We start from the raw sequence: 72,089 nt of genomic DNA, 5'->3' as shown, positions 1-72,089 counted from the left end.
GGTTTAGTTCCACTAGTGTCTGATTTTCAAGTTTTTGAGATCTATAAAAACTAGATGGATCTAAAAGTGGCTACTATGAAGAAAGGGATAGAGTTTTTTCTTAGCACAGGCCTAGGAGAAAGTATAAATGGTCTGGTGACTTTTCTTGAGATGATGGGATAGATCACGAGTTATGGTTTGGGCTATGAGCCAACAGAAGAGGAAGAAGAGCCAAAGCCTCCTAAGTTCTTGAAAGAGGGGGCAATTACCTTGACATATGATTAGGGGTTATCACATGTGAAAGAATTAGAGCAGAAAATCAGCACCATTGATCTAAAGACTGCATGGAAGCCAGGAACCTAAAGTTACACTCCTAAGTTTGAGTTTGTCTTTTGTAATGCTCACGATGGTAATCTTGATGTTTCCAATTCGATGTACTTGATAAAGATTCGAGGCAAAGATCAATAACATAACGTGATTTTACTTACTTGTTTGATGTTTATTCTAATAGGCGTATGCATGACATTCTTAATCATTTAGAATTTATTTCTATTAATGCATCAAAATCAATCTCTATTAATTTGGGTACACCAAATAATCCTAAAGACATTAAGTTAGCTGAAGATTTAACCCAAGAAGAAAGAGATAAATTTATAGCCTTGTTAACAAAGTACCAAGAAGCACATGCCTCGAGCTTAAAATCAGATGGTCGATTCCCAAGCCACGCTGGTGTCCCCATAGGAAAAGAGTGATCAAAAGTTGACTTAGCTAGTTATCCTAATGAGGAGTAAAATTTCATGCTATGAAGGATTAATAGTAGCACATGTGGACCTAGAGGGAGAAGAAAAATGATATGAAGACATAAGGAGGTTTCTGGAAGTGAGAGAATACTCGCAATAAGTCTACAAAAGAGATAGAGCAACAATTCATAGATTAGCCACTCAATTTACTTTAGCTGGGGGGCAATTCTACAAACTCTTACGTGTGATAAAAAAAATAGGCTGAGCAAATAATGAAAGAAGTACATGCAGGAATGTGTAGTCCCCATATAAATGGAAAGGTTCTAGTTGGAAAGAAAAAAAATGTTTGAAACATATAAGGATTGGCCTGAAAAACTCCTTTATGTTCTTTAAGGTTATCGTAGTACTACAAGGACATCCACGAGGGCAACCCCATTCTCTTTAGTGTATTGGACTAAAGTAGTACTATCCATTAAGCGAGAGGTCCAATCCTTAAGAGTGATGCTAGAAGCTAAGATCCTAGAAAATGAGTGGGCCTAGAAGAGATATGAGAAACTAGCTTTGATTGATGAAAAGAGGATGTGAGCCTTGTATCGTATGCAGGCTTATCAGAGGAAGATAACTAGAGCCTTTAATGAAAAGGTGAAGCCAAGAAAGATCAAAGAGGGATACATGGTTTTGAAACAAGCTCGGCCCATCCCTTTTGATTTATGAGGAAAGTTTACCCAAGCTAGAATGGTCCATACATAGTCAACAAGATCTTACCACAGTAAGAATATTAGACCTTGATGGGAATGAATTTCAAGAACCAGTCAATTTAGACAGGTTCAAATGGTACTTTGTGTGAGATAGGCCCGCTAGGCTGAAAACCTGCACAAGGTGGTCTAGGCAAAAATAAGGGTCAAAGAAAAAAAGAACGAAAGAAAAAAAAAAGAAAAAGAAAAAAAAGAAAAGAAAAGAAAAAATGCTAGATTGAAAACCTGCAAAAGGCAGTCTAGGTAAAAGGAGAGATGAGAGAAGATCTGGATGGAAAACCTAAAAAGGCCATTCGGCAGGTTATAAAGCTTATTTCTAACTTTGGAAGGTTAAAAATTTGGCAAAACTAAATGTAAGAGGGACTAGTGGTGTACCTGAATAAATAAAGAAGTTTTTATTGCATTAACCAGGAATAGGTTTTATTTAATTATGATTGTGAATGTTTGTGTCTTGAGGGATACATCAAAAGATTAAGTAATTGAACAGCATTGTTTTGATTTAACCTATTGTCTTGTGAGCATGATAGAATAGGTGCTTGATATGAATATCCTGGTGATTGTCTAAATTCAAAGAAAAAAAAAAGAGAAAAAGAACAAGAAAAAGAAAAGAAAAAAGAGAGCTCGTTAAGTGGAAAACCCGAAAGGGCCGCTTAGGCAAAAGTTAGAGCAAGCTCACGAGATGAAAACCCATAAATGCATTTAAGTCAAAAGTTAGTGCACATAGAATGGAGTTCATGGAAGAGAAATGATTCAAGGCAGAAACCATGGGGGGAGAGAAGAAAAAGGAAAATCAGAGAGAAATTGTATTGTGACATTAAAGAAGTCTTTTTTGGTGAACAATTCTTCTAAAAAACTTGGAGGCCAAAAGAAAGTTTTTGTAAAAAGAGGTCCCTCGGAGGACTAAGTTTTTTAGAATCTCTAGCAAAATCAGCATGCTCATGATAGGAAGTAGCATACAAGAAGCACAAAAATCACAAAAAGAGTTATGAGACTTAGTCATCCTAATTTTTCAAATCATGAATTAGATATTTTTTGGTAAGTCCTTAGACGTTGTTTAGGGCGCATGACATAGTTGTGTAAGGCATAGAAGAACATGCATCAACATGTCACCTGTGGGTGTGTAAGGCGTAGAATAACATGCATCACCACAGTTTCAATTGTCGAACTACGAGGGGGTCTGATTCTTCCTTAGGATAGCGAGGGGGATACGTAGGTAGTTTAGGACCGCTGTCCTAAATACGAACCCACAACATTTCATGACAGATGTTTTTTTGTAAGTCCTTAGACGTTGTTTAGGGCACATGGCATAGTTGTGTAAGGCGTAGAAGAACACGCATCAACATGTCACCTGTTGGTGTGTAAGGCGTAGAAGAACATGCATCACCACAGTTTCAAGTGTCGAACTACGAGTGGGTCTGATTCTTCCTCAGGATAGCGAGGGGGATACGTAGGTAGTTTAGGACTGCGGTCCTAAATACGAATCCACAACATTTCAAATCACACAGTTGCCATTGTCATGAGACCGTAGCTAGTCTCATGACACAGAGTGTATCGACAGAGCAAGATGCACTCAATTTTCAAATGACACAATTATCACTGTTATGAGACCGTAGCTAGTCTCATGACATAGAGTGTATTGACAGAGCAAGATACACTCATTTTTCACATGACACGATTATTTGTTATGAGACCGTAGCTAGTCTCATAACATAGAGAATGTCGGCGAGCAAGATATACTTGATCCTCATAGCTAATGTTTCATAGTTATTAGAAATTTGAGTTTCACTTTGATGAAACTTGAGCAATGCTTTCGCATTGATTTCAACTTTCGCCAAAGTGGGGGGCAAACTGTAGACCCTTATTTTGTGATGAGTATGTGCATTGAGGCCGTGGGAAACCCGATGATGAAAAATTATATGACTGTAAGATGTAATTGGAGGCATGGAGCTGAATTATTAATTCCGTGGCATGATCTTGAAAAAATAAAAAATAATAATAAAGTTTTGGGAAATTAATTTAATTAAATTTAAAAAAAAATTTATTTTGTTTAAATTTAATATGGGTAGTTCTTAAATGGATCTAATTAAGTTTAACTAGGCTCTATGGACCTAAGAAAGCCTATTTAGGAATTTTAAATGGGACCCATTTAATTATTTTCTGAAAATTAAAATAACAAAATATCTCTCTCCCCATTGGCCCCACTCTCTTCCTCACTCCCTATTGGTGCCACCCCCTTTCCCTCTCTTCCTATTGGTTGGAACACCTCACCCATATCCTAATCTCACCCAAATTCCTCAATCTCAGTTGTTTAAGTTATCTGAACCTTATCACCCTAGGACTCCAAACCCTACCATACCTCTTCCTCACTTCCTATTGGTGCCTTCCCCTTCCCCTCTCTTCCTATTGGTTGAAACACCTCATCCATATCTCAATCTCACCCAAATTCTGCAATCCTAGTTGTTTAAGTTATCTGAACTTTATCACCCTAGGACTCCAAATCCTATCGCACCTCTCTCCCAAAATCCTATAAATACCCCACTGATAAAAAATAAACAAAAAGGGAGGATGGGAGGAAAGAGAAAGAGAAAATTCAGAACTATAAGAAATTTAGAGATATTCAAGACTTTTTGAGTTCTTCCTTATTTTTTTTCTTTTCTTCAAGAAGATTTGCATACAAGATTTCTAGAAGGTTAGTTTTTATTGTTTTCTTTTCAAGATCTATGCCACACAATATTTTAATTCTATGCACTTTGTCTTCAATTTATTTTATATGTTCATATGGATCATGTAATCATGTTTAATCTGAGGGGATACACAACTCTGCACATGTTTAGTTTCTGTCTCTCGTATTTTTATTATTTGTCTTTATTTTCTGAATCTGTAAAAAATTTGTAAAAATTATATTCATATTCTACACGAAATTCCATTAATTTTAGGCTCAAGAATCACTAAAAAAGCTTTAATATTTTGTAAGTTATGGCTATTTGAAGTTAGGGTTCCTGTAAAATCTTATTTGCAGGATATCCGATTTGTGGAGCCCATATCTCCCTTGTTCCTTAATATTTTTGTGCAAATCTAGTATCTAAAATTAACTTTAGAATCTTATGAATCTTTTCCAATTGGTTTTGCATTCATATCTTTTGTGGTTAATGAGTTATGAATTTTACAAAAAAGTAGTATGATTCTGTCACTTAGAAGAGTTACGATTTATGTAGATCATTCGGCTAGGGTTTTGTTTGATTTATAAATTTTATGTTATTGTATGATATGTAGGCTGTCTTCTGTAATTTTTTTATGATTTTTAGGCATGTTTAACTATTTTTAAAAAATCAAATTTCTTGCTACTGTTAATCTGCCAGAATTTGAAAATTGTATATTTATGCATGTTCTTGTATTTTCTTAGGTTTTAATTGATATTTGATCTATTTTCTGTATTATTTTAATTCAAGAAGTGTTATAAAGTGTTTGGATCATGTTAGAAGACTTAGACCATTAGGTAGTTGTAACTAATTAGGAGACTAGAGTTAGAATCCAATGTAAATTGTTATTAATATTTTCTTTATTTCTTTTATTTTCTTTAGTTTCTTTATTTTTTTTTATTACAAACAAAATTGGTAAGTAGCCCTAAGGTAAGTACCAAAGAGGGCATTTGCGTGGAGCTTATATGGAGCTAAACGGGAGTAAGCCAGGGATATCATTGCCATACTAGAAGAGAAGACCCTTTTTTAAGGGTAGCTTGCCCCAATGGCAACTGCATTTACCAACAGGTAAGTAACTCTAGACTTATCGAATAACCATTGGCATGAAATTATAGTAATAATAGAACTTTTATTTGGTAAATTAAAATTAACAATGTTTTTAATTTAACTGACTTTTGCATGTAATTAATTTAAATAAATACTTTGTAAATTAAAATTAATCTTGTTTGTAAATTAAACTAACATTGGCATGTAAATAAATTTAATTTAATACTTGGTAATTGTAAAATAAATTTGCATGTTAGAAATCTTTATTAGGTTGTGATTGTTTGGGCCTTATGTGATATTAGAATAAATTACACATGTACATAATTAACTTAGTTCAATTATCCTTAGGGTAACTTGGTGAAAATTAATTAATTAGGTTAGATAGAAACGTAGGGTTATTTGAAATTGAATTTGTTTGTAAATTAAATTCTCAATAATAAATTAATTTTAGTCATCTGGTAAATATCATTTAAATAATTAGCAACCCCATAGATAGGAATTACTTGTGCATGAAAATTGTGTGTAAACAACAACCCTTTTGTGAATTACTTGCGTGTGTAGGATTAGAATTGCATTTTTTAGGATAAAAGTTTAATAAAGGAATAATAAACAAGACTTCTAGAAACATTAGTAGAGGACTGGCACTCGAATTAACGAGGTTAGACCAGGCGTAAGGGGTGCCTAACACCTTCCCCTTACGTACCCACTATCCCGAACCTAGACATTGGGCTATGGTAATGACGGTTGTGGAAACTCTGCAAGGAGTAAGTTGCCATCCATGACCCTCGGAAGAAACACTGAATATGTCCCGGTTATTACTCGGGTGGTGACTCCTGTCTATCTATGCCTTCGTGGCATAAATCCTTAGTACCGTGGTAGTGTTATGGGAAGACGGTACTTACCAGTGGTTTGATTCTATTAGGATTGTATGAAGTGCATGTCTAGGAAATGCTGTCTAAGGAGGTGGTATTTAAGTGAGACCATTGTGACTCCACCATCTTTCCTGGGCATTACCTGGTGCATTTTATATAATTCTAATGGATGATATTTCGCCTCACGCCCCACCTCCCACAGTTTGGCGACTCCACTGGGGATTAAATGGATAGTTACTCCAACATGTTTCTATTAGTCTAATATTATTCCTCTGCTAAACTTTTTGCATTGCACTACACTATCACACAGATCACCCTTACCCTTTCAGCCTCGTTAGTACTAGCCAAGGAGACCATGGTTCTACTCGAGCCATGACGAATTGGTGAATGCTAGCACCTCATGCCTGTACCTTCGAGTATATAAAAGAGCAACAGCTCCGGCCGTTGTGCTTAATGGACAAGCTCTCGCATGGGTGACCCTTTTCCTACCCGATGAAGCCCATGAGCCATAGATTTTAACCTTAGGTACCCCATAGATTTTTGTTGTGCTAGATTTATAACCTTACTATTCAAACCATAAGTTCTAGTGGTAGTTGAGATGAACCTAGGCCTATGCATAGGCCCAATGTGTGTATAGGCCTAAGTCCATTTCAAAACCCATGTTAAGCAAGAGGATGCTTACTTATGGTTAAACTTTAAGGATATAAATCCTTTATTTGTGAGGGAAGGATCGTCCTGGACCATCCCCTGTTGGTGTGTCCAGTGTACCATAGCCTAGGATAGAATTTTTTCCCTGCACGTGAGAGTTGAAGGTATAAGGGGGCGAAGATTCAGTTCTGGAGATTTTTTTTTTTCGGTTTTGAGTCAGTCTTTGGTCCGATTTTAGTTCAGTTTATATGGTCTAATTTTGGTTCAGTTTTCATTCTATTGGTATGGTTCAGTTTTCATTTTGTAAAAGTAAAGGCAAAAAAAAAAAAAAAAAAGAAGAAGAAAATGGTCTATTCATGCATTGCATTCATGTACATAGCATACTTAGGTTAACCCTTAAATCCTATTTTGTTGAGCAAACATAGCCTCAAAACACACTAAAGAGACTTTCAATCAGGTCACTTGGGTTAGGGAAAGGGATGAGACTAGTAAGGATTTCATCTACACTATTTAAGATGGAAGAAACTATGGCTGTGCTTAATGAAATATTGAACGCCATGATGTTTGAGCTAGAAGAGAAAATTGTGATCAACTTTAGAAAGAGGCCCCGACGTAGGCCAATTAAGTGGCATTAAAGTTATTGAGGTTCAAATTGTGTCTCACACCTCAAGGAGATTTTTTTCAATTCAGCCAACCCTTATCCAAAGTTTTGGAGCGTCTCAAAGTTCAAGACCTCCTATAGCTCTTAGCACCCAGACCACTACCAAATCCACTCCCACCTAGCTATGATATCAACCAATGTTGTCGGTTCTACCAAGCCCACAGTTATGACAGTAGCTGATGCTTTCAACTTAAGCATGATATCTAAGACCTAATTGATGCCAAAAGGATAATTGACCCAAAAAATCAACCCAAAAGCCCCATGCCTAGCCAAAATTTCCACCTACACCAGGTCTCTATATGATCTCCATCACCCCAAATAACCCTAACAGAATTATTGACTTTATCCAACCCATCCAAAAGCCCAGTGAACCTATCCAACCCATCCAAAAGCCCAGTGGACCTATCCAACCCATCCAAAAGCCCAATGAACCTCAATCTATAATGGTTGTTGACATTTGTGATAATTCTAGCTATGATGAGGGTCCTTTTAGATGTTTGGACCAATTTTGATGAGGAGGTAGTTGCATGACAACTAGATGGTTTAGTTCCACTAGTGTCTGATTTTCAAGTTTTTGAGATCTATAAAAACTAGATGGATCTAAAAGTGGCTACTATGAAGAAAGGGATAGAGTTTTTTCTTAGCACAGGCCTAGGAGAAAGTATAAATGGTCTGGTGACTTTTCTTGAGATGATGGGACAGATCACGAGTTATGGTTTGGGCTATGAGCCAACAGAAGAGGAAGAAGAGCCAAAGCCTCCTAAGTTCTTGAAAGAGGGGGCAATTACCTTGACATATGATTAGGGGTTATCACATGTGAAAGAATTAGAGCAGAAAATCAGCACCATTGATCTAAAGACTGCATGGAAGCCAGGAACCTAAAGTTACACTCCTAAGTTTGAGTTTGTCTTTTGTAATGCTCACAGTAGTGATACTGATGTTTCCAATTCTGATGTACTTGATAAAGATTCTGAGGCAAAGATCAATAACATAACCAGTGATTTTACTTACTTGTTTGATGTTTATTCTAATAGGCGTATGCATGACATTCTTAATCATTTAGAATTTATTTCTATTAATGCATCAAAATCAATCTCTATTAATTTGGGTACACCAAATAATCCTAAAGACATTAAGTTAGCTGAAGATTTAACCCAAGAAGAAAGAGATAAATTTATAGCCTTGTTAACAAAGTACCAAGAAGCACATGCCTCGAGCTTAAAATCAGATGGTCGATTCCCAAGCCACGCTGGTGTCCCCATAGGAAAAGAGTGATCAAAAGTTGACTTAGCTAGTTATCCTAATGAGGAGTAAAATTTCATGCTATGAAGGATTAATAGTAGCACATGTGGACCTAGAGGGAGAAGAAAAATGATATGAAGACATAAGGAGGTTTCTGGAAGTGAGAGAATACTCGCAATAAGTCTACAAAAGAGATAGAGCAACAATTCATAGATTAGCCACTCAATTTACTTTAGCTGGGGGGCAATTCTACAAACTCTTACGTGTGATAAAAAAAATAGGCTGAGCAAATAATGAAAGAAGTACATGCAGGAATGTGTAGTCCCCATATAAATGGAAAGGTTCTAGTTGGAAAGAAAAAAAATGTTTGAAACATATAAGGATTGGCCTGAAAAACTCCTTTATGTTCTTTAAGGTTATCGTAGTACTACAAGGACATCCACGAGGGCAACCCCATTCTCTTTAGTGTATTGGACTAAAGTAGTACTATCCATTAAGCGAGAGGTCCAATCCTTAAGAGTGATGCTAGAAGCTAAGATCCTAGAAAATGAGTGGGCCTAGAAGAGATATGAGAAACTAGCTTTGATTGATGAAAAGAGGATGTGAGCCTTGTATCGTATGCAGGCTTATCAGAGGAAGATAACTAGAGCCTTTAATGAAAAGGTGAAGCCAAGAAAGATCAAAGAGGGATACATGGTTTTGAAACAAGCTCGGCCCATCCCTTTTGATTTATGAGGAAAGTTTACCCAAGCTAGAATGGTCCATACATAGTCAACAAGATCTTACCACAGTAAGAATATTAGACCTTGATGGGAATGAATTTCAAGAACCAGTCAATTTAGACAGGTTCAAATGGTACTTTGTGTGAGATAGGCCCGCTAGGCTGAAAACCTGCACAAGGTGGTCTAGGCAAAAATAAGGGTCAAAGAAAAAAAGAACGAAAGAAAAAAAAAAAGAAAAAGAAAAAAAAGAAAAGAAAAGAAAAAATGCTAGATTGAAAACCTGCAAAAGGCAGTCTAGGTAAAAGGAGAGATGAGAGAAGATCTGGATGGAAAACCTAAAAAGGCCATTCGGCAGGTTATAAAGCTTATTTCTAACTTTGGAAGGTTAAAAATTTGGCAAAACTAAATGTAAGAGGGACTAGTGGTGTACCTGAATAAATAAAGAAGTTTTTATTGCATTAACCAGGAATAGGTTTTATTTAATTATGATTGTGAATGTTTGTGTCTTGAGGGATACATCAAAAGATTAAGTAATTGAACAGCATTGTTTTGATTTAACCTATTGTCTTGTGAGCATGATAGAATAGGTGCTTGATATGAATATCCTGGTGATTGTCTAAATTCAAAGAAAAAAAAAAAGAGAAAAAGAACAAGAAAAAGAAAAGAAAAAAGAGAGCTCGTTAAGTGGAAAACCCGAAAGGGCCGCTTAGGCAAAAGTTAGAGCAAGCCTGCTGAGATGAAAACCCAAAAAGGCATTTCAGGCAAAAGTTAGGGCACAGAGAATGGAGTTCATGGAAGAGAAATGATTCAAGGCAGAAACCATGGGGGGAGAGAAGAAAAAGGAAAATCAGAGAGAAATTGTATTGTGACATTAAAGAAGTCTTTTTTGGTGAACAATTCTTCTAAAAAACTTGGAGGCCAAAAGAAAGTTTTTGTAAAAAGAGGTCCCTCGGAGGACTAAGTTTTTTAGAATCTCTAGCAAAATCAGCATGCTCATGATAGGAAGTAGCATACAAGAAGCACAAAAATCACAAAAAGAGTTATGAGACTTAGTCATCCTAATTTTTCAAATCATGAATTAGATATTTTTTGGTAAGTCCTTAGACGTTGTTTAGGGCGCATGACATAGTTGTGTAAGGCATAGAAGAACATGCATCAACATGTCACCTGTGGGTGTGTAAGGCGTAGAATAACATGCATCACCACAGTTTCAATTGTCGAACTACGAGGGGGTCTGATTCTTCCTTAGGATAGCGAGGGGGATACGTAGGTAGTTTAGGACCGCTGTCCTAAATACGAACCCACAACATTTCATGACAGATGTTTTTTTGTAAGTCCTTAGACGTTGTTTAGGGCACATGGCATAGTTGTGTAAGGCGTAGAAGAACACGCATCAACATGTCACCTGTTGGTGTGTAAGGCGTAGAAGAACATGCATCACCACAGTTTCAAGTGTCGAACTACGAGTGGGTCTGATTCTTCCTCAGGATAGCGAGGGGGATACGTAGGTAGTTTAGGACTGCGGTCCTAAATACGAATCCACAACATTTCAAATCACACAGTTGCCATTGTCATGAGACCGTAGCTAGTCTCATGACACAGAGTGTATCGACAGAGCAAGATGCACTCAATTTTCAAATGACACAATTATCACTGTTATGAGACCGTAGCTAGTCTCATGACATAGAGTGTATTGACAGAGCAAGATACACTCATTTTTCACATGACACAGTTATTACTGTTATGAGACCGTAGCTAGTCTCATAACATAGAGAATGTCGACCGAGCAAGATATACTTGATCCTCATAGCCAATGTTTCATAGTTATTAGAAATTTGAGTTTCACTTTGACGAAACTTGAGCAATGCTTTCGCATTGATTTCAACTTTCGCCAAAGTGGGGGGCAAACTGTAGACCCTTATTTTGTGATGAGTATGTGCATTGAGGCCGTGGGAAACCCGATGATGAAAAATTATATGACTGTAAGATGTAATTGGAGGCATGGAGCTGAATTATTAATTCCGTGGCATGATCTTGAAAAAATAAAAAATAATAATAAAGTTTTGGGGAAATTAATTTAATTAAATTTAAAAAAAAATTTATTTTGTTTAAATTTAATATGGGTAGTTCTTAAATGGATCTAATTAAGTTTAACTAGGCTCTATGGACCTAAGAAAGCCTATTTAGGAATTTTAAATGGGACCCATTTAATTATTTTCTGAAAATTAAAATAACAAAATATCTCTCTCCCCATTGGCCCCACTCTCTTCCTCACTCCCTATTGGTGCCACCCCCTTTCCCTCTCTTCCTATTGGTTGGAACACCTCACCCATATCCTAATCTCACCCAAATTCCTCAATCTCAGTTGTTTAAGTTATCTGAACCTTATCACCCTAGGACTCCAAACCCTACCATACCTCTTCCTCACTTCCTATTGGTGCCTTCCCCTTCCCCTCTCTTCCTATTGGTTGAAACACCTCATCCATATCTCAATCTCACCCAAATTCTGCAATCCTAGTTGTTTAAGTTATCTGAACTTTATCACCCTAGGACTCCAAATCCTATCGCACCTCTCTCCCAAAATCCTATAAATACCCCACTGATAAAAAATAAACAAAAAGGGAGGATGGGAGGAAAGAGAAAGAGAAAATTCAGAACTATAAGAAATTTAGAGATATTCAAGACTTTTTGAGTTCTTCCTTATTTTTTTTCTTTTCTTCAAGAAGATTTGCATACAAGATTTCTAGAAGGTTAGTTTTTATTGTTTTCTTTTCAAGATCTATGCCACACAATATTTTAATTCTATGCACTTTGTCTTCAATTTATTTTATATGTTCATATGGATCATGTAATCATGTTTAATTTGAGGGGATACACAACTCTGCACATGTTTAGTTTCTGTCTCTCGTATTTTTATTATTTGTCTTTATTTTATGAATCTGTAAAAAATTTGTAAAAATTATATTCATATTCTACACCAAATTCCATTAATTTTAGGCTCAAGAATCACTAAAAAAGCTTTAATATTTTATAAGTTATGGCTGTTTGAAGTTAGGGTTCCTGTAAAATCTGATTTGCAGGATATCCGATTTGTGGAGCCCATATCTCCCTTGTTCCTTAATATTTTTGTGCAAATCTAGTATCTAAAATTAACTTTAGAATCTTATGAATCTTTTCCAATTGGTTTTGCATTCATATCTTTTGTGGTTAATGAGTTATGAATTTTACAAAAAAGTAGTATGATTCTGTCACTTAGAAGAGTTACGATTTATGTAGATCATTCGGCTAGGGTTTTGTTTGATTTATAAATTTTATGTTATTGTATGATATGTAGGCTGTCTTCTGTAATTTTTTTATGATTTTTAGGCATGTTTAACTATTTTTAAAAAATCAAATTTCTTGCTACTGTTAATCTGCCAGAATTTGAAAATTGTATATTTATGCATGTTCTTGTATTTTCTTAGGTTTTAATTGATATTTGATCTATTTTCTGTATTATTTTAATTCAAGAAGTGTTATAAAGTGTTTGGATCATGTTAGAAGACTTAGACCATTAGGTAGTTGTAACTAATTAGGAGACTAGAGTTAGAATCCAATGTAAATTGTTATTAATATTTTCTTTATTTCTTTTATTTTCTTTAGTTTCTTTATTTTTTTATTACAAACAAAATTGGTAAGTAGCCCTAAGGTAAGTACCAAAGAGGGCATTTGCGTGGAGCTTATATGGAGCTAAACGGGAGTAAGCCAGGGATATCATTGCCATACTAGAAGAGAAGACCCTTTTTTAAGGGTAGCTTGCCCCAATGGCAACTGCATTTACCAACAGGTAAGTAACTCTAGACTTATCGAATAACCATTGGCATGAAATTATAGTAATAATAGAACTTTTATTTGGTAAATTAAAATTAACAATGTTTTTAATTTAACTGACTTTTGCATGTAATTAATTTAAATAAATACTTTGTAAATTAAAATTAATCTTGTTTGTAAATTAAACTAACATTGGCATGTAAATAAATTTAATTTAATACTTGGTAATTGTAAAATAAATTTGCATGTTAGAAATCTTTATTAGGTTGTGATTGTTTGGGCCTTATGTGATATTAGAATAAATTACACATGTACATAATTAACTTAGTTCAATTATCCTTAGGGTAACTTGGTGAAAATTAATTAATTAGGTTAGATAGAAACGTAGGGTTATTTGAAATTGAATTTGTTTGTAAATTAAATTCTCAATAATAAATTAATTTTAGTCATCCAGTAAATATCATTTAAATAATTAGCAACCCCATAGATAGGAATTACTTGTGCATGAAAATTGTGTGTAAACAACAACCCTTTTGTGAATTACTTGCGTGTGTAGGATTAGAATTGCATTTTTTAGGATAAAAGTTTAATAAAGGAATAATAAACAAGACTTCTAGAAACATTAGTAGAGGACTGGCACTCGAATTAACGAGGTTAGACCAGGCGTAAGGGGTGCCTAACACCTTCCCCTTACGTACCCACTATCCCGAACCTAGACATTGGGCTATGGTAATGACGGTTGTGGAAACTCTGCAAGGAGTAAGTTGCCATCCATGACCCTCGGAAGAAACACTGAATATGTCCCGGTTATTACCCGGGTGGCGACTCCTGTCTATCTATGCCTTCGTGGCATAAATCCTTAGTACCGTGGTAGTGTTATGGGAAGACGGTACTTACCAGTGGTTTGATTCTATTAGGATTGTATGAAGTGCATGTCTAGGAAATGCTGTCTAAGGAGGTGGTATTTAAGTGAGACCATTGTGACTCCACCATCTTTCCTGGGCATTACCTGGTGCATTTTATATAATTCTAATGGATGATATTTCGCCTCACGCCCCACCTCCCACAGGCATTTGCGCGGAGCTTATATGGAGCTAAACGGGAGTATGCCAGGGATATCATTGCCATACTAGAAGAGAAGACCCTTTTTTAAGGGTAGCTTGCCCCAATGGCAACTGCATTTACCAACAAGTAAGTAGCTCTAAACTTCTCGAATAACCATTGGCATGAAATTGTAGTAATAATAGAACTTTCATTTGGTAAATTAAAATTAACTTTGTTTTTAATTTAACTGACTTTTGCATGTAATTAATTTAAATAAATACTTTGTAAATTAAAATTAATCTTGTTTGTAAATTAAACTAATATTGGCATGTAAAATAAATTTAATTTAATACTTGGTAATTGTAAAATAAATTTGCATGTTAGAAATCTTTATTAGGTTGTGATTGTTTGGGACTTATGTGATATTAGAATAAATTACACATGTACATAATTAACTTAGTTCAATTATCTTTAGGGTAACTTGGTGAAAATTAATTAATTAGGTTAAATAGAAACATAGGGTTATTTGAAATTGAATTTGTTTGTAAATTAAATTCCCAATAATAAATTAATTTTAGTCAGCTGGTAAATATCATTTAAATAATTAGCAACCCAATAGATAGGAATTACTTGTGCATGAAAATTGTGTGTAAACAACAACCCTTTTTGTGAATTACTTGCGTGTGTAGGATTAGAATTGCATTTTTTAGGATAAAGTTTAATAAAAGAATAATAAACAAGACTTCTAGAAACATTAGTAGAGGACTGGCACTCGAATTAACGAGGTTAGACCAGGCGTAAGGGGTGCCTAACACCTTCCCCTTATGTACCCACTATCCCGAACCTAGACATTGGGCTATGGTAATGACGGTTGTGGAAACTCTGCAAGGAGTAAGTTGCCATCCATGACCCTCGGAAGAAACACTGAATATGTCCCGGTTATTACCCGGGTGGCGACTCCTGTCATCTATACCTTCGTGGCATAAATCCTTAGTACCGTGGTAGTGTTATGGGAAGACGGCACTTACCAGTGGTTTGATTCTATTAGGATTGTATGAAGTGCATGTCTAGGAAATGCTGTCTAAGGAGGTGGTACTTAAGTGAGACCATTGTGACTCCACCATCTTTCCTGGGCATTACCTGGTGCATTTTATATAATTTTAATGGATGATATTTCGCCTCACGCCCCCCACCCCTTACATAGTTAGACATTTCTAAAGTTTCTGGAAGCTCTCCTCACAATCATCTGTCCAAATGAATAGAACATTCTACTGAGTTAACTTAGTTAGGGGAGTTGCTATTCTAGAGAAATTTTGCACAAAACGCCTATAGTAGCCAGCTAAGCCCAGAAAACTTCGCATCTCAGTAACTGTTGTAGGCCTAAGCCAATTAGTTATCGCCTCAATTTTCTTGGGATCACTTGAATGCCTTCACTAGAAACCACGTGTCCTAAGAATGAGATGCTTTCTAGCCAAAATTCACATTTTGAAAATTTGACATATAGCTGGTGCTCCCTCAAAGTCTGTAACACTGTAACGATTGGACTCCAACCACTAGAGGAATTATCTGCTTTGAATGGATGACCTCGTGGGGAGTTCTCCATTCCACCTATGGGACAAAACCGTGAGGCTTATAGCCAAAGCGGATAATTCCTCTAGTGGTTAGAGTCCAATCATTACAATTGGTATCAAAGCCGCTCATGTGTCCTCTTGGGCATTAGTGGGGCAAACCTCAGCGAGAACGCTGAGTCCCGAAATGAGGGGGGGAAAGGTCCCTTAGGCAAATCCCACATCGACAAAGCACGGAGATGGTCTTGGATTCAAAAAGTAATGATATATAAAATGGGAGAACTAATCACTAGAGGCACTTTTTGGTGGAATAGCCTAGAGAGTTGGAAGAACTCCAGGGTTAAGCACGCTCACTTGAGAGAAATACTAAGATGGGTGACCTCCTGGGAAGTCCTCCATTCCACCTATGGGACAAAACCGTGAGGCTTATGGCCAAAGCGGACAATTCCTCTAGTGGTTGGAGTCCAATTGTTACAAATACCATCCTCAAATGCCATACATGTTCTTCATCGGTCTGAGAATATACCAAAATGTCATCTATGAATACGATGATAAAACAGTCCAGGAACGGCCTGAACACCTTGTTCATCAAGTCCATGAAGGCCGCTGGTGCATTGGTTAGTCCAAAAGATATCACCAAGAACTCATAATGACTATATTTGGTCCTGAACGCTATCTTGGGCACATCCTCATTCCTGATTCTCAACTGATGGTAGCTTGACCGTAGATCTATTTTAGAAAAGAATCTAGCCCCTTGAAGCTGATCAAACAGATCATTGATTCGAGGAAGTGAGTACTTGTTCTTCATAGTCACTTTGTTCAGCTGTCTATAATCAAGACATAACTTTAAGGACCCATCTTTCTTCCTCACAAATAGAATAGGAGCACCCCAGGGGGAGGTACTTGGATGGATAAAACCCTTGTCCAGAAGCTCTTATAGTTGCTCCTTTAGTTCCTTCAATTCTACTAGGGACATCCTATAAGGCGGCATTGATATGGGGTTTGTACCTGGCACAATGTCAATGCAGAACTCTATTTCCCTTCCTGGTAGTAATCCTGGAAGCTCCTCAGGGAAGACATCCATAAATTCTCTGACAACAGAAACATTCTCAATGTCAACACCTTCTACAAATATATCTCTCACTAATGCCAAATACCCCTGACACCCACGCCTCAACATTTTTCTAGCACTAATAACTGACACCAAGTTATATGGAGCCACACTCCTGTCACCATCAAAGCTAAACTCTTTTACACCAGGTATATGAAACTATACATTTTTGTTCATGTAGTCTAAAGTGGCATAATGAGTTGCTAGCCAATCCATTTCCAAAATTACATCGAAATCCATTACTGGTAGAAGAACCAAGTCTGTTGGGAGGATCCTTCCATCAACTACCACTGGGCTACTCAGAAAAAACATATCCATATCTATGTTGTCACTAAGAGGGGTAGCTACATACAAGGGGCATTCTAAAGTTGTAAGGTTCCTATCCAATCTTATGACAGAAACGGGGGAGACAAATAAGTGCGTAGTAACTGGATCTATCAAAATACAAGCCTCATAGGAACAGACTAGAAAAATACCTGCCACAATTGCATTGAAAGCCTGAGCATCTTGGTAGGTCAAGGTGAAAACCATAGCCTGACCCCTATCTTATATTGCAGAACCCTGAAATTGACTTCTACCTCTTGACTTGCCTCTAAATCCACGTCCTCCTTGTCCTCAGCCCTGTTGGCCACTGAACTGACTGCCCACCATGCTGGAAGCACCAGGATACAATTGACGAGGAACATTTGCAACAAAACCCTGTGACCCCATTTGTGGCTCGCTGAACATGGGACATTCTCTAGCAAAGTGACCCTGCTGGCCACACCGGAAACATAATCCTGAACCCATCATACAAGGTTCTGAATGTCCTCTTCCACACTGCGTGCAAGGTGCAAAGGAGGATCCTGAACCGGACCCAGAACTGTTGTAACCCGAATTGTGACCACTGTTGGATTCGTACCCTGGTCTGAATCCTCGAGATCTGTGTTTAAAACCACCCTTCTTGTTGTTTCTACTTCTTCCTCTGTAATAACTTTGGTCTCCACTATCCGTGTTACCCATGTAGGGAACACCTGAAGAACCATCTGCACTATTCTTCTTTGCCCTTCCACTGTCATCTCCTGTATAATTGATTTCAATTTGTCGAGCTTGATCAACTACCACATTGAAAGACTGATAAGACATCATGGCTAGGTTTGCATACTTCCTATCCAGTCCCTTTAGGAAGCTCTTTATCTTCATACTTTCTGTAGCCACTGCTATGGGGGCATACCTACTTAGTTCCAAAAATTCTGTAGCATATTCATCTACGGATCTGTCATTCTGTCTTAAGGCCTCAAAGGCCCACTGCTTTTAGTCTCTGAAGCTTTCTGGCACAAACCTGTTAACGAAAAGTTCCACAAATTGGGTCTAAGATAATCCCTCAATACGAGGTAGTACGTAGTCTGTCATCCACTGCCTTGGCACTGGCCCCAATACATGCTGCACACACTCTACCAATCTCCTGTCAGTTAACTGCAGTTCCACCCCTGCCTGTTTGCAGGAGTCCAAAAACTGGTAAGCATCATCAGTTACATCATATATACTAGGCAACAACTTCTTAAAATTTATTATTTGTTTATAAGGTTCCCCTCTTGGTGCAGTGGGCTGCTGCTGTTATGGATGGTGGACCATATATTGTACCTTCATATCGATGGTTCTTTGCAATCTGGCTAGGGTAGCTGTCATTGGGTCCATTGGACCCTGGGCCACAAAAGACTGTTCCTGTACTGATGGAGGCTGTTCTTCTACCTGAGCAACTCTAGGTCTATTGCCTCGCCTCCTCTGGGAAGGCGCCTCATCCTGTGCCGATACCTTGTCTGGCACATCCCATTTCGGTGCAATGGTAGCCCTTCTGCTTTTACATATTTTCCTAAAATTCAGCAGTATTAGCCTACAAAAATTCAAAACGGCATGTTACATAGCTCTATAGACTCACATTTATAAACAATTATATAAAGCAGAAACTAGAAGCAAAGATGACAATGCAAGGACGAATGTAAACCCTATTCTCCACATGTGACTCCTATTAGACTTTTCCCAAAACTTTAGACATATATTCCTTATGAATCTAGAGCCTAAGCTCTGATACCACATTTGTCACGACCCAACCTATGGGCCAGACTGGCACTAGGACTTGGGCCAGCCTAAAGCCCCTGAGGCTCGTAGTAAGCCTAACTATTCCTTAACTCAATCCTAAGGCTCATTTTAAACTCAATTTCAAGAATTCAATCGGACAGAATCCGGTCATAATATGGACCATACAACGGGGAGTTTTTGACTCGCCCGACCTGTAAACACAATATATAACAATTTGGGTGTAACACTCTTATATGCATAGCCTGGTGTATTATACTATTTCGGTAACCGGTATCGGTTTGGACAATTAAGGGGATTATAACCACATCTAAGACACCTAGATAAGCCTTGAATGCAAATAATTAGTGATTGCCAGATAGTTAAATATAAATAAGAAAAACAGAACATAAAAGGTTAAATGAGCCGGGAGTCACAGCGATGGTGACCTTCCTGGGAAATGACTGTGAGGTCAGTCCTAACCCTACTTTTGAACCAAAAAATGTAACGCCACGGTCCTAAAGACTATAGAGAAAATCACAAAAAAGAGTTGATAAGTAGGTCAAATAATTAGGTCAGGGATCCGGAAGAAATATTGAATTACTTGCAAATCGGGTCAAACCGGCGAGGGGCAATTTGGTCAATTCACACCTGGAGGTGACTCCTGACCTAACTGTCCAATAAAATTGGAGAAATGAAAATTTCAGAATATAGAATTAAATTAAAAAACTATGAAAAAATAAAAGAAAAAGAAAAAGAAATAAAAATAAATTTATTACATCACTTTGATGACATCATCTATGATGTCAAAATTTAATTTAATTAACCTAATTTTTTACCAAGTCAATTTTAACTTATTTAAACATAAAAATACAAAAAAATTAAAAGAAATTTCACTCATCTCCTCTCCCAACCAGCCGGCCAACTTCCTCACTCTCTCCCTCCATGCATTTCCTCCATTAAAGCTTGATTTTAAGCTTGATTCCTATGCACTTAACCCTAATTTCCCCCAAAATTCTCCATAAAACCTTGTTATCTCAACTTGAGAAGGAATTTGAAGAAGGAAAGAAAGGAGAAAAGTGAAGGAAATTGAGAATTGAATTCCAAAGAAGAGGTTAGTGATTTAAATTGAAATTTTTGGTTTGATTTATGTGTTTATGGTTCCATACACTTAGAATTAAAGTGAAAATGCAAATAAAACTATCATGGGGGACAAATTGAAAATTTCGGCCAGCAATAGAGGGGGGGTAGAATTGCATGACTTTGATGAAATTAAAGAGTTAGAGAAGTTGAATTAAGTGTATAGATGTTGATTATGTATTCTAATTTCATTAATTGAATGAATTGTGTAAATTAGGGTTTTTGAATTCTTGAAATTGGGAGAAAATTTATAAGAAATTGTCAATTGATGCAAATGACATTAATTGAGGTTAGAAATGGTCACTTGGGACCAATTGTGATGTGTTGGAATTGGTAGAATTGAAAAGCAATTCGGATTGATTAGGGGTCCTAATCTGCAGCTTGACCTAGGTCCCTTTGAGGGACCAAAGCTGATATTTTACTAATCCAATTGGTGTGAGGCCAATTGGGAATGAAAAAAGACACATAATAGTACATTTTTCATTTAGAAACCATGCCAAGAAAATGACATTAACATAGTGAACAATTATGTCAAATCCAGATATTGTGCATTGCCACTGTACAAAAATGATCAAATGAATGTTTGTTCATTTGGCCATAACTTGAGCTAGACAGGTCCAAATGACCTAATTTTTATGGCATTAGAAAGGTATGACATAGCACTACAACTTTTGTGAAGAACACCAACCCAAAGTCTGCCCATAACTAAGTCATTTTGCCACCCAAAATTAGTTTTCCAAAACTGTCAGAACCTAAATAAGCCCAGAATTCTGGGTTAAACACCAATCCGGCCAACCTTATTCAAATGACCATATCTTGGGCTACAAAACTTCAAATGGAGTAATTCAAAAAGGGAGTTAAAGATAAGACAATAAAGAACAACTTTGATGAAGGACACTTAGCCAAATTCTCACAGTAAATAGGCCAATGGAACAGTGCAAAACAGGGCACAGAAACTGAAAATTTGAAATTGTCATTAAGAGACCTAAAAATTGAAGAGGCAACCAAAACCAACAAATTAGGCATCCAAAATATGGTATGTAGGTGTAATTGAAATTCACATACCTATTAAGCATGAGAAAGTCAATATTTTGACTTGAATAGTGCCATAAATAATAACCCCGAAATGTAAATTTTTAAGAATATGATTTTAAGCATATTAAGATTAGAATTAACTAGACATGAATTTATTTATTGGATTTATTATAAGTTGTGATACTAAAACACTGCAAATTGTGTGTTTCAATTGAGAAGAATACGGAGAAAGGAAAGGAAATATCGAGTCAAGGCCTAGAGGCGACTTGCACGAGGTTTGTGCACAACATAGAATTTTTCTGTAAATTTTCTTTGGCAAAGTATTTGAATAAATAAATTGTGACTTATTTGTATTGGAAATTGTGATTTAATGGAACAATATGCTTTTAACCTAAATTGTTAGAAAATTTAGTGGTATGTGATGAATTGCAGATAAATGTTTAGAAAATTGTTAAGATAGTTTTAAAACCACATTGTCATGACCATATATCTGAACGTCTCACTAGCATGACTAGTGGGAGGAAATAGTTTTGAATTTCCTTTCTGGCTGAAGTGTTGAGGTGTGTGCCAGTAGAGGAAGAAATTTGAATGGGTACACATAGTTTGAGCTAGCTAGCCTTGGTATGCCTCATAAGCCTCTGGCTATTGAGATGAACATTATATTGATGGCATGATATGACTGTGTATTTTTACAAAGTTTGTTTTGTGACTTCTGAAACGAAAATGCTTTGATTAAAATTTAAAATTGTGTTTTGCATCTATTTATTGACTTCATCATTATAATTGGATATTTGTGATTTAATTATGCATAAAGGAGTATTTTTAGTATGTTGTACACCACTGAGTCATTGTACTCAGCGATGGCTTTTTATTACTGTCACAGGTAGAGAGACTAGTAAAGCAACCGAGTGAGCTGCTGAGGATCATAATACTACATTTGGATCTTTTGTTGGGTATTACATTATACCCTTATTGTATATCCTTATTTTGATGTAAATGACTGTATGTACATTATAAATTGGTCTTGAGCAGTTTGTGCAGAAATTGTAATAATATTTTTTTTGGATTTTCCGCTGTAAATTTATACTGATGAATGTAAATTAATTAATTTTTTTAATGGAATGTGAATGAAATTATTTAGCATTATTTTTGAAGATATTTGAGTTGAAAATTGACTTGAATTATAGAGTTTGGAAAAAATTGTGATGAATTGAGCTATGATGGTGGTTGATTTTAGTGAAGTGCATAAATTGGAAGTGTTTTCTACAGGTGAAAATTTTTTATTTTTCTCAATTACAACTGGCACTCTGCCGAAATTTTTTCAAAATTTGCGGAAAAATAAAAATTGACAAAAATTTTATATAACTTTTAAACTTCAATTAAATGTTTTTAATGCCTGCTAAAAATGCTCATTACTTTTAAAAAGTAAGAAAATTGTTTTAAAATCCCTTGTCGTGTATTTAATGGGTTATCGGTAGATGGAGTCGGTAATTCATTAGGTAAACTACAGGATCATGTAATGCCTTACGGAGGGGTAAGGTGTGACATTAGGGAGCTCAGCTCACCCTCCACATACTCATCATGTCATAAATCAAATGGGAGCTCAGCTCCCTCATCCAATCAAATCACACTCACACATACATGCATTTAATGTTCTTACAAGTTCAACATAATATTATATTACAATCCCAAACTGATTAAAATACTCCTAACACATGCAAAGTCTAAAATTTTGGCTAAATTGTACAAAATACATTAGATATTACTAATTGACCTACGAAGAAGAGGAGCAGGTTAGTCACAACAAGTAATCCTCCTGTAGCTTAGAAAAATAAGGTGAACAAGAGTGAGCATTCGACTTAGAGAGTAAAATACTAATTTTAACTATAATTTCTATAGCTACCTAAAGCTAATGCATCATGAGGAGTGGAATGCAATACCATCGAAATTTTCATACACATCACATCATAATAGCAAAAAGGTAATTTGGAGCACTCACACACCCAATAATGTTCAAACAGTACATATATGGGAGCTGATCCCTTATACAGCTCTCTTAATCCAACCTCTGCTAGTGAGATTCTCTCAAGCCGGACTTTCGCTTGATAAACCAAAATGCGGGGGCTAGCGAGATCATCTCGAGCTGTGCCTACCCCGACTTATCCATAAAGGACCGGATCCCAGCGAATGTCTCTCAAGCTACGTCTACTCGTCCTATCCATATCCAATACCACACACCACACGCACGCCAACGCACGCACACTGCTTCAAATTACCATAAAATAACATCCATAATATATCATCAACTAAGAATGTAATATAAAATGTGCTTAGTGTTTAACTACATAGATATATATTTATAAGTGATGCATGGGCATGCCTGAATATATAATAATATTGAAATTATAATTAAAATCAATATTTTACTCACAGACTTGAACCAAGATCACTGCAGCGGCTGGGCGGAGGAGGAAGGCTATCCAGGCTCACCTGACAATTTCATTGCAATTATTTAATATATTTGGCTCTGATAAGTGCATAATTTATTAATTTTACTCCCATCACATTTAGTGTTTCTAGTGTATTTTTATGCATAATTCAGTTGATTAAAGTATATTTATCATTTAGGCATATTTTTAGATAGTTGTGGAATAATTGTGTTAAATGGAGAAATTTTCAGCATTTGACCTTTGCTGTATTTTTCAGGTGTTTCTAAAGTTGTGGGTCTCCAAATTGATTGCTGTTTAATCCATTGAAAAGCTAAGATAGAGCACTACAAATGAAAAAGAGGGACCAAAGCCCAAATCAATCTCCAAGGTTGACAAAATGAGTTATGGATCTATTGCAAAAGCCTAGACTTGATGTGTCACGACCAGTTTCAGTATTTATTTTGTATCTTGAGTTTCAGACATCTAAATGAAGCAAGCCCAAGCCCAATTGAACCTTAAGAGCCACCTCTACAACTTCTATGAAGGGCTGGACGCGAGATGAGGCCATTTTAATTGTGAAAAATAGCAATGAATCGTCACTATGGGATGGACTGTCTGTCTGAATCAGTCCCAGTTTTTAGGCCATAACTTAGGCAGTAGACCTCGGATTTGGGCAAATGAGTACCCGTTGGAAAGCTAAGAAATAGGGCTACAACTTTCCTGAAGAGGGTAGAGACATATTCGGAAAGAAAGTCACTAAAAATCGGCCTTGATTTTAAAAACATAAATGCAGGCTAAAAAATTATCTTTTGAATTTTAAAATTTTTCCTAGTTTGGTTCCTATCTTTGGGATTAGGTTTTTTATTATAAATGCGTCTTTTGGTAGCAGCTAAAACACATCCAATTCAGACTTTCGTTCTCCATAGAAGACCTTCGTTCTTCATTCTTTTTTTAGACTTCTTCTTTATTTTTCTTTATTTTTCTGTAAGCCATGAACATGAGTGGCTAAGTTTTTAATTCAGTTCAAGGGATTTATGTTCTTATGTGTGATTTTTGAGATCAGGTTATTAATTTAATTTATGTCTTTTTGAATATCTATTGTTTTCTAATTTAATTGTTTTTTATCTATTGAATAATTTGCTAAAAAAGCCTATTAGTTAATTGTTTGATTTGATCAATTGCTAGTTCATCTTCATAATCTATAATTATTGTATAAGATTGAACATGAGTAGCAATTAGGTTTTATTGATTATGATCCCAATTTTCGGTAATAACCTAAGGAAATAATAGGATGAATTAAATTATTTATGCTTTATAAATTGTTGTTTAGCTTAACTACTTCCTATTCTTAAAGCAATTATTAATTTGATGAGGATTGCTTAATACCAATTCAATTAATAATTAGAGCCAATAAGAGTGCTGGGCTCGAATTGATGAGTATAGGGAAGTTAGGGGTTTACCTCGCTGTTTGGTAAATCTACGTTAAGTATTCAATAAGAGATGATTGTATTTCTTTTGTCTATGATCGGATCAATGCATTGGAATGCGAATTAACTTAGACTGAAATTTGATTAATTTGAGAGTTTCTTATTTAATTTTAGATCTTAATTTTTTATTTCTTCTTTGGATTGCGAATTACCCACCCTTCCCAACTTTTGTTTCTTTTTTCATTACACAAGTGTACGAAATTTAATAATTCAGTCTCTAGGGTTCGGCCTGGATTTACCACTTACTGCAGAAAATATTTTATAATTAGTAATTTCAGTTAATTTAATTTCTGGTGGAATCGATAACCATCAGACACCCTAAGTCATACCGAAAATTCGACAGAGTCTCCCTTATACGAAGGACCTACCCAACTTGTAAAAAGAGTTCAAAATACACTTCTATATCCACAAAGTCACACATTCACAACTTAATCACATCACATAGCTCCTCCTGGGCCCATCCAAATAGTCAACAACCACAATTTAAAAAATTATAATTTAGTTCCTACAATTAATCCTTTTGCAAAAACTATCCAATTGAGCTCTAAAAATTCTAAAATTTTGCCCCGTAGTCCTTAGCAATATTATTAAGCTAATGCAAAATGAATTATAATTTTTTAATCTACCACGAATATTTTATAGATTTTTAATCATAATCAAGCACTAGATAATTAAGAAAAATGAGAGTTTGGGTTTACCTATGTCAATTCCAACCCTTGAGACACATCCGAGACGTCTGAAAATGGTGGGGTAGCCTATAATCTTAACCCGATTCTGAAGCTTTTTCGGTAGCCTTCTTGTCCGGCCTGAAATTGCAGACCCGAACAATTATTGAATTTCGGTGAATTGAAAGTACCTACGCGAAGCCCACAATACGGGGGTTAGTGCATAATTTTTACAGAATTTATTAAGCTCATTTAGTGCTCAAAAAAATACTGCAAAGTTTTCGTGAGACCCACCAAAAAATGGTGTCGGAAAAATTAGAAATGGGTATTGCCGCAAAGCTCTCACCGAGGAGAGCACTCCAGTACTCTCAGATTTTTTTTTGATTTCATGGTTTACGAGAAATCTAGCTAAAAAGTCAAAATAGGCTAAAACTTTCTAGATAAAAATTGGACGAACTGCTCGATTAGTGTTCTTGGTGTCTATGGAAAGCTCTCGAGGTGGGACAAGACCCGATTCAATCGGTGGTTGGATCGGTTTGGAATTGGCCTGAGAAGCTGAAGTGGCGTGCGCGTGCAGGGGGCACTTTTGCACGGTTTTTCGGCGGCTTGGAGGCCAGCAGGCAGTAGAGAAAGGGTGGGGAAGGTCAGCGATGACACGGGGAGGGGTGGGGAGGCGGTGGCCAGCGCGAAAGGAGAGGGAGGAGAGAGAAACGAGTGAGGAAAGAGGGAGCGTCGAGGAGAGAGAAGGGAGAAGAAAAAAAGAATGAAGGGACTGGTTCAATTCGATTTGATTCGTCCGATTCGATTCGATTTGATTCGTCCGATTCGATTTGGGATACCAAAAATTAAATTCTTACTCTGTCCTAAGATAAAAAATGAGGCTCAAAAATTTCGAAAAAATTCCAGAAAATTTAAAAAAATTCATAGAGTCTAAATATATTTTTAATTTTACAACGTGGTCTTTAAATTAATTTTTAAAAATCATCTGAATTTCACATTTTCGGAAAATCGAACTCGATTTCTAAAATTCGAAAAATTTCAAATAATTTTTTAAAATTTAAATAAAATAAAATAAAATATTAATATTTACCTATAAAGTAATTAATTTAAAAATTAGAGGTGTTACAACTTCATTTTATTAATTAATTATATAGGTAATAATATACATTAATTTTAAGAATATAAGATTATAAATTAATGATTAATTTTTTTTAAATTAATGGCTGTAGTGAACTTTTATTATTATTATTATTATTATTATTATTATTATTATTATTATTATTATTAGTTTTGTTATTATTATTGTTATTGTTATTGTTATCTTTTAAATTATTTTTAATTTTAAAATATTATTATTATTATTATTGTTGTTGTTGTTGTTGTTTTTGTTATTTTTTTTATTTTTTATTTTAAATTATTATTATTATTATTATTATAGAAGGAGGATGTGACAAATAATATTTTTACATAAAAATTTATAAAAAGTTAATATAAATAATTTTTTAAAAATTAAATTTAAAAAAAATAATAATTTAAATAATAAAATTTAAAGTAGTAATATAAATAATAATAATAATAATTAAGGGGAAATAAAAAAATTAATTAATAATTAATATAAAAAAAGAGTTATTTATAAAATGTGATATGTAATAAATTTTTTAAAAAAAATATCAAATGATAATATTAAAAGAATATATATATATATATATATATACACGCGCGACCAAGAAGAAGAGTGGAAATTAATATCCAATTAAAGGGTAGTAGATGGCAATAAATTTTGGTTTTTATAAGCTCAAAAGCATGTCTTTTTCCAAACCAATAAGAGTGTCTCTGTCGGCTTTGTTTCATCTGTTGAATTTTATATGTATCTTAGTCAAAAATAAGGTTACCCATCATAGTGACAATAATCAAGTGATCTCCATCACCCCACTAGGAACGATACTGAGACGGATTGAGGATAGAGATTGCTATTTCCACTCCCACCATGCAGAAAATCAGAGTCAAGACAGAAACTTTCCCACTAAAAAATTGGTGTGGAACAAGTTTACTCATAGAAATTTAATATAAATTTATTTATTAAAAATATAAGTTAAAAATATAATATCATATTCTATCAGGAGTTGTTCAATCTTATCTGGGTGAGGTGTAAAAACTGGAAAAAATAAATAAATAAATAAATAAAAGAATAAAGATAGTATCCAAATGTCTACTGTGCCTACTTGACCAAGTCATCAATCCATCCCTATTATTTTGGAGCTTTCGTCCACTCGGTTTCTCTAAATTTAGCCGCCTACTGCTACTTGCAACTTTTTTATTTTTTATTTTTTTCCCTCACAAAATATAAAACACCATTGATGAAAATTATGGCTGCTTCATCAACTTTTTTTTATTAAAAATTTATTATTTATAGATTTTACTAAAATTAACTGTCAGACGATCCCTATTTTAGAATTTATAATTTTTAATGTGAATATTTACTGTATATTTTTTATTTAATTGAATCCGAATTAAACCGAGAACTTAAGAAATTTTAGATATATAATAAAATTTATATATTAAATTTATAATGAAATTAAAGGTTTTTCCTCCTCACAAAAAGTATTGCAAAAAAATTCAACGGCTCCAAACAAAGCCAGAGTAGCCGGAGCCGTTGCATCATTATAGCCATTAATATCCACCAACTTTTCCATCATCATCTTCATCTATAAAAAAAACTAATAATTAATACTAAAAATAAATAAACACCTCTTTCAACCTCCCCTCTTATCTCCTCTCTGCGTTTCGCCCATCGTTCTCTCTTAGTAACAGCCGTTTAAGGTCCAAGAAAATAAAGAAAAGCTAAAGAAATATCTTTAAAACAAACAGAGATCGCCCAGAACGAAACCTGTTTCATTTAAGGCTTGTTTTCGGCTGTTACTTTGAGATAAAATCATGGGATTTCTCCATAAGCTCTGGGACGAAACGCTCGCAGGGCCTGCGCCCGATACAGGGCTCGGCAAACTGCGTAAGTATGATTCTTTCTCTGCTTCCACACCAAGATCTGCTCCTGCTGCTATTCCTCATGAGGAAATGGCTATCACTCGAAGCATTACTGTTCTTAAGACTCATTCCAATTTCAAGAACTTGTCTGTGGATCCTGGTTCGGCTCCTGATTCTCCTGCTGCCTGTAGCACTCCTGGGACTCCATTCTCACGTAAGTGTTATATTCTTGTTTTCTTTTCTTGATTTTCCGTTCAAAAAGGCTTGGGTTATTTTCATTTTAATTGATCTTGAAAGATTTCAATGTCTTTTAATCTTTTGATCCGAGAAAATTATGAATAATCATGAATCATGAAGGAAATTATTTTGCTATGCTTTCTTACCAACCAAACAACTTCTCATAATTTAAAATTTTAATTATTACATGCAGCTGGGACACCAAGTGAGGAATTCAAGAGACTGACGAGGAGAAAATCGTCTGCTGATGCACTACTTCGTGCTGAGCCTAGAAGTCCGACCATTCACGATTGGTTCTCTTTTTATCATTTTTCTTTTTATGATAACATTTGTGCCCTGCCATATTAAGCAAAAATAAGGAAAACATGGAATAAAAATAAAGATGAAAATGTTTAATTCTACATATAGCATTGGTTATGGCTTATATATGGGGTTGTGCCTTCATGTTTATTGCAGGATGGTGATGAGTGCTTTGGATCGTTGAGAGAGGAAAGTGACGATTTTGGTTGAAGAATCGGCAACAATATATATATTATTCTACTCTTGTACATATAGATCAACTTTCTGATCATATCTTGGGTGCTTCTTCATATGCATAAAGAGATGTGACGGCCAACTATATAAATATTAATATATAGCTAAAAATAGTAAGAGTGCAAGGTTCGATGGATTGAATAATCGCAAAGAAGGAACCAACCGCTGGTAGCTGCTTGTAAGAGTTTACGAGAGAGGAAATTGAAGTAGGAAAACCGACTTTTCTTTGGATTTGAGAGCTGTTTTCAGCTTATATAAATACGTATATATTGGGGTGTTTGTTTTTCTTTTTCTTCTTGTAAATATGGTATTTTCTTCTCAATTTCTTGGATTTGTAATTTGGTGGTGTTGTGGTCTTGTACATATATATATGGACTACTATGTATAATTATGTATCCTCTTTCTGTGAAACTTATTGGAGCTTGACAAAAAATTTCAATATACTCCCCCCCCCCCCCCCCCAACAATCCCTTTTTTCTTTTTCCTTTTTTGAGAATTTGAATCTTTAATTGGGTGATTTTGCTTTGTTTTTCAATGGAGCTCGAGAAAAACATTATATTAAGTTGAAATTATTAAAAAATTTAAGACCAAAACACTCAGATTAGCAGTTTTAATCTGTTTTTCTTTAATATTTAAAATAGATTTTTTTTTAAAGAAAATAGGTTTGAAACCACCATTCCAAACAGGTTTTTAGCCAGCACCATAAAAAATCCTTAAAGCAATGAACTAGTTGACCGCTACCCAATAGTCGTCTCCTCCACCACATTATTGAGCTACTTTAATAAAGTGGATGGGAGATGTAATGTGGGGCTGCAAATCATGAAGATTTCAAGTATATGTATTAGAACTCCTTTTTCTGGTTTTGGGGGGGATTTAATTTCTTGATTGGACACCACACAAAGCTCGCTACTTTATTTTACTGTTTACATCTATTTTAAGGCGGCGTACGTGGCTGTGTTCAGTCCATAATTCATAGGCAATTAATTAAGCTATTTCTTTCTAGTAATTCTCTATGGCATAATGTCATGGACAAATGTAGACTGATATGAGTAACAAGAAATTAAATTTGTGATTTGTTGGATTACCGATAATAATAATGATAAATCACTTTCTGAAAACTCTATATTTCAGAAAATAAGTTATTTAGCTTTTTTTTTTTTAAAAAAAAAATAGACACTTACTCCCAATCAAATCGATAATTTTTTTTACAATTTTATCATCTCCAAGTTTCTTGACTCATTCACCCCATGCTTTAGAGAGTTGTTTTGATTCTAGGATGCATGCAGCTCAATTTGGGTTCGATGATTTTTGATGCTGCTAAAATTTAGATTGAGATTGTTTAATGATTTCATAATCTCAAATTAATTTAGAATCATTGAGAAATGCGATTAAAGTTTCTTTGTCATTTTAAATATGATGAAAATTGTCACGACCCAACTCATGGGCCGGACCGGCACTAGGACATGGGCCAGCCTAAAGCTCTCGAGGCCTGTAGTAAGCCTAACTATTCACTTAACCCAACTCTAAGGCCCATTTGGGCCCAATTTCAAGAAATCAACCGGACAGAGTCCGGCCATAAAATGGACCTACCAACGGGGAGTTTATGACTCACCCGACCTGTAAACACAGTAAATACTCAATTGGGGAGCTCAGCTCACCCTTCACATACTCATCAGCGTAAAAATAAATGGGAGCTCAGCTCCCTCATCCAATCCATCAAACATGCATAGAATATTAAGTTTACAGGTTCACAATAATAATTTAGTTTACAGACCCAAATCAAATAAACATTTCTAACACATGCGGAAATTCTAAAATTTAACAAGTTTATACAAACATTAATAATCGACCTGCGAGGGAAAAAGCAGGTTAGCCTCAAAAATATCCTCCTGTTGCCTGGAAAAATATTGGACAGGAGTGAGCGTTCGACTCAGAGAGTAAAATATCAATTTTAACCATAATCTCTATAACTATCTAGAACTAGTGCACCCTGTAGAGTGAAATGCAGCATCAGCAATAAATTCACATCATAACATCAAAAAGGTAATTTGGAGCACTCACGCACCCAGCAATATCAATCATATATATATGGGAGCTGATCCACTATCTGACTCTTTTATTCCAACTGTACAATAAGAACTCAGCTCGGACTTCCACTTAATAACCAAATCGGGGTCCCAGCGAAGAACTCAAGCCGTGTCTACCTCGAAGGACCGGGTCCCAGCGAAGATCTCAAGCCGTGTCTACCCGTTCTATCCATAGTCCACACCACATCACACGCACGCCAACGCACGCACACTGCTCCAAATTACCACAACAACATACATGACACTTTCACAGTTATGAATGCAACATAAATCGTGCCTAAAGTTTATCTACATAGATATATGCATATAAGTGATGCATGGGCATGCTTGAACATATAATAATAGTGAAATTACAATTAAAATTAATATTTTACTCACAGACTTGACAACGGTCATTGTGGCGGTAGGCGGAGGAAGAAGGTCATCGGCCACCTGACAATTACATTACAATTATTTAATACAAATGACTTAATACAATCAAGAAAATACCAAATACGTCCTAAGTCGTGCCGAAAATCCGGCAGAGTCTCCCCTATACCTAGGACCTACCCAACCTGCAAAATGGCTCAAAACACACTTCTATATTCACAATCCATATATCCACAACTCAATCACATCACACAGCCCCTAATCAATCATTCATCACAGTATGTAAAATTTCAATTTAGTCCTCATAATTGATTATTTTTGCAAAAACTGCCCAAATAAGCTCTAAAAATTCTAAAACTTTGCCCCGCAGTCCTTAGCAATATTGCTAGGCTATTGCAAAAAGAATCATAATTTTATGAGCTACCACGAATATTTTATGAATTTTTAATCCTATTTAAGCACTAGAAAATTACGAAAAAGCAAGGTTCGGGTTTACCTTTGCCGATTCCGATTTCGGGAACGCGCTCGGGACATCTGACAATGGAGGGGTAGCCAAAACCTCGGTCCAATTCGGAGACTTTTCCGGTAACGGGTCTGTCTGACCCGAAATTTGCAGACCCGGTCAACTGTCGAATTTCATCGAATTGAGGATACCTACACGAAGCCCACAACACGGGGGTTAGTACATAAAATTTTCAGAATTTTCTAAGCTCATTTAATACTCGAAAAGACACTGCGAAGTTCCGTGGGACCCACCGAAAAACGGTATCGAAAAAATTCGACATTTACGTCGCCGCGAAGCTCTAGACGAGTGGAGCGCTCTGGTACTCTCGGTTTTCTCGTGGAATTCACGGTTTGCGAGAAATCTAGCCCGAAAATCAAAATGGGCTAAAACTTCCCGGGCAAAAATTGGACAAACTGCTCGATGGATTTCAGCGTTCTTGGTGTCTATGGAAAGCTCTCGCCGAGTAGATGATTTTAGACACAAGACCCGGTCCAATTGGTGGCCGGATCGACCGAATTTTGGCCGGGAAGTCCACGCGTTGCGCGCGCACTGCGCGTTCTATCTGATGCCGTTTTTCGGCGTTTCAGGCGGCGGCCGGCCGTGGGGGAGGACCGAGGTGGGGCGGCGGCTCGGCAAGGGGAGGAGGGAGGAGAGAGAAAAGAGAGAGAGAAGGGAGAGGGGTCAGACGCGCGCGGGAGGAAGAAAAAGGGAAGGGAGCCGGTCCGATTCGACCGGTCCGATCCGGTTTGGTTCGATTCGACCGGTTCGATTCGAAATACAAAATTTTGAATTTTTACTCTGCCTCGGGACCGAAAACGAGGTCCACAAATTTCGAAAAAATTTCAGAAAACTCAGAAAAATACGTAGATTTTAAATATATTTTTAGTTTTGCCACGTGGTCTTTAAATTAATTTTTAAAAATATCAAAAAAATTCTTAAAATTTAAATAAAATTAAAATACCAAAAATGCTCATAAAATAATAAAATTTAAAATTTTGGGTTGTTACAAAAATTGATGGTTTGATTGAATTATTCAGTTTAAATAGTAAAATTTTAAAATAAAAAATCATTTCAATAATTGAATTATCTCAATCCGAATTAAACTGAAATCAAAATTACTGTTCAAATAGTTCAAAATTATATGAAACTGATATCATAGAAAACTAATCTCTAAATTTAGTTCAGATCCCTTAAACTACAAATCAAAACCAATAATTCCAATTCGAAATAAGCTTGTGATTGAAAACTTCTTGTCTGCATCAGGGTGTATACATCCATCCAATAAATATTTGATGTATTATTAAAATAATAAAAGAGCCTATTACAAAACATGACGAGTCTCACTACAAAAGATGATTAGCATTAGAATTTTCCATGCAATACTAGGCAAAATCAAATTTTAACTCCAATCCATAATAAATACAATTTTAATGCTATTAAACTAAAATTATTGGTTTTGCTAAAAAAAAAAAAACTAAAATCGTAGGTTAGGAAGTAGAGCAATAAACCAAATACAAGACAAGACCAAGGAAGAACCAGAGTCTGAATCCAACATTACCCAAGCCAAAGAAAATTTCTAGGAGGGAAGCAAATGCACCCACCAAGAAAAGGCTAAATTGACGCAATAGGCTAAGAATTGAGTCTTCAACCCAGCTTCCTTCTCTCAATACCCGCTTTCTCTTACGAACCTTTCTTACTTATACACCTACACCTGCCGGTTCCCGTCGGCGTTCTTTCCTTATTCTAACCTGCTAGTCACTTTCGGTTCTCACTGTTCATCCTTTCGGCGGCACATCATCCAACTCTCTTTTTAAGCTCACCGTTTTTTCCTAATCCCCTGCGTAACTCGTACGTCTATGTCCCCTTGTTTTTTCAAGTCATCGGCTGATCCGCGTTTGTTCATAAGTGATTAACCTCGCTCCAAGTTTATCTTTATCTTATGACTAAATTACCCTCACCTACTAAAATCACTTTAACAAGAAATTAAAATTAATTAGATAAAAGTGATTAAAGAGTAATATTAAACTAATTATAATTATATATTAAACTAATTATAATTATAAGTGTTTATATCATAATATAAATGAGATCATGGATTTAAATTTCCCCGCTCTTTCGTTTTATTGAAAAGTCCCCAAAAAATACGACGATATATTACAGCATCACCACATTCTTGTACGGCGAGAGGGCAGTTTAGGCAAATAACCACCACCGGAAACTGGCAGGCAGCTACTGTAGGCATTTCCGTTAATTCCAATCAAAACCATGGTGTTTTCCGTCAATTCTATTCCTCGGATAAAGTTAACACGCTTAAACTACCAAGCCGGCTACTCTCCCCATCACGCCGGTGACGGAATTCACTACGCATTCCCAATCATATTCCTCCACCTCACCCCTTGCCCAACTTCTCTTCTCCACGTGTCCCCCTACGCTCTCTTTTTCATAGCCCACCTTCTCCTTCTCCGTCAGCTCCCAAAATTTTCCCGTCAACGTTTCTAATATATACAGTCGCACGCACCTCCTTTCTCTTTGTTCTATGTTTCTTTATTTGCTCTTTTTAACTTGTAGTCGGAATCATCAGATCTAAGCCGTTGATTTTTGTCGCGATGGACGATGATGAGGAGATACAGTCACACACATCGGCGGCCACCGGATCTCCCTCGCCGTCTCCACCCAACGGGAGAATTACGGTGACGGTGGCTGCTGCGCCTCCGTCTTCTCATCCTCAACAGCAGAACAACAATAGCTTAGCGCTAACTCTACCGATCCAGCAGCCGAAGACCAACGGGGGCGGAAGAGAGGATTGCTGGAGCGAAGGAGCGACGGCGGTGCTAATTGACGCGTGGGGTGAGAGGTATTTGGAGCTGAGCAGAGGGAATTTGAAGCAGAAGCACTGGAAGGAAGTTGCGGATATTGTGAGTAGCAGAGAGGACTATAAGAAGGCTGCGAAGACTGATATTCAATGCAAGAACCGAATTGATACGGTGAAGAAGAAGTATAAATTGGAGAAAGCGAAGATTGCTTCGGGTGGTGGACCCAGCAAGTGGCCGTTTTACGAACGTTTGGATCAGTTAATTGGTCCAACCGCCAAGATCCCTGTTACTGCTGCTGCCGCTGCTGCTTCTTTGTCTAGCAAAGTTCCGGTAGGAATCCCAGTTGGGATACGCAGTGGTGGAGCTAGTGGGTCGAACCAATATCAGTTTCATCAAGGAAAGGCACAAATGAAGAGCAATCAGGTAACGAAGAGTCATAATGTGAAACCGCATCTTCGAAAACGAAATCAGGTGGAAACTGAGTCATCCTCGGAGGAGGAGGAGAATTTTCCAGATTCGGATGATAGTTTGCCACCAGAGAAGAAGTCAAGGGTGGTGGTGCAGAGAGGAGTGAATACAAAGGGAGTGAAGGAAAGAAAAGGGTGGGGGAATTCAATTAGAATGTTGACACAAGCAATACTCAAGTTTGGGGAAGCTTATGAGCAGGCAGAGAGTGTCAAGTTGCAGCAGGTGGTGGAGATGGAGAAGACGAGGATGAAGTTTGCCAAAGAGCTGGAATTGCAGAGGATGCAATTTTTCATGAAGACCCAGATGGAAATCTCGCAATTGAAGCGCGGTAGAAGGGGAGCAAATGGTAGTAATCATCATCATCACATCAGTGGTAACAATATTATTCATAATAATAACAATAGTGATAGTGATAACTAAGAGTTGAACTTAGATTTTTGCAGTAATTTAGAAGTAGATTTGTAGGTTTCTCTGTGTTACCCCATTGATTGTGGAAAACTGGAACTTGAGAATTGAGAATAGGGAATATTTCTAATGTTGGGTGCATCCTCGGTAGTGCTTATGAAGCTTCATTTATAACAGCAATTTGACTGGTTTTTAAAATTGTATCTGTTATAGAACATGTAGCGACTACTCTGGTGAGTGTATTCTTACTTGTAGCATGTATCTACAAGAGAATTGCTTCCTTTCCAAAATATTGCTAGTGATTGTTGGCATTTCTGTGGTCTTGTTGTGGATTATTTTGTACAGTGAATAGCTTTCTTTGTCAATAATTTAGCGGCATATGCAGTTCCTTATAATTAGTTCCAGGAATTGCTTGATATTGCCAGTAGGGAATAGGGGTATTGTCCTTTATGTTCTACTGTTATTGCCAAGTGAATTCTTTGTCCAATCCTTTTGAAACTGAGGATTTGCTTAGTGTTGGTGTACAGCTAAGAGTGTTCATTGGTCATCCAGAATTTGGCAGCAAAAAGTTGCAGCAATCCCGCAGAAATCTCCCTAATTGATGCTAATCGGGGTAGTAGGAAACTTTGGAGATCATACTGGTTACTTCTATTGTATTTTCTGAACGAAATCATTAGTATTGGTTAATGCTTAGTTTTATTGGTTTTTACCAAATCAATTCGCTTGGTTTTCCAGGCTTATTAGGAATGGCATCTAGGAAGATACTATTTAATCTTGTTGGTATTGTGAATTATTTTATGTTCACGTTTTAAGTGCTTGCGCATATTGTATATATAAATTAATCCAATTCATTCAAGTACGCTGTACAAAATTTTTTCTTGCTACCAAAGCATCAAATCATACGAGGTTTTCAACTTAGTAATCCAGGCGTCAGAGAGTGCTAGACATGTGGAATGTCGGCAAGCAACGGAAAATATGAATCTTCCTCTTGGAAAAAAAAAATTAAATGAGTTTTTTAACCTCTCTTAATTTTTATATATTTCATATTACTTTATTTTTTTACTTATTTATTTGATATTATTGTTTAAATTGTTTTTTTTTTAATATTATTTTAAATCATCTATTACGTAAAATTGAGGTCAAGCGGGGCCCATACAACCCACTTTTGCGTAAAATGGAACTGGGGTCCAATAGCCTGCGCTTCACAACCGTACAAATTTAACACGCGTTGGATCAACCTCAAATTTATCTCTAAAAGGTCTTGTTTGTGTAAATTTTTAATTTTCTTCTCGATAATTACTCCCAATCAGATAATAATAATTATATCATAATCATAATTTTGGTGCGGGTGTAAGATGTGAGAGTACTTTTGATGGACAAATCAGAGCTAACTGTTAGTTTAATATCCCACGTGTCCGTCAAACACAATATAAAAGGACTAATAATTTGCAATGATTTTTATTTTTCTTTTTATTTTTTATAAAATAAAAATATGTTTATTTCTATTTCATGTCAAGGTAAATTTAAAAAAAAAACTATACAAGGGTTAATGGATAAGGCTTCAAAATACATGGGAAATTAAGTGGGAGGATATGCACAATTATAAATTTAATCTCCATTTCATTAGATATTTACTGAATTTGTTATTCATTATGTATTTAATTATATCCTTTAAGTGCGTTTTGATATTTCATTACCTTAGTAAAATTACGAAAACTTTCAATAATTTCATTAACCATCGCGATATATTTGCAAATAATATATTGAAATTCAAAAAAAAAAAATTAAATTTAAGGTTTTATAGTTATAAAAATAAAATATAATATTATTGAATCTAATAAGTGATAGCTTAATTGATATTTTTGGAGTGAGAAGTTCTCGAATTTAAATTTTTTTATTTACCTATTATAATATTATTTATTATTTTTATTGAAAGTATAGATGACTATATATGGTTGTGTAACTTATTAATTTTTATTTAGTTCATATTTTTATTAAATTAAAAAAATAAGTATTATTAAATTAAATTTATCATAAATATAAATATAAAGTTAATTGATATCCAAATTCAAGATGTTAAAAAATAAATTCAATATCCTTAAATTAAAAGTCATTAAATGAAAAGCTAATTAAGCCTATAACAAAAGGACAATTTGTTGGTCAACCATGTCACGATTCCAACTATTTCATTGTCATTGACCATAAAATCAACATGAAATGAAAATACACATAAAAAAATGAAAAAATTTTCAAAAAAAAAAAAAATAAAAAAAGAAAAAAGGAAAAATCAAAACACAAACTCTAATGGTCCTACCATGTGAAGTGGGCAACTTTGGTGCGAGTCATTCTCGCGTTTATATAGTTTCTTTTTGTCAATAAAGGGTGGATGGAACAAATATTTTGGTTCATTTTAATTATCAATAAACATCCAAATTTTGGATGAAAATGAATGGTTGAGATTTAATTTGGAAATAAAAAAGCTTTTTTTTTCATTATGAGTTGAGATACTTCAATTTCAATTTTGTCCACCCCAAAAATCCTCAATCTCTTTTATTAAAAGTAAGAAATATTAATTTTGATTACTTTATATTAATCAAGAGTTTCTAATACTAAGCAAAACCATAAAATAACAAAAAAAAAAAAAAAGAAAAATCTAATCCGTGACCTCTTTTCTATTGTTGATTAGACTTTGAATGAAAAATAAATATTAAATAAAAAAAAATTCACAATCCTAACAAGTGATCTTCCTCTTTATTTTAATCTAATATTAAATGAGATGTGATCGCAATTATCAATTTATAATAGTAGCAGTGACTTATTATTTGTATCAAATCTTCCCCTTTTTCCCTATCTTCGAAGACACTGGGTAAGGGAGACTTTGACTTGAGGGTGTTCTTCCTGTGATGGTTGTGTTGTATTCTTCCATGCTCAATGAAGTTGATCTGTAGTCCCCTCTTGGTAGCCACTGACAACTTGCAATTGAAGAAAAGGTGGCCACGAATGTTGATAAACATGGGTTCGGGTTATGCTCCGTTAGTTCGTAGGGTTTCTATCTGTTGGGGTTTGGAATGGATTGAAATTAAAATATTATTTTATTTTTCAAAAAAAAAAATCAGAAAAAAAATAAAAAAATGAAAGTGGGTGCTTGAAATGCACGGTAGCCCAGCTCTCACTCTCACTTTGAAAACTTCATTGTGAAGAACCGTTAAGTTTTAGAATCGATTATTACCAGAGAACGTAGACACCTGACCTCACCCTTATTTTGCATTTAAATTACCTAAATACCCCCTTAATTTCAGTGGCAAATTCCCATAAAAATGATTTGAATGAAAGATAAAAAAAATCTGTAAAAAATCTAAATCAACTTATAGTTCTTGTGACAATAAAAGATAAGAGAATTTTGTAGGATTGTTTAATTAGTGTATTGCTTGTTTACATAAGTATTTGTAATGAATGCTTAAATTTACCCATTTTTAATATTTAATAAATAAAAAGTAAAATTAAAATTTTTTTCTGTTAAGGCTACTTCTAGTCAGTAATTATCTGGATGTAAGTGTTGATACAATAAATCTTGTGTTCTCTTATATGCGTGTGTTCTTAAAAGAAAAAATTTAAAATTTCCTACTAAAAAATTTTTGACAATAGGAATGTACTGATCAAGATGTTCCAAATGGCTTTATTAAACCTCTATTTTTTTTGTTATTTGGAAATCCACCATTTTTAAATATTAAGGAAATGGCAACAAAACTCTTACTGACTATATGCTTACCAATTTTAAGCTACAATCTTGTATATGATATTAATATATCAGAGTAAAACTTAATTCTTATATTAAATCACTAAAATTATTATATTATAATTTTAAACAATACAATAATTATAAATTAAATATATATATATATATAATTTTTTTATTTATTGAAATATTATTCTATGTTCGGTTTATAAAAATTAATATTTTTAGAGTTCATAAATATAATTTTTTATAATATTTTCTCAAAAAATTGAATATATATTTTCTCTTTAAAAATGCTGTGAGTTTTATCAAGCATTAAACACTTATTGTTATCTAATATGATATTATTGTATTTATATATTAGAGTAGGTTAAATTTTTGAATTTATATTTTTTTAATTAAAAATAAAAATAATTCACTTTTCCTCTTATAGGTTAAAATTTTCAAATTCCTTAAAAGAAGTTATATCCTAACTTGAAAATTCCACATAGATTTACATATGTGGAATGACAAATCAGTAATAAAATGCTAAATAAGTGATAATAAATCTTACAAAATATAATTATGTACACATGTTGAAAATAATTTTTTCTTTTAAAAATAATAACTGCCTTTTTAATTTAATTATCATTCTTTTATCAGTTACAACTCCAATATTTTTTTCATTTGAATTATAAATTAAATATAAAAATTTAAACTTAATTAAATTTAAATTAATTTATTTTTTTTTCTCATAAGTAAATTATCATTTCATGAAAAATGCTTACATGGATTAACAAGTTTTCTGTAAATTACGGCGCTAATATCATACAGGCAAACGCCGCCAAGGAGAAGGAATTAAAAAAAAAAAAAAAAAAAAAGCTAAAGAACAGTATGGACAGTATAGTAAATTCGCTTGAAGTCCAGTCAGGAGCCTCTTGGTAATTTTGAACAGTAGAGATCAGTGTCTTTCAGATGCAGTTAAAATCACTCAAATTAATAACAAAAACTTGATTGGTCTGAAAGAGAACAGTCTCCTTTCACTTTCTCTCTCTACTGTATTGCTTAGAGAGGGGAAGCTAGCAAAAGGCTAAAAGCGAAAGATAAGGAAAGAGAAGAAAAGATTGGCATTTGAGAGATGAGTAAAGCAAAAACCATCTTGTCATTTTTCAGGGTTGTTAGAGCCTAAAAAAACCCCAAAATCCCCCAAAAAGAATCTGATAAAGAACACAAATATAGATTATAGAAAGAATAGATAAAACCCAAATGCTGGTACCCATTTGAACTATCCGAAACATAGGTTCTGTTCACCAATCCGAGATCTTACTGATTGGTCTCTCAGGTATGATCTGACCTGCGTTTCTCTCAAGCTTTTGGGTTTAAGTGATTAGTGTTTTTGGATTCTTCACAGCAATTTTTGTACATTCTTCTGTAGGCAAGTACTTCCTGTGTGTCTATGTGAATGGGTTTCGATTGGTTTGGCATTTGAATTTGGTTTTACCAGTGTTTTGTTAGTGAGTTTGGTTTAGTTGGGCTTTTGGGGTTGGAATTTGATGAAATCAGATCTGGGATTCTTTTGGTTACTCCTTATGAAGTACTGTTTTCTGTTTTTGAGTTGCAGTTATTTCAGGTGCATTTTTGTTTTTGAGTTAGGTTTTAGGATTAAAATCCATGGCTATTTTTTGGGGAGGCCTTTGTGTGGAAAAACTAGTATATTTTGATCATTATCTACTTTTTCGCATAATTATTTATTTTCTACTTTCTCACACTTGGATTTGCAATGCGGATTAGCAAAATATTGGTTTCCTTGTGATTTGCATATTTGGAGTTTCTCACATTTTAATAACTTCATTCAATTGCCAGATTGGTAATTCAGTTTTTTTTCCCTCAGAAAATTTGCATTGCAGGATTTTTTATATTAAAGTTCTGCCAGTTCTGGGACTTCATTAATTGAAGAGTAGGAGGATCTTGGTTTCATGCACAGGGGAGAACATCTGGTTCTATGAGGAGGTTAGAGAACAAAGTCATAGCATAAATATTGTAGAGAGAAAATGAAAAATGACATGCCTCTTGACTATGCTGTGTTTCAACTGTCCCCAAAGCATTCACGGTGAGGATGTTTGTCCTTTGATTTTTATATTCTAGTTGTCTTTCTATATGTAGCTTTTGATATTTTTACTTTTTCCTTTTTGGCAGTTGTGAATTGTTTGTGTCAAGTAACGGAAATACAGAGAAGCTTGCTTCAGGATTAGTAAAGCCATTTGTGACTCATTTAAAGGTTGCTGAAGAGCAGGTTGCACGGGCAGTTCATTCAATCAAGCTTGAAGTTCAAAGACATAAAAATGCTGAGACTTGGTTTACAAAAGGAACCCTTGAGAGGTTACTTATAGTGCTTACTGTTACTGAGAAATTACATTGCTATTGTAGAAGGAAATGGTTTAACATCAATTCAGATTTGGATATGATTGGAACTCCATGTTTTCAGATTTGTGCGGTTTGTCAGTACACCTGAGGTATTAGAGATGGTCAATACATTTGATGCAGAGATGTCTCAGTTGGAAGCAGCACAAAGAATCTACTCTCAGGTAATACTTCCATTTTTTCTAGCAGAGGACAGTTGTATGATAATCGTAAGGATCATTGCTAAATCTGGGAAGTCTTTTGTTCAGGGGGGCAGAGATCAGCTTTCTGATGCTTTAGGTTTGGAACTCTTCCTTTTCTTTCTCCTTCTCCAGTGGTTAATTATAATTATAATCTCTTATCTGGATGCAACAATCAACCATTTAATAAACTCAGCCTTTTGACGTTGTTGATTGTGCTGGCTATTATGTTATCGCTTTTGTAACTCCACTTCGTTTCATTCATAGTAAACCAATGCTTGAAGAAAATGTTGTGAAATCACAAGTACCATTGTTCTCAGTAAATTTTGTGAACCTTTTCTGCTTATGCTAAGAAATATCTAAAATTTAATAAAGTTTTCAAAATTGGAATTATCTCTGTGAACCTAATAAAGTACATATTGCGCATATACTGACTCAGGGTTTGGATAACTTCCTCCAGGTGGGGATGCACCAGGAGTGGTGGCAGGAGCTGATGCAACGAAGTAATTTTCCTTTTCTAATTTTTTGGGGAAGGGTGGTATATCCATGCTTGATTATGTTTCTTGAAAGTTTTGACTAGTTTTGAAAGTCTTTATACCTGTTTGAGTTATTGATTTCATCTTCCAAAGGAAATCTGGAATCTTAAGGAATGCTGAATATTTGATGTAATTTCCAGTTATTACTGTCAAATCATGAAACTTCTGAGAAATGGGGAGTTGCAACATACATTTTGTTAATTGAATGAACTATCAAGTTATGAAGCCCCTTTTCCTGCAGTACTTGATCTGAGCTATTTCATAGATGGTGCTTTGTAGAATTTACTAGTTGTGAAGATACTGCCTTAAACTGTGAATTTAAGAGGCTGAGGCATGACCTCCTGAGGATTTGCTAGCGTATTTTTAACTGCTATGAAATAGTAGAAATGCTATGGGCCATGGCTTAGGATGAAGTGGATGGTCAATGATGATGATATGTGTTAAATTGTGCATAATAATGACAAAACTAGCTGTTGGCTCCTTGATACAGCCAATCAACATGCTTGAACAGATTTGTGTTATGCTTCATCTCTGTCAAAGGGGCTTCATGATTCATATCTGTCAAAGGGGCTTTCTGATTTTATTTTTCTTTTGCTATGCAGGAAGGAGCTTCTGCGAGCTATTGATGTACGGCTTACTGCAGTTAAGCAGGATCTAACCACTTCCCTTGCTCATGCATCAGCTGCTGGTTTTAACCCTGACACTGTGTCAGAGCTCCAGCTATTTTCAGATTGTTTTGGTGCCCATCGCTTGAAGTAAGCAGTCTGGAAAATCCTTCAAACCTAATTATTACTTACGCCTGTTGATTGCATGTGCTTGTATGCATATTGTGGATTTGATTTAACTTTACATTTTAATGCCTTTTAAGTAGAGCTGATGGGAAGAATATATTGTTTCTTTGATCTGGTTGAGGCTTGATTTTCTCTCTAAGAATGCAGACAAGCACGGAATTTGATATCAATCTAGGGTTCAGCTGGATTTTATTTTATTTATTTTTATATATGTACCGATGGCTTGTCTGTGTGACCAGTGCAAAGTGTGGAACTGGATAACCAACAAGCCATTGGAGGTCAAAAGAAGGGGAAATATTACATGATAACAAGTAAAAGTGTTAGTTTGCCTTGCACATTTAGTCACTTGACCTTTCTTCTGTAGAGGACTTCTTATTAGTCAGTATTTAAGATTCACAACACTTTGATCTTTTACTATTCCTCTCCCTATCCTGCTCTTTCTACATCATTTCAATTTTCAATTAGCTGTGCTGCTTATTTTGTTGTGACCCGAAGTTTAGGCAAAATTCACTAACTCATAACATCTATTATGTTCTCTCAACATGATCAAAACACATTTCTCATATATCTTTTGTAGTTTTGTTAATAGAGGTAAGCAAGGGCAATATAAAAACAAATATTGCATCTCTTTTTTGCTTCTTAAAAAAAAAAAAAAAAAAAAAAGACCTTGTTTATTTTTCTGGATATAAGAAATCCCCTACTATCTAGAGGCTCCTATGGAAACTATTTTGACTTTTCAAGCCGTAGAAAATGCTGATAAGGTGCAGCTATGGGTCCTAAACTTTCGCTAAGTTATTACAGCACGTTGCTTTGATTGTTTAATTTTCAGAAAATGAAATCTCATGATGTAATTCAAGAATTTGTAACATTTAAATAATTTTTGATGCACTAGCCACACAAAGATGTGGTATCTAGCATTCGTTGTTTAACATTTATGGTGGGGAAATGGGGACACATCATGAAATTCCTTAGTTTTTTGGGATGCTGTCGTGTAATGCTTCATTATAGTTTCTCTTTTGATGTAGCATAAGTGATTGTTTTCGAGCACGTGAAAGGAGACATTGGTGGAGTTTCTAGGTAGCAGTAAATATTATTGTTCCTTGTTATTAGCTTTTTTTTTTTCATTGGTGTAGTAGGTTCATTATCAAGTTTTGATTACACTTGGTTCATGATGTCTTATGTAAGGTAAGAAAGACTTGTTAAGAAATGAATATGCTAGAGAGTCATCTGTATATTATAAGATATCTTTTTAGCTCAATTTTCAGTATTACAATTTACTGAGATTAGAACAACGTTTGGCATTTGTTTATCTCCCTCTGCATTAAAATTTCTTATTATTAATTTCTCATTTCTATTTATGATCTTAAAAGTTTTGGATTGGAGCATTGGGATCCGTCCATGTAGGTCACAAACAGAAAGCATCAAAATTCAAGGAAATTCTTAATGATTGGGTTAAAGCGTCCTCAATGAAACATGGGACCAGTCATTATTATTACTTGCTATTGGATATTATCTAAAATATCTCCACTTCAAATATTCACATGCTGCCGAATTCGGTTTGTAGCCTATAAAAATTGTCCATTTAGGACAAAGCAAGAATCATTTTGGATAAAAATTAGTGAGATTCTAATATCCTCTTATATTTGAAGCTTATGATAAAAACTGAGGAGAAATAGTTGATATCAGATCTCATTAATATTAAAAAAGATAAAATTCTCATCTTCTTAACTTTTCCTATCATAGCATGGTAGGTTTAGTAGTTACAGTGTTTTATTCTGTTTTCTCCTGGCGCCAAATTTCTTTTACTTCTCGCTTTTTTTTTTGTTTTGTTTCATTTTTTTTATGCAGCAGTTCCAAACTAATGGGGGTGTTCCATATTTTTTGCAGTGAAGCTTGTAATAGATTTATCTCACTGTGTGAGAGAAGACCAGACCTGACCAATCCATGGAAGCCAGGTGTCGAGGAGCAAGTGGTTCGGGCTTCATGGGGATCTGACATGTCAATTGATCCCAATTCATCAGTATGTGCTCAACCAACTGTCCAGGGTGAGAACAAGGAAGAAGATAAGAAAGAGGAGCCTACTACTGAGTCATCAACTAGTCAACCAAGCCAACCTGCAAGGCGACTCAGTGTGCAGGACAGGATCAACCTGTTTGAGAATAAGCAGAAGGAGAACTCGGGCGGTAAACCTGTTGCTGTAGGCAAATCTGTAGAACTGAGGAGACTCTCTTCTGATGTATCTTCTGTGCCTGCAGTTGAAAGAGCTGTATTGAGGAGATGGAGTGCTGCAAGTGATATGAGCATTGACCTTGGCAATGACAATAAGGACAATAACTGTATGGATAGCCCTTTGTGTGCATCCTCTTCATCTTCTGTATCCCAAAGCAAAAATAACATGTTTTCTAGCTCATCTGCAGATTCTAAGGATCAGCAGGGGTTGAATGGTAAAGCTAGTTCAGTTAAGGCTGAGGCTATGAGGGTTTCTGGGTTCAAAGATCAGGATGAGTTGCAGACACATGTTGGTGGATTTTTGGGGAAGGACGAGGAGGTGGGGTTGAAGGGGAAGGTGAATTCAAAAGATCAAGTGGGGTCTCAGGCCTCACTGAGGACATTAACAGGTAGAGGTGAGCTGGCCAGTGTTGATCCGGAGGTTAGAGAGGAGAAGTTAGTGGGCATCTTGGGTGGAGATGAGAAGAGTAGCGCAGGAAAAGGTCATGGGGTTTTTGAAGGAAAGTTGAGAGGTTATTCAGATGGAGGGGAGAGTGTTGGAGTCAACAACCAGTCTGGATTGCATATTCAGATCAGAAGTTCTATAGGCAGGGTGGCGGACGTTGATTCTGGGAGTAGAGTTCAGGATGTGAAAACAAGAGATCAGCCACCCAGTCAGTCACGGTTAAGGGGTTCTCAGACTCATATCCGATCTCTTTCTGGGCAGCTTGAAGGTGGTTTTGGTATGAAAGTAAGGGAAGGGTCATATAAAGAGATTGGCGGCGATCAGTCAGCTTCTCAGCCACGGTGGAGATCAGCTACTAGTGAAGTTGAGCAAGTGAGAAAGGACGTCGTGGTGTCTGTGAAGGAACCAACAAAAGTGGAAGATCTTGAAGTTCCAAGAATGAAGGTCCAGAAGCCTTTTTCTGCAGGTCCTGAACATATTGTGAAGCTGCAAGGTAGAAGAGATGAGACTGGCTCTACTTATGGAAGTAACAAGCCAGTTTTTCATGGTAAAAAGGTATCTGAGAGTCGAGAGAGCTTTGGTACTGTATCAGCACCATCAGTAGAGCAAGTTCAGAGAAGGCAATCTAAGGGGAATCAGGAGCTCAATGATGAGCTGAAAATGAAGGCATATGAGCTGGAAAAGCTTTTTGCAGAGCACAAGCTTCGTGTTCCTGGGGATCAATCTGGTTTTTCAAGTAGAAGCAAGCCTGCCGAGTTGCAGGTTGAACAGGCAATAAATTCACAGTACAGAAAACCAACAGCAGTGGAAATATCTCCAGCTCAGGTTCAGGATAAAAAGACAGTGGTTGAACCAATTGTGAATGCTAGTGATAATGTCAAGTTTAGCACTCCTCCACCAATGAAGACAGTAGATCAGAACTATGGCAGTTCTCTGAGACATAATTTCTCGGAGCTGAGTTTTTCAGATGATGCTAGAGGAAAGTTCTATGAGAGGTACATGCAGAAAAGAGATGCAAAGCTAAGGGAAGAGTGGGGTACAAAAAGATCAGAGAAGGAAGCCAAGTTAAAGGCCATGCAAGATAGCCTTGAGCGGAGTAGTGCTGAAATGAAGGCCAAATTTTCTGGGTCCGCAGATAGACTGGATTCAGTGTCTAGTGCTCGTAGACGTGCAGAGAAGCTCAGAACATACTATGCTCGTTCTGGCATCAAGAGGGAGCAGGTATTCAATCTTTCAGTTACATCTTTGAGAATTATGTTCTGAAGCGGATGAATGTTGTATTTTTGTGTATATTTTCATTTTTTGGAATTTCAGAGCTTCCTTATTCGGTAAGATTCACCTTTTTACAGCATCTGGTGGATTCCCTTCAGAGTGAGGAGGATGAAGATCCTTCTGACATTCTGGAAAAGAAATATTATAAACAAGATAGATCATTAGGTGAGGTGGCTTTAGTTGATGGCGCTTCTAGAAGTTCCCTAAACAAGAAGCTGGTGCTAAACAGAAATTTGTCTTCATCCACCCCTCGTACAACAGCAGCACCAGCTCCACGGTCATCAGTCAAAATTTCCAACCAAAGTTCTGGGAGGCGGAGAATTCAATCAGAAAATCCTCTAGCACTATCAGTTCCAAATTTTTCTGATTTTAGAAAAGAGAACACAAAGCCGTCTTCTGGATTCTGCAAAACAGCAAATCGCACACAGGTGAGAAGCTATCCCCACAGCAAGAGTACAACTGAAGAGATACCTCTTGCGAAGGAAGAAAAACCTCGACAGTCTCAGTCCTTGAGGAAAAGCTCTGCTAGTCCTGCCGAAGTCAAGGATTTGCCTACTTTGAACTCTGATGATGTAGTTTTGGCACCATTGAAGTTTGATAAAGAGCAAACTGAGCAGGGACCATATGAAAAATTTTCAAAGAATGTGGAGTCAAAGCCTTTCCTTAGGAAGGGTAATGGCATAGGTCCTGGTGCTGAAACTACTATTGCCAAACTGAAAGGTTCAGTGGCAAATGAGGCTTTGGAAAATGAAGAAGCATTTGAAGAATATCCCTTTGAGGCAGAAGATTCAATCAATGAAGCAAAAAAAGAAGATGAGGAGGAGCTAGAAACAACAGAGATTGAAGATTCTGCAAACACTAAAAACGGAAAACTGGGACTAGGCCTGGAATCTGATAAGATGTCTGATTCTGAGAATAGTGATTCTTTGAGATCTCTTTCTCAAGTTGATCCTTCTTCAGTTGCTGAACTGCCAGCATCTGTTCCTTCTACATTAAACACTGTTGGGTCCTTACAAGACTCACCTGGGGAAAGCCCAGTGTCATGGAACTCCCGCATGCATAATCCATTTTCTTACCCACATGGGATCTCAGACATTGATGCTTCTGTGGACTCTCCAATTGGAAGCCCTGCTTTGTGGAATTCTCACTCTCTTGCGCATGCAGACACTGATACAGCTCGAATGAGGAAGAAGTGGGGAAGTGGTCAGAAGCCTATTATAGTTTCTAATTCATCCCATAATCAGCCACGCAAGGACGTGACAAAAGGGTTTAAACGATTATTGAAGTTTGGAAGGAAAAGTCGTGGAACTGAGAGTTTGGTTGACTGGATTTCTGCAACGACTTCTGAAGGAGATGATGATGCAGAAGATGGACGAGATCTTGCCAATCGGACAGCAGAAGACTTGAGGAAGTCAAGAATGGGATTTTTACTGAGTCATCCTTCTGACTATGGCTTCAATGAAAGCGAGTTGTTCAATGAGCATGGTAACCTATATATTTCTTTCCTGATTTTTAATTGTTTTCTTCTTGTTTGCTGAGAATACTAATCAACTTCTTTTCCTGCTTGGATCAAATTAAATTCTAGCAATTGAACAATTTCACCTGGTAACAGGGTTGTCAACTTTGTCACGAAGTTAGCTTGTGAAAAATGTTTCCATTTCTAGTAGTTTGCCATATAGATTTTAGTGGCAGTCAATTTCATAAATAACTAGAAGCTCTTGTACTTTTTAATTATTTTAACGGCGGGCAATTTTAATTACTTTCCTAATGTCCTTTTCTGGATATCTTTTTTGCATTAATTTTTGTGCTCTGGTTTTTCCAAGAGTTCCAATGACAAAATGTCAATCATTATCCTTGTTTTCATAACAATGGCCGGTCGCCTTTGTAGTTCTGGTGCACTGACCTCCTATTTTGTCTCTTCCTGCTTATGGGAATTTTGAACTCTATTAATATTTTTGAAATTGTTAAGTCAATTGGGTGGAAGAATTTGGCCCACGCAATTGGTTTTTTGATAACTTTTGACCTCATATAGCAAAGTTATTAAAGTGGCAATAAATAGTGCAGTAGTGTTCAACTAAAAAGGAAGCATGATAACTTTTTGAATATCTCTGCTTTAAATCTTGTGTTGAAATGTTTTTGTGTGTGTAAATAGTTCTCTTTTATATAAGCACAGAGCACTTTGGTGGTGGTATATTTGTCCACCAAATGGCATGGCTTTCTCTAAAAGGTTGTATTAACTTTTTGCTGTTTTGCAATTACGCTTTTTCATCTACATATTTTGGTTATACAGCTGAATCTCGCATAGATGATGATATGTATCTTTTATTGCAGATCAAGCTATTCATAGTTCCATACCAGCACCTCCTGCAAATTTCAAACCTAGGGATGATCATATGTCTGGAAGCTCTATTAAAGGTGATTCTTTTTTATATATATAGAGAAAATGTTAATATGGTTATTAATATGGTAGTTTTGTTGGCCGCAAATGTAATGAGTTAATAAATGTTCGCAAGTTTAGCGTCTTTCTGAATGCATGAAGTAATGAAAGGAAGCTTTATGTTTGTTTTGGAATTGTTTGTTTATGATGGTGTATTTAAAATTGCATCCAAATTTTACAGCACCACGATCATTCTTCTCTCTTTCGACGTTCCGAAGCAAGGGAAGTGAGTCAAAGCTGAGATAATTACATCAGAGAAAAGTTTAGAGCTAATGCTTGGAATATCTCAAGTGATAGGGTGTAAAGGATTATATATATATATATATATAGGATACAAATGCTTGTGCTGAAATATGTTGTATATTGTTTTGAACAAATTAAAAATTGCCTATTGGCCTTCTTGTGATTTTGGTAGTGTAGGAGCATTCTTTTCTTCTTTATTTGCTCTAGCCTTGTGTGATGCGTATGAGCATTCAGACTCCTGGCAGAAAATAGAGTTGGAGACAGTTTTACGAATAGTGATGTGATTATGCGGATTAAGCAACAGCATGTACTTCATTTCATCGACTCCACATTACTCTTGCATTCTCTCGCTACTGCTCTTATGCTTTTTCCTATTGCTACTTCTTATATTATTAATCTTGGTCCAATTCTTCTAATAAAAAAAAAATCTTGGTCTATCAGTAGGCAATTAATTCAATATATATATATATATATATATAAGATGTCTAATGCATTTCGCTTAATAAATATGTTAGAAATGAAAGTTTTTTTAAAAAGAAATTGATCCATTTCACCTTGAATTGTATTTTAATTTATTTTAAAAAATTTAAAAATATATAGGTTGTTATTATTTCTCTTCTCAAACGCTTAATTTCGCAAAATAAATGAAAGAATTTTTTTAGAATTTAAAAATATCATTATGAAACTTATATTTGATTATTAAATTATTAATTCTTTTTTTAATGAATATTTTAAAAAAGAGAAAACAAAACTTAAAAAATGAAAAACTTGATGCCTAGGAAAATGGTGTAGACAATGGAAACAATTAAATATTTAGAAAGGTCCAAAGTTGATTTTTGCCAAATAGCTAAATAAATTAATAAGAAATTAATCAACAATATTTTTGTTATAATAAGAAATTAGATTCAATTAATGGCTAAGTTAATGTGGTTAGTGAGAGAATTCCAACTACTTCATTGAAATGAAAATGCTCATAATTTACAAGAAAAAAAAAATAAATAAAAACACAAGCTGTAATGTCCTACAATGTGAAGGAAGTGAGCAATTTTGGTGCAAGTCTTTCTTATGTTTATTTTTATCAATAAAAGGTTTTGGTCATTTAATAAATAAATATCCAAATTTTGCATGGAATTTAATGGCTGATATTTTATTTGGAAAGAAGGGGTTTTTCTTGCTTTTTCATGATGAGTGAAGATGGTGAAGGTTTTTCCATGGCAGGGTTACTCTCTTTCAATTTTGTCAATCCCATAAATGCCTCAATCTCTTTTATTAAAAATATGAAATATTTGATTCATATAGTCTTTTATCATAATGAAAATTAAAATTCCAAATCATACTTGTAAAAAAAAAAAAAAATCCACCATAGTATTCTTCAAATGCTTCATAAAAGAATCATCATTTAGTCTTACTGTCTGTGTGGTATTAAAAATTTAAGGTTAAAATTATTTTACAGAGAAAAGGCAAAATTTAAATACCATTTAAAAAAACTAGTTTAAAAAAATTATTTTATTATTTTAATAATAAAAATTTATTAAATTTAATTTTAAATTATTTTTTAATATTCTCTGATTAATATATTTTAAAAAATATTTTCCTTAATAATTTTAATAACAATGCTAAACAAAACCTTAGTCCAATAAATCAATGATTAAATACTTAAAATAAAAATTTTAATTTTAATTAGATTCAAACTCTAATAATCTTTATTTCAAAAAATAGATTAAAAAAATAAAATAATCACTCAAGTGTCTCCAATAGTATATTTAAAATACTTTCAAGTAAGAATTATAGATTTTTTTAAAAAATTATCACAAAAGAAAATTTAGTAGCATTTTATCAACTAACTCGCTTTTAAGAAAAAAAAAAGCACAAAAATTTTATTATATTTTATTGTAATAAATAAATAATATTATAAAATAATATTTACACATCATTTATTTTTTAAATAAAAATTAAAAAAGAAAATCCAAAAAAAGAAAAAATACTAAACGACATTCCAATCTCTCACCATCACTTTGAAAACGAACCGTTAAATTTTAGTCTACTGTTACCGGTGAATGTAGGCAGTTGACGTCACCCAGATTTCGTAATGAAATTACTTAAATACCCATTTCAGAATTCATTGATCTTCTTTCAGTGAGATTCAAAATGAATTTAAGAGATTTCAAATTCGAATTTATCTCTAATTTTTTTAATATAGTGATATATTTATATTAAATTAATTTTATTTAAAAAAATATTTTAATTTTAACTTCAATATAACTTTCTTTTTATGTAAAAAAAATTAAAAGAAATATTTAATTTGTCACGTATATTATTAATAAATTTAAATATATTTATAATTTAATTATATATTATTTAAATTCATCTTATTAATGTTTGATGAAATTAAATGTCTAAAAGTATTAGATTGGTTACCATTATTATATAAAAATTAATTAATTTAATTAAATAATATTAAAATTATTTAAAAAATTATAAGATCTCAATTTGAAGTCCATCAAAATTAATTAAATAAATATAAAATATTCTATAAAATTTAGATTAACTTATAGTTCTTATGACATTAAAAGAATTACGAATTTTTTAGGATTGTTTAATTATTGTATTGCTTGTTTAGATAAGCTTTTGCAATCAATGTTTAAATTTACCCATTTAGAATATTTAATAAATAAAAGAGAAATTAAAAATTTCTCATATATATATATATATATATATCCTTTTTCGAACTTATCTTACATGTTAGTCTAAATGGGTTCATTAACGCTCATATTTTTAAGTAATTAAATATTATTACTGTGATCCCATGTATAATAATTTACATAAAATAATAAATTAATTATATAATAATAAATTAATAATGATGAGTCTCATAAAAAAATTATTTTCTTTTGTATTAAGAATATTTTTTTATAAAAATTATAACTACATTTCATTTAGTTATCACGTTATTATTAGTTTGACAATTTCATTTGTTAATTTTACATAAAATCTCAGGAGTATAATATAATTTTTCATTTTTTTTCCATCATTTTTTTTTAGAATGAAATCCACCATTTTTGGATATAAATGAAATGGCAAAAAATATTCTCACTAACTATATGCTTACCAATTTTAAGCTACAATGTTGTACATGATATTAATATATCACTGTATAACTTAATTTATATATTGAATTAATAAAAAAAATCAGTATATTGTAATTTTAGATAATATGATAAATATAAATCAATAATTAACTAGTAAAGATATATCATGGATTTATAATACTCCGAAAATTATATATTATATAATATTATTGAATTAATATATTATAGTTGGTTAAATTTTTAAATTTAAATTATTTTTAATTAAAATTAAAAGTATTTTACATTCATCTTATAAATTTAAATTCTCAAACAACTTATTCCATGGTCACTATTGAAATCACACTAAACATCACAGAGGAGAGGAAAAAAGAAAAAAAAAAAAAACTGATGAATGGTGAGGACAGTATAGTAAATTTGCTTAAAGTCAGTCAATGGGCTCTTGGTAATTTAGAACAGTAGAAATCAGAGTCTTTCAAATGTAGTTAAAGCCACTCAAATTACTGTCTTCTAGAGCTTTAGCTCTCTTTATTGAAAAAATAAAATAAAATTAAATTACTCACAAGTCAAAAAGAAAAGATTGGCATTTGAGAAATGAGTAAAGCAAAATCATCTTGTCATTGTTCTGGTATGTTAGAGCTTAAAGAAAAAACCCAAAACCCAAAAGATATAATCTGATAAGAACACAAATATAGAATATAGAAAGAATAGATAAAATTCAAAAACGTAGGATCCTGTTCACCAATCCGAGATCTTACTGATTGATTTCTCAGGTATAATCTAACCTGCATTTCTCTCAAACTTTTGTGTTTAAATGGCTAGTGTTTTTGGATTCTTCACTGCAATTTTTGTACATTCTTATGTGGGCAAGTACTCCTGTGCGTCTATGTGAATGGGTTTTGCTTAGTTTGGCATTTGAATTTGGTTTTACCATTGTTTTGTTAGTGGGTTTGGTTCGGTGGGGATTTTGGGGTTGGAATTTGATGAAATCAGATCTGCGATTCTTTTTGTTACTCCTTATAAACTGCTAGTTTCTGTTTTTGAGTTGCAGTTGATTTCAGGTGCATTTTTGTTTTCGAGTTAGGTTTTAGGATTAAGATCCATGGCTATTTTTTGGGGAAGCCTTTGGCTGGAAAAACTAGTGGATTTTGACCATTATCTACTTATTCGCGATAATTATTTACTTTTTACTTCCTTACACTTGGATTTGCAATGAGGACAGGAAAAGTATTGGTTTCCTTATGATTTGCATATTTGGAGTTTAACTCACATTTTGATTAACTTCATTCAATTGCCAAATTGCTAATTCAGTTTTTTTTTCCTCGGAAAATTTGCATTGCAGGATTTTTTATATTAAAGTTCTGCCAGTTCTGGGACTTTATTAATCGAAGAATAGGAGGATCTTGGTTTCACGCATAGGGGAGAACATCTGGTTCTATGAGGAGGTTAGAGAACAAAGTCATAGCGTAAATATTATAGAGAGAAAATGAAAAGTGAAATGCCTCTTGACTATGCTGTGTTTCAACTGTCCCCAAAGCATTCACGGTGAGGATGTTTGTTCTTTGATTTTTATGTTCTAGTTGTCTTTCTATATGTAGCTTTTGATATTTTTACTTTTTCCTTTTGGCAGTTGCGAATTGTTTGTGTCAAGTAATGGAAATACAGAGAAGCTTGCTTCAGGATTAGTAAAGCCATTTGTGACTCAGTTAAAGGTTGCTGAAGAGCAGGTTGCACAGGCAGTTCTTTCAATCAAGCTTGAAGTTCAAAGACATAAAAATGCTGAGACTTGGTTCACAAAAGGAACCCTTGAGAGGTTACTTATAGTGCTTACTGTTACTGAGATTTGTGCGGTTTGTTAGTACGCCTGAGGTATTGGAGATGGTCAATACATTTGATGCAGAGACGTCTCAGTTGGAAGCAGCACAGAGAATCTACTCTCAGGTAATAATGCCGTTTTATCTAGCAGAGGACAGTTGTTTGATAATCATAAGGATCATTACTAAATCTGGGAAGTCTTTTATTCAGGGAGGCAGAGATCAGCTTTGTGATGCTTTAGGTGTGCAACTCTTCCTTTTCCTTCTCATTCTCCTTCTCTAGTGGTTAATTATACTCTTTTATCTTGTTGCAAAAAAGCCAAGTCCTAGAATCTTCCATTTATAGCTAAAATGGCTGCATAATGGATTAAATTTGTATCAATATAGATATAGGGCAGTCATTATGTATAAAGAAAGAAAATACTCAAGTCCTGAATCCTGATACACCCTTTCTCCTATAAAAGTTCATGAATTTTGAGTGGCTTTAGGATTTTTCAAGGGCATTCAATGTTAGTTGTATGTGCCTTGGAGCATACACTAATCTTGTACCTTGTAAATGACATTGTAAATATTTTAATGGCAATTAACATTTCATTTAAATGTTGTATGTTTCATATCATATTTATTTGAAATTGTCTATTAGCAATATGTTATATATTCTATTTTTATGAGATAAAAATATGAGTGACAGAATATATGAAACATTTGCTATAAATCAGAGTTCATAGCTAAAGGATATTTTGGTGGGCACATTATATCCAAAGAGCTGTCACCTCTGTTTATCTCCATTGATCAGTATGAGATACTGATGTATATGGAATGGTGAGTCTCCTACCATTTGATATGAGATATCGGAATAAACACAGTGAGTACTCATATGATAAGTAGGTCGAACTTGTGACGAACAGATAATATGAACATGGCGTTTACTCGAGTCAATAAAATGTTATCTGTGTCATACTAGTGCATATACTCCTCAGACCTGAGATGACATGGTTGTCTCTTATATGGGCGGTTTGAGTTTGATACCACTCACATATCTGTACTGTGTATGGATATTTTGGCGTGTGTTGGCTCAGATTGGTTATATGTTGGGATAGTTGTTCAGTCAAGAGGGGATCCATAGCCTTGAGTAAACAGGGTTAAATATCCTATGCGGATTTGAGCTGTTCTTTACAAGATTAAATTCCTTGCCAGGACAGATGACTTTGTCAGGAAAGATGTTTTTTGATGGTAAAGTTTAATATGTCAAGAATTAGATTTCAAATGAGTGCTAATATATTCTCTAATTAATATATTTAAAAAAATATTTTCCTTAATAATTTTAATAACAATGCTAAACAAAACCTTAGTCCAATGAATCAATGATTAAATACTTAAAATAAAAATTTTAATTTTAATTAGATTCATTTTAATTAGATTCAAACTCTAATAATCTTTATTTAAAAAAATAGATTTAAAAAAATAAAATAATCACTCAAGTGTCTCCAATAATATATTTAAAATACTTTCAAGTAAGAATTATAGATTTTTTTAAAAAATTATCACAAAAGAAAATTTATTAGCATTTTATCAACTAACTAACTCGCTTTTAAGAAAAAAAAAAGAACAAAAATTTTATTATATTTTATTGTAATAAATAAATAATATTATAAAATAATATTTACACATTATTTATTTTTTAGATAAAAATTAATAAAGAAAATCCTAAAAAAGAAAAAATACTAAACGGCTTCCGATTCCTCACCATCACTTTGAAAACGAGCCGCTAAATTTTAGTCTACTGTTCGGGGAATGTAGACGATTGACATCACCCAGATTTCGTAGTGAAATTACTTAAATACCCATTTCAAAATGCATTGATCTTCTTTCAGTGAGATTCAAAATGAATTTAAGAGATTTAAAATTCGAATTTATCTCTAATTTTTTTAATATAGTGATATATTTATATTAAATGAGTTTTATTTAAAAAATATTTTAATTTTAACTTCAATATAACTTTCTTTTTATGTAAAAAGAAATTAAAAGAAATATTTAATTTGCCATGTATATTATTAATAAATTTAAATCTATTTATAATCTAATTATATATTATTTAAATTCATTTTGTTAGTGTTTGATGAAATTAAATATCTAAAAATATTAGATTTGTTACCATTATTATATAAAAATCAATTAATTTAATTAAATAATATTAAAATTATTTAAAAAATTATAAGATATCAATTTGAAGTCCATCAAAATTAATTAAATAAATATAAAATATTCTATAAAATTTAGATTAACTGATAGTTCTTATGACATTAAAAGAATTACGAATTTTTTAGGATTGTTTAATTAGTGTATTGCTTGTTTAGATAAGTTTTTGCAATCAATTTTTAAATTTACCCATTTAGAATATTTAATAAATAAAAGAGAAATTGAAAATTTCTCATTCATATATATATATTCCTTAAATTATCTTATCTTACATGCTATTCTAAATGGGTTCATTAACTCTTATCTTTTTAAGTAATTAAATGCTATTACCGTGATTCTATATATAATAATTTACATAAAATGATAAATTAATTTTATAATAATAAATTAGCCATGACAAGTCCTAGAATCTTCCATTTATAGCTAAAATGGCTGCATAATGGATTAAATTTGTATCAATATAGATATAGGGCAGTCATTTATATAAAGAAAGAAAATACTAAAGTCCTGAATCCTGATACACACTTTCTTCTATAAAAGTTCATGAATTTTGAGTGGCTTTAGGATTTTCAAGGGCATTCAATTTCCACTGGAAAGAAAATACATGCACAGTTTGGCTGTAGTCAAATGTCATTGCGTGGAATCTATGCATTTATGGTCGTGTGCATCTAAATTCATAACTGATGGAAAAGATAACTATTATATACTAATCTATGTCAGTGAGCTATAATTTTTCTTGTTTTCATTCTTCTTTAATGAATTTTTGCATGTTTATTATGAGGAGATTGATGCAAGTGAAAATAGCTTATTTGGATACTGCCCAGTTAGTTGTCAACCCTTAGAATCCTCCAAGTGGGTTCGCCCATTTGAAAAGAGTTGTGTCAAGTTATAAGACTGTATACGTGATTTATAGTGATTTAGATGGCAAGGTATGAGACTGTGTATACATGATTGCCATTTTGTGTGATTGGTGAATTATTTTTGATAATTGGCAAAATTGGAATAAAGTGGTCAAAGCGAAGTTGCTTGATGAAACTGGGATCCTTTTACAGGGTGGTACTGATTGTAGTTCTCTGCTGGTTTGCTTCTCATTCCTACATCTGTCCATGGTTTGGCTCAGACTTGGAATCGGCCTGGTTTAACCTAGACTGAAGCTCCATAGGTTGAAACCAGAACCAGACAAATTTCCCTTCCCTCTTAAACTGGATTGGAATTGTGTTGGTCAACTTCGAATTGGAATTTTTTCTTTGAAAAAAAAAATGAAAAACTTTGAAAAATTTTCAACCGTTGGATTGTCTCAAACCAAATTGAACAAGAATTGAAACCGGGGGGTGGGGGGTTTGTGGGTTGGGGGTTGGGGGGGTGTGTGGGGTTGTGGGTAAGGACCCTGCTGTTCAGTCTTGCCTTGGGTCCTCAATTCTAGGAGCATGAACCACAAATGTCAACCAGGTATTGGTTGGACCAGCATAGCTTGGCTTGCTAGCCACCCCTATTCATCACATATCATTTTCTGTACTCCATACAAAGCAAAGCACATGTAAATATCTAAGCTTCACATTTTTCCAAAAATGAGATAAGATTTTATGTTTCTTTTTTGATACATTTGGCTTTGAATGTTCATATTAATATGTAAATGATATTGAGTAGAAATCAAGGTTATAATATAGTGGGAGTTTTTGTTACTGTTTAGGCACTGCATATTTTTTTGGGTAATTTGGAAATCATTATAAGTGGATGGAGGTTGTCCATATTCAAACCTTAACCTTCTACACTACGAGACTGGCACCTGACCGCCGGGTCTAATGACAAGCAATGCATTCTTATGAAGGTGGAATTGGTACTTACGGAAGAAGAAGAAGAGTTGAGATTGTTAGACAATGCTTTTGTAGGAAGAAAGAAGTGGTGTTCCTTGAAGATGAGAAAATGGATATTTACATGGTTTGTAATTTAGATATATATGAAGGTGGAATTGGTACTTATTGAAGAAGAATTAAGATTTGTTAGATAATCCATTTGTAGGAAGGTGGAAGTGGTGTTCATTGAAGATGAGAGAAGGGATATTTAGATGGTTTGTATGAGATTGTTAGACAATTCATTTGTAGGAAGGGGGAAGTAGTGTTCATTGAAGATGAGAAAATTGAGATTTAGATGGTTTGCACAAACTCTTCTTCATTGAATACCAAATATATATCTTTAACTAGCAAAGCTTAGATGTTCAAGCCATCTAAATCTCTCTTTCCTCATCTTCAATGAACAACACTTTCACCTTCCCACAAATAGGGATGACAACGTGTTGGCTATTTTCGGGTACTCAATCAAACGAATTCTATTGAGACGTATTTTACTAGTATATAATCGGATTTGAGATGGATTTAGATTTAGAAACCTGAATCCATTTATATAAATAACTAAATATAAAATATATATTTTTATAATAATATTTATAAATTTTTATATATTATATTTTTTAAAAAGCGAATTTAAATATTTTATGAAATTATAAATTTTAAAATATAAATTATAAATTTTAAAATATAAATTATTAATAAAAAAATATTAAAAAATAAATAATTTAAAAATATAATATTAAATGGGTTCGGGCTATTATTCAAGTAATAATCATTGAGTTTGGGATGGGTTTTAGGTAGCTTAGGATGAATTTCAATAAGGTTTGAGACGAGTTTGTGTATTGAAAATATTTATTGGGTTTGGTAGGGTGATTTTTACTAGTGCCCTACCCATTGCCATCTCCCACATATGCATTTCTAACAATCTCAACTCTTCTTCAATAAGTATCAAATATATATCTATGACTAGCAAAGCTTGAGCTCAGCTTAACTTTATTATAGTTAAAATTTTAGGTCAAGTTTTTAAGTAAAAATTGGGTGAGCTTGAATTGGTATTTTATTTTTATTTACATAGGGTGAAATGGTAAATATTTTAAATCATTATTCAAATATAGCTGACCCCAAATTTTTGGGATAAAGGCTTAGTTGAGTTGAGTTGAGTTGTATTATTCAAATATGGTATTTACTACAAAATATATTCAAGATTGTATAAAAATTATATACTCAACTAGGCTTATGTGCTACTTGAATATTATGAAGTTCAAACTCGGCTTGACTTGCTTTTCAAGCTGCTTGTGTCTTGATTCATTCACATTCACAGTGGAGGAAGTACTGAGAAATGCTTTTGTGGCTTTAGAGCTTTCTAAAGATGCAGCCCGAAATTAGCTGGATAGAGGAAAATGATGCATAAAGGTTGAGTTGAATGAATTATTGTGAGGCGAATGTGACATACAAAACACGTTGCAAAGTAAGAGACCTTGGAAGTTCAATTGACATGAATCTAAAAATGAAAAAAAAAAAACCATTTAATAAGCTCAGGTTTTTAATGTTGTTGATTGTGCTGGCTATTATGTTACTGCTTTTGTAACTCTATGTTATTGCATCAATTGTAAACCAACTACAGAAGAAAATGTTGTGAAATCACAAGTCCCATTGTTCTAAGTAAATCTTGTGAACCTTTTCTCCTTATGCGAAGAAATATCTGAAATTTGATAAAATTGAAATTATCTCTGTGAACCTAATAAAGTACATGTAGCGCATATACTGACTTAGGGTTTGGATAACTTGCTCCAGGTGGGGATGGACCAGGAGTGGTGGCAGGAGCTGATGCAACGAAGTAAATTCCCTTTTCTAATTTTTTGTTGGAGAAGGGTGGTATATCCATGCTTGTTTATGTTTTTTAAAAGTTTTGACTAGTTTTGAAGATCTTTATACCTGTTTGAGTTATTGATTTCATCTTCCAAATGAAATTTGAAATTTTAAGGAATGCTGAATATTTGATGTAATCTTCAGCCATTGATTGATTAGCTTTTACTGTTAAATCATGAAATTTATGAGAAATGGGGAGTTGCAACATGCATTTTGTTAATTGAATGAACTATCAAGTTATGAAGCCCCTTTTCCTTCAGCATTGGATCTGAGATATTTCATATATACTGTGCTTTGTAGAATTTACTAGCTGTAAAATGCTACCTTAAACTGTGAATTTAAGAGGCTGAGGCATGACCTTCTGAGGATTTGTTAGCGTATTTTTTAACTGCTATGAAATAGTAGCAATGCTATGGACCATGGCTTATGTTGAAGTGGATGGTCGATGATGATTCATAGGCGATAAATTGTGCATAATAATGACAAAACAAGCCATTTGCTCCATGATTCAGCCAATCCACATGCTTGAACAGATTTGTGTTATGCTTCATCTCTCCCTCAAAGTGGCTTTCTGATTTTATTTTTGTTTTGCGTGCAGGAAGGAGCTTCTGCGGGCTATTGATGTACGGCTTACTGCAGTTAAGCAGGATCTAACCACTTCCCTTGCTCATGCATCAGCAGCTGGTTTTAACCCTGATACTGTGTCAGAGCTCCAGCTCTTTTCAGATTGTTTTGGCACCCATTGCTTGAAGTAAGCAGTCTGGAAAATCCTTCAAACCTAATTATTACTTATCCATATTGACTGCATGTGCTTGTATGCATATTGTGGATTCGATTTAACTGTACTTTTTAATTCCTATTAAGTAGAGCTGAGGGAAACAATATAGTGTTTCTTTGATGTGGTTGAGTGGAAAACTCACAAGCGATGTGAAATGAAGGATTTCTTTGATCTAGAATATCTCCACTGCAAATGTTCACATGCTGCCCAATTTCGGTTTGTAGGCTATAAAAATTGTCCATGTTGGACAAAGAAGGAATCTTTCTGGATCAAAATTAGCAAGATTCTAAAATCCTCTTATATTGGAAGCTTATAATAAAAATTGAGGAGAAATAGTTGATATCAGATCTCATTTTGATATTAAAAAAGATAAAATTCTCATCTTCTCAACCTTGCCTGTCATAGTATGGCAGGTTTAGTAGTTACAAGGTTTCCTGTTGTGTTCTCCAGGTGCCAAGTTTCTTGTACTTCTCATCTTTTTCTTTGTTTTTAGTTACATTTTTTCATCCAAAAGTTCCAAACTAATGGGAGTGTTGTGTATTTTCTGCAGTGAAGCTTGTAACAGATTTCTCTCACTGTGCGAGAGAAGACCATACCTGACCAATCCATGGAAGCCAGGTGTTAAGGAGCAAGTGGTCCGGGCTTCATGGGGATCTGACATGTCAATTGATGATTCATCACCTAGTTAACCAAGCCAACCTGCAAGGCGGCTCAGTGTGCAGGACAGGATCAACCTATTTGAGAATAAGCAGAAGGAGAACTCTGGTGGTAAACCTGTAGCTGTAGGGAAATCTACAGAACTGAGGAGACCCTCTTCTGATGTATCTTCAGCACCTGCTGTTGAAAAGGCCGTATTGAGGAGATGGAGTGGTGCAAGTGATATGAGCATTGACCTAGGCAATGACAAGAAGGACAATAATTGTACAGATAGCCCTTTGTGTACCCCCTCTTCATTTTCTGTATCCCAAAGCAAAAGTAACGTGTTTTCTAGCTCATCTGCAGATTCTAAGGATCAGAATGGGTTGAATGATACAGCTAGTTCAGTTAAGGCTGAGGTTAAGAGTGTTTCTGGATTCAAAGATCAGGATGAGTTGCAGACACATGTTGGTAGAATTTTGGGGAAGGATGAGGAGGTGGGGTTGAAGGGGGAGGTGAATTCAAAAGATCAAGTAGGGTCTCAGGCCCAACTGAGGTTATTTACAGGTAGAGGTGGGCTGGCCAGTGTTGATCAGAGGTTTAGAGAGGAGATGTTTAAGGGGAACTTGGGTGGAGAGGAGAAGAGTAGCAGATGAAAAGGACAAGGGGGTTTTGAGGGAAAGTTGGGACGTTATTCAGATAGAGTGGAGACTGTTGGAGGGAACAACTTGGCTAGATTGCAGTCTCAGATTGGAAGTTCTATAGGCTGGGCAGTGGATGTTAATTCCGGGAATAGAGTTGAGGGCGTTAAAATAAGGGATAAGCCACCAAGTCAGTCACGGTTAAGGGGTTCTCAGACTCATACCCGATCCCTTTCAGGGCAGCTTGAAAGTGGTTTTGGAGTGAATGTAAGGGAACGGTCATATAAAAAGATTGATGGTGATCAGTCAGCTTCTCAGCCGCAGTGGAGATCATCTACTGGTGAAGTCGAGCAAGTGAGAAAGAAAGACGTGGTGTCTGCGAAGGAACCAACAAAATCGGAAGATCTTGAAGTTCCAAGAAGGAAGTTCCACAAACCTTTTTCTGCAGGTGAACATGTAAAGGTGCAAGGTAGAAGAGATGAGACTAGCTCTACTTATGGAAGTAACAAGCCAGTTTTTAATAGCAATAAGATATCTGAGAGTCAAGAGAGCTTTGGTACTGTATCAGCACCGTTAGTAGAGCAAGTTCAGAGGGTAAGGCAATCTAAGGGGAATCAGGAGCTCAATGATGAGCTGAAAATGAAGGCAAATAAGCTTGAAAAGCTTTTTGCCAAGCACAAGATTCGGGTTCCTGGGGATCAATCTGTTTCTACAAGGAGAAGCAAGCCTGCCGAGTTGCAGGTTGAACGGGCAATAAATTTGCAGTACAGAAAGCCAACAGCAGTGGAAATATCTCCGGCACAGGGTCGGGATAAAAAGACGGGTTGAATCAATTGTGAGTGCTAGTGATAATGCCATGTTTAGCACTCCTCCACCAATGAAGACGGTAGATCAGGACTATGGCAGTTCACTGAGACAGAATTTCTCTGAGCTTAGTTTTTCAGATGACGCTAGAGGAAAGTTCTATGAGAGGTACATGAAGAAAAGAGATGCAAAATTGAGGGAAGAGTGGTGTACAAAAAAATCAGAGAAGGAGGCCAAGCTAAAGGCCATGCAGGATAGCCTTGAGCGGAATAGGGCTGAAATGAAGGCCAAATTTTCTTGGTCAGCAGAGAGACTGAATTCAGTGTCGAGTGCTTGTCAACGTGCAGAGAAGCTCAGAATATAGCATGCTCATTCTGGCATCAAGAGAGAGCCGGTATTCAATCTTTCAGCAATATCTTTGAGAATTAAGTTCTGATGTTGATGGATGTTGTACAGTTGCTTTCATTTTTATTTATTGGAATTTCAGAGAATCCTCATTTGGTAAGATTCTCCTTTTTACAGCATCTAGTGGATTCTATTCAGATTGAGGATGATGAAGATCCTTCTGAATTTCTGGAACAAAAATATTATAAACAAGATAGATCATTGGGTGAGGTGTCTACAGTGGATGGCGCTTCTAGAAGCTCCCAAAACAAGAAGTTGGTGCTAAACGGAAATTTGTCTTCATCCACACCTCGTACAACAGCAGCAGCACCAGTTCCACGGTCTTCAGTCAAAATTTCCAACCCAAGTTCTGGGAGGCGGAGAGTTCGATCAGAAAATCCTCTTGCACAATCAGTTCCAAATTTCTCAGATTTCAGAAAAGAGAACACAAAGCCGTCTTCTGGAGTCAATAAAATGGCAAATGGCACACAGGTGAGGACTTATGCCCACAGCAAGAGCACAACTGAAGGGACACCTCTCGTAAAGGAAGAAAAGCCTCGGCGTTCTCAGTTCTTGACGAAAAGCTCTACTAGTCCTGCCACATTCAAGGATTTGCCTACTTTGAACTCTGATGAGGTAGTTTTGGCACCAATAAAATTTGATAAAGAACAAATTGAGCAGGGACCATATGAAAAATTTTCAAAGAATGTGGAGTCAAAGCCTTTCCTTCGGAAGGGTAATGGCATAGGTCCTGGTGCTGAAACTAGTATTGTCAAACTGAAAGGTTCAGTGGTATCTGAGGCTTTGGAAAATGAAGAAGCATTTGAAGAATATCCCTTTGAGGCGGAAAATTCAGTCAACTTAGCAAAATGGAAAACCGGGAGGAGGAGGAGGAGGAGGAGCTAGAAACAACTGAGGTTGAAGATTCTGCTAACACTGAAAATGGAAAACAGGGACTAAGCGGGGAATCTGATGAGATGTCTGAATCTGAGAATAGTGATTCTTTGAGATCTCTTTCTCAAATTGATCCTTCTTCAGTTGCTGAACTGCCAGCATCTGTTCCTTCCACATTCCTCGCTGTTGGGTCCTTGCAAGGCTCACCTGGAGAAAGCCCATTGTCATGGAACTCCAGCATGCATAATCCATTTTCTTACCCACACGAGATCTCAGACATTGATGCTTCTGTGGACTCCCCAATTGGAAACCCTGCTTCATGGAATTCTCAATCTCTTACCCATACAGACTCTGATGCAGCTTGAATGAGGAAGAAGTGGGGAAGTGCTCAGAAACCTATTCTAGTTTCTATTTCATCACATAATCAGCCACACAAGGATGAAAAAAGGGTTTAAACGATTGTTAAAGTTTGGAAGGAAAAGTCGTGGAACTGAGAGTTTGGTTGACTGCATTTTGGCGATGACTTCTGAAGGAGATGATGATGCAGAAGATGAGCGAGAACTTGCCAATTGGACAGCAGAAGACTTGAGGAAGTCAAGAATGCGATATCTGCAGGGTCATCCTTCTGACTATGGCTTTAATGAAAGCGAGTTGTTCAATGAGCAGGGTGACCTATATATTTCTTTTCCTGGTTGTCAATTGTTTTCTTCTTGTTTGCTGAGAATATTAATCAGCTATTTTTGTGCTTCAATAAAATTAAATTCTGACAATTGTTTTTATTGGAAAATTTCGCCTGGTAACAGGGTTTTCATCTTTGTCATAAAGTTAGCTTGTGCAAAATATTTCCTTTTCTAGTTGATTGCTCTAGAGATTTTGATGGCAATCAATTTCATAAATAACTAGAAGCTCCGGTGCTTTTCAGTTATTTTATCCATGTACAATTTCAATAATTTTCCTAATGTCCTTTTGTGAATGTCCCTTTTGCGTCAATTTTTCTGCTCCGGTGTTCCCAAGAGTTCCAATAACAAAATATCGATGATCATCCATGTTTTCATAACAATGGCACCGGCGGCCTTTGTGGTGGTGGTGCACTGACCTATTTTGTCTCTTCCAACTTGTGGGAATTCTGAACTTTATTGTTATTTTTAAACTTGTTAAGCCAATTGGGTGGAACAATTTGGCCCCTGCAATTGATTTTTTGACATTCATATGGCAAAGTTATTGAAGTGGCACAACTGGTGCCGTAGCGTTCAACTAAAAAGGGAGCATGTTTACTTTTTGAATATCTCTGCTTTAAATCTTTGTGTTGAAATGTTTTTGTGTGTATAAATAGTTCTCTTTTATATAAGCACGTTGGTGGTGGTATATTTCTCCACCAAATGGCATGGCTTTCTCTAAAAAGTTTGTGTTAATTTTTTGTTCTTATTGCAATTTTGCTTTTTCACCTGCATATTTTGGTTATAGACGCATAGATGATGATATGTATCTTTTATTGCAGATGAAGCTATTCATAGTTCCATGCCAGCACCTCCAGAAAATTTCAAACTGAGGGACGATCATTTGTCTGGAAGCTCTATTAAAGGTGATTTTTTTAATAGAAAAAATGTTAATATGGTTATGCATATGGTAATTTTGTTGGCTGTAAATGTAATGCGTTAATAATTGTTCAAAAGTTTAGTCACTGTCTGAAGCTTTATGTTTGTTTAGGAATTGTTTGTTTGTGATGGTATATTTAAAATTGCATCCAAATTTTACAGCACCACGATCATTCTTCTCTCTTTCGACGTTACAAGCAAGGGAAGTGAGTCAAAACTGAGATAGTTACTTCAGAGAAAAGTTTAGAGCTAATGCTTGGAATATCTCAAGTGATGGGGTGTAAAGGATTATATATATATAGGATACAAATGCTTGTGCTGAAACATGTTGTATATTGTATTGAACAAATTAAAAATCGCCTATTGGCATTCTTGTGATTTTGGTAGTGTAGGAGCATTCTTTTCTTCTTTTATTGCTCTAGCCTTGTGTGATGCGTATGAGCATTCAGATTCTTGGCAGAAATAGAGTTGGATAAAATTTTAAGAGGAGTGATGTGATTATCAGGAGAACAGTCAGCATGTAAACATCGACTACTTTATTGAATTCATCTTCTCCACATTACTCTGCCTTTCTCTCACTACTATTCTTATGCTTCTCTCTCTCTCTCTCTCTCTTGGATTTGTAGATGTTGATTAGAAATGATCAAATGATATTCCTGTGCTTCTCATGTTCCCCACAATTTTTTTAAAGCCTCCATGCCTGAAAGAGTGAGATAGTGTAATGAATTTATAAACCCAGGCATACCTCAAAGACCAATGATCAATGAAGTCATACAAATATTTTAAATATATTATATTATTTATATATAAAAAAAGAAAGGCCACATAAATATTTTTTTTAATTCTTTTTCTGTAATTATAATTTTATTTTAACTTCATAACTAATTTTTAATGTAATTTAATAGATAATATAAATGTATTTGAAAGGATGGTATAAAAATATTATATATATATATATATATATATATATATATATATATATATATATATATATATATATATATATATATATTAAAAAACTATAATAAATTTTATTCTAACAAAGTATTATTTATTTCATTCTTTAAAAATAACACTTTTTTTTAAACTAAAAGTAGCAACTATTGAAGCCAGTCATATTGCTTCTCCCAATTCTGCTGGCCATCAACTTTAAAATAGATCCCATCATCTTGTGCTCGCCAATAGCAATTATCATCACCAACGCAGCACGTAGAGGCTTCTATACTATCCCTGAAAACAAACACATGCTGATGCTTCAAATCCCATTTAAAATCACAAGTGAATATTGTTTTTCCTCCCAATACTTTCAATCCGAACTTAAAATTGAAATCCCCTCCCACGTAGAGTGTATGGTTCCCAAGATCATCATCCAAGGACTCGCAGTGCAGCAATAACGGATTGTTATTGCTACTCAGGCCATTGATGACATGAACTCTGAATTTGAAGCATAACAGCCCATCAGTATTACTATCTGTTGCTGTTAGCGTGGGTGTGGGTCGCCATGCAAGAACTGGATTATAGCTTATTATTGCTAGGATTAAAAAGAGAGACAAATGAGCCCAGCTGGTTGGAACCATGCTTCTTAAAAATGGATGGATATTGAGGATACTGTAGCCTAGGAGAGTTCCTTGCATGTATTTATAGATAATATGTATGGTTTGTTGATCCATCAGTAATTTTGTTTTTTGGAAATTATAAATTCAAATCCTCTAATTTATAGACAATTAAAAGCATAATTAGAATAATTTCTTGATTCTTGATTTGTTAATTGATAATAATGTCAATATGATTCCATAAAAAAAATTCCTTTTATAATTTGAATATCATTAATTATATATTTATTATTACTTTTTGCCCTTTTTTTTATGTATTTTGATCTTGAAAAATAAAAATAGAACTGATTGACTGTTATTCATTAATTAAGAGAAGTAAAGATAATTTAAGTGAATGAATTAATTCTCCTCAAACGACAAGCAGTTTACAATATTTATATGGGCAATTCAATTCTTGCTTTGCTGAGATATTCATATTCCTGCTTCAGATGGGTCGGTTTTTTTTTTTTAATTGAATTCAGTTATTATAAAAAAAAATAGTAATTACATTTCTGTGTAATTGTTTGACTAATTATATGACAAAATTGAATTACCCATGTCAACCTGCTCAATTATAGCCTATGAAGGTGCCAAAATCAGTTTCATATTGCGTTAGAAGTCAGGTTCAAATCTCAAGCATTAATGGCTGGTAAAAAGTATTTAATTTAGCAATATTCTAAATAATCAATCCTTTTGTCCAGTAAAGATCAATGGCAATTCAAAACTTTTAAGAATATAAAAAATGTTGATCCTTTTCTACAGAGATTTAAATGTCAATCAACGGACAGATATTGCCTTTAGCGTTCCAGGCATGCCCAACTACTCATCAAAGCCAGAGGTTGCTGTATCCACTGCCAAGTTGACTGCAGTGCCTTCCAAGAGCACATCTGCAAAATATCATTAAATCATGGACCTTTCTGCCTTCAAGCCTCTTGAAGCCTGGAAAGGTTCATTTCCATTTTTTTTTTCAGTGTGTTCATTTGGCTTGATGATTTAAGCAACTCAATGTAATGTTAATGTCATTTCTTATAAACATCCCTACTTTCATATTCTTTGTAGCACGTTTGCAGATTTCTGCCCTTCTACTTCACAAGAGGGTACCAAGTTCTTCACAATGCAACAGCTAAATCGATCAACCAAATGTAACAATCCCGTTAAAAGATAAATTACTTAAAATATCCACTCACCCTTCATTTCCAGACGCAGAAAGAAATAGCAAAAGATAGGTCTAAGTCATGTTAAGGGTAAATTGAAGTCTCCAAAGTCTTCAACAGAGTTAGGTGCAACCGAGAAGTTGGAGTGGGCTAAAGGAGATGGCGCAAAAGAAATCAAAGAACTAAGGGAGGCTATCTTGAATGAAACAATAAGTTGATTTTTGAAATTCTAGGAAGGAGTCTTAGAAACCTGGTTTTGTGTTGCCATCCAGGAGAAGAAGGGTAAGGACAGTGCTGGGTGAAGAATGGAGCCGGAGAACAACCATATCGCTGTCACATTGTCATAGATCAAGCATGCAAATGAGTGGTGGTTAGATAAACAAAGAAACAACTTGAGCTCCGAAAATAATAATGGACTGTTGGAGACTGTTGATCAGTGGAAACAAAAGGTTAATGCTTGTTTGCTTGTTCATGTGGATTCAGCTGCATCAGCTCTAGAGAATTGATCTCATCGAGGTTGATACAGGAAGGGTATTTTCAAGTTTGAATTTCATGTTTCTCCATTGCGCAAAAATAACTCATTAGTAATATTGAATGCAGGTCCAGGATAAATTGAGCCAAACGATAATGCAAATTTGGTCAATTATATTTACAAATGCAAATTATGTATGGATTTACGTGTTTATGTAATAAGAGGCCATTTGAAGGTCTACAGAGTGAGATTTATAAAAGCTTCCTAGATTGGTTTCGTCATTCAATGCATGAAGATATGCAGAAGATGAGTCAATACACTTCTAACAGCAAATACAGTTACCTCAATTGTAAATCCTCTCTATAAGCATCATTAGTAACCAACTTACCAGAAGATCAATTAGAATTCATACCTTGCAGCGGTATGCCCTCTCCCAATTTTTTGAACTTTATTATGCTCATAAGAGGTAGAGTCCAAGCTGGAGAACAAGGGCACATGCAAAGTTCTCAGGCCTTCTTGCTGCTAGATTTAGCATGTGCCCTGCTTCTCCAGCATGGCTAGCCCCCTGTCCTTTCTGCCATTTTGAATTGAGACAGCTAAAGCTTGGTTTATAACCTTCTGAAACAAGTCCTTTTAAATGATGAGTTGAGCAGCAAAATTGTACTTATTTGGTTGTTATAGATGTTGCAGAATGCTGCAAACTGATTTGTATACCTCAACTGCGTTTGAGAGGCACTTTGTTGGTGAGGAAGTGGTTGATCTTTATGGCTTTACTTGCATTGTTCTTGAAGCAAAATCCAGCGTTATGGTGAGGTGAACTACACAACCTTTACCTTTGGTTAAGTGACTGTTGGAGGTTAGGCTGCCAAAAAGGTGGTTAATTAGAAGTGAAAAGCACTGGCCATTTGGGAAAATATGAGGCCTACGGCCTACCAGATGCCAACAGAAAGTGGCCTTCCCGATCTATGGCAGTCCACCCACCATTGAATAGTAGATCTAAAAGAATCACAGGTGAAAATATCTAAAATCAGAGGAGAAAAGTAATCCCATCAAAGATGGCTCCAAAATATGGAAATCATCATCATAGAACAATCAAGCAATTGATTTCTCACTCAGGCTATTTCATGTTATGCAAAAATTAACTTTAAACGAGCTCCCTGAAGATAGGGGAAATATATGCATGTCAAATCACTGTATCTCCTATTCCACCTGTCTAGCATCTATTTACAATCACTAGAAACAACTTCAAGCATATCCAAGATTTTCAATACTGTATGAAAGTTAGATTTAAACAGCCTGGACGGAGATTTGTTTCTTCAAGCAGAGACCTAGGGACAGCGTTGGGATGAACAGAGCGTATGCCGTGAAATATATGTCTGGACTTCCCACCAAATATCAGGACGTCTCCTGATTCCAGTATAACTTTCATTGCATTCTTTTCATCTCTATTGTCACAATACAGGAACTCTCCTTCATCTCCAATTGAAAATGAAACAACAGGTAATCATCTCTTAAGACTTCCTTCACTTTCGTCTTTATCCTGCATGGGTAATCAATCATGAATTTTGGAAGTCTTTAACTAAATGACAGAGGCAAAAGGTGTATCAATCAATATCAAGAAAAGCAAGAACACAACTGAGTTAAATGCACAAGGGATGCATGACACAATTTTAAAAAATTTCTTGTCATGCTAAATGCAAGTTCAATCACGTCTGCAAAACTATTTAATTCTATTCTCCACAATAAATGATAAAATCTAGTTCAGTTTACATCCAAACAATTGAAATAATAAAAATTTGAGGTGAAGTATATCAAGACAAATACAAACACATCATTATTTTCAGCAGACTTGTACAATATCAAAGTTGGAACAGTAAGATTCTAACAAAAATTATGTGAAACTCTATTCACAACATAAACTAATTCAATCTTACATGTTATTCTGGA

The 72,089-nt window shown here is 34.7% G+C and overlaps 4 protein-coding genes and 2 pseudogenes across 6 annotated transcripts; 4 read left to right on the top strand and 2 right to left on the bottom strand.

Moving 5' to 3' along the window:
* Positions 1-28,432: 28,432 nt before the first annotated feature.
* Positions 28,433-29,873, top strand: LOC110633418 (dormancy-associated protein homolog 4). 2 transcript variants are annotated; one of them, XM_021782003.2, is made up of 3 exons: positions 28,433-28,905; positions 29,122-29,221; positions 29,385-29,873. In XM_021782003.2, exons 1-3 carry the CDS (start codon positions 28,644-28,646, stop codon positions 29,410-29,412), a joined length of 390 nt encoding a protein of 129 aa, XP_021637695.1. In that variant the 5' UTR covers positions 28,433-28,643; the 3' UTR covers positions 29,413-29,873. The 2 variants fall into 2 exon arrangements, with proteins under 2 accessions (XP_021637695.1, XP_058007388.1); XM_058151405.1 differs by having other exon boundaries at positions 28,438-28,905; positions 29,122-29,202.
* A 4,645-nt stretch (positions 29,874-34,518) lies between these two features.
* LOC110633428 (trihelix transcription factor ASIL2-like) lies at positions 34,519-36,420 on the top strand. The gene has a single exon (XM_021782022.2). The coding sequence runs from the start codon at positions 35,030-35,032 to the stop codon at positions 36,122-36,124; it is 1,095 nt and encodes a 364-aa protein (XP_021637714.2). The 5' UTR covers positions 34,519-35,029; the 3' UTR covers positions 36,125-36,420.
* Positions 36,421-40,825: 4,405 nt separating this feature from the next.
* On the top strand, positions 40,826-50,706 carry LOC110633425 (uncharacterized). Of its 2 annotated transcripts, XM_021782014.2 has the most exons (12): positions 40,826-41,166; positions 41,716-41,934; positions 42,021-42,203; positions 42,310-42,409; positions 42,494-42,524; positions 42,885-42,927; positions 43,563-43,715; positions 45,639-46,087; positions 46,169-47,646; positions 47,775-49,182; positions 50,029-50,112; positions 50,316-50,706. In XM_021782014.2, exons 2-12 carry the CDS (start codon positions 41,876-41,878, stop codon positions 50,378-50,380), a joined length of 4,053 nt encoding a protein of 1,350 aa, XP_021637706.2. In that variant the 5' UTR covers positions 40,826-41,166; positions 41,716-41,875; the 3' UTR covers positions 50,381-50,706. The 2 variants fall into 2 exon arrangements, with proteins under 2 accessions (XP_021637706.2, XP_021637704.2); XM_021782012.2 differs by having other exon boundaries at positions 45,639-47,646.
* A 3,572-nt stretch (positions 50,707-54,278) lies between these two features.
* On the top strand, positions 54,279-66,686 carry LOC110634283 (uncharacterized; annotated as a pseudogene).
* A 1,338-nt stretch (positions 66,687-68,024) lies between these two features.
* LOC110634299 (S-protein homolog 2-like) lies at positions 68,025-68,501 on the bottom strand. Its single transcript, XM_021783241.2, has one exon. It carries the CDS (start codon positions 68,499-68,501, stop codon positions 68,025-68,027), a length of 477 nt encoding a protein of 158 aa, XP_021638933.2.
* A 2,697-nt stretch (positions 68,502-71,198) lies between these two features.
* The window catches only part of LOC110634298 (alpha-ketoglutarate-dependent dioxygenase abh1-like), a 2,754-nt pseudogene continuing 1,863 nt past the window's right edge, over positions 71,199-72,089 (bottom strand).

The sequence above is a fragment of the Hevea brasiliensis genome, chromosome 1 (assembly GCF_030052815.1).
Source record: "Hevea brasiliensis isolate MT/VB/25A 57/8 chromosome 1, ASM3005281v1, whole genome shotgun sequence".
In the NCBI taxonomy this organism is placed as follows: Eukaryota; Viridiplantae; Streptophyta; class Magnoliopsida; order Malpighiales; family Euphorbiaceae; genus Hevea; species Hevea brasiliensis.
The sequence above is the reverse complement of the archived record's forward strand: the minus strand, read 5'-3'. Positions and strand labels throughout refer to the sequence as shown.

Bases quoted from the DNA above. Each gene is read 5' to 3' on its own strand.
- LOC110633418 (XM_021782003.2), top strand. From the start codon at position 28,644: ATGGGATTTCTCCATAAGCTCTGGGACGAAACGCTCGCAGGGCCTGCG. The intron at 28,906-29,121 runs GTAAGTGTTATA...TATTACATGCAG, and splicing joins TCCTGGGACTCCATTCTCAC to CTGGGACACCAAGTGAGGAA. The intron at 29,222-29,384 runs GTTCTCTTTTTA...TGTTTATTGCAG, and splicing joins AGTCCGACCATTCACGATTG to GATGGTGATGAGTGCTTTGG.
- LOC110633428 (XM_021782022.2), top strand. From the start codon at position 35,030: ATGGACGATGATGAGGAGATACAGTCACACACATCGGCGGCCACCGGA.
- LOC110633425 (XM_021782012.2), top strand. From the start codon at position 41,876: ATGAAAAATGACATGCCTCTTGACTATGCTGTGTTTCAACTGTCCCCA. The intron at 42,928-43,562 runs GTAATTTTCCTT...TTTGCTATGCAG, and splicing joins GCAGGAGCTGATGCAACGAA to GAAGGAGCTTCTGCGAGCTA. The intron at 47,647-47,774 runs GTATTCAATCTT...ACCTTTTTACAG, and splicing joins CTGGCATCAAGAGGGAGCAG to CATCTGGTGGATTCCCTTCA.
- LOC110634299 (XM_021783241.2), bottom strand. From the start codon at position 68,501: ATGGTTCCAACCAGCTGGGCTCATTTGTCTCTCTTTTTAATCCTAGCA.